Source organism: Ictalurus furcatus, chromosome 8 (genome assembly GCF_023375685.1).
Source record: "Ictalurus furcatus strain D&B chromosome 8, Billie_1.0, whole genome shotgun sequence".
NCBI classification, from domain to species: Eukaryota; Metazoa; Chordata; class Actinopteri; order Siluriformes; family Ictaluridae; genus Ictalurus; species Ictalurus furcatus.
In genome coordinates, this window is record NC_071262.1 from 11,938,864 (window position 1) to 12,010,593 (window position 71,730).

A 71,730-nucleotide genomic window follows, 5' to 3' on the forward strand; every position below is an offset into this window, starting at 1 on the left:
CACTTGTCTGGCAAAAAGGTCAATCTTAGGCCTATATATCTATATCGCTCTCTCATGTAGTCACTGGAGACACGCTTGTGTGTAAAGAGCAGACTGCAGTTTAAGTAACTACATTAGGTTACTAACATCAGAAAATCATGAAGTATTCATATTTTATATTTTTCTGGGGTGTAAAAACAAAATTCAGAAGGGGAGAAACAGGCCCTAAAAACACAGATAAGAATTTAATACTAATGAATTAGTTGACTATTATAAGATAGTACATACAAAGGTGTGTGGTGTTTTTAAAAAAAATAATTTTAATATTGTTTATTCTTTATAAGCGTCTATGAATAATATTTTGCATGGATGAAAATAAAACATGAGGTGGCACAAACATGGCTGACATAGTGGACCCTTAAAGCTGTTATGCATGTTCATCACACATTTTTGGCAGCAACAAAATGGCACAGACACACAGAATATGAAGTAAAACATGTTTAATTGAACATATTCCTCTTGGTTATGCACACAAACCTTTCCCACCATCCCTGATAGTCAGCGTGGCTCAGTCACCAGCTCAGTCAGTGTTTCTGGGTGTCCACTTAGAGTACATCCCTCCCTTGCCCCGTGATGTTTGCATCTTCATTGGACGTACATGTTTATAATGTCATTTAAGCAGTTAGTTCCTGTTAAACGTGTGGCTTTTATCTATCTCATGGGCTCAACCCTTTTTCACGATTCTTCTGGTTGTGCAAATGTCTATTTCTGCTCTTTTTCTTCCGTTCCTCTCTGTACAAAGTCATCAGACACTGGCACTTCATGTGCGGAGAATAACCATTGTAAGAAGACCTGCATACAAAGAACAACAGTAACAGAAAAAAAATCTATCACTACACATGCTCAAAAAAATAATACAGTACGTTGCAAAAGTTCACAGTGAAACTCACCTAACACGTAAGCAGCTACTAATTTCTTATTAACACTTAAGTGGAGGTAGACAGGCACTGTGGATTCCTGCTCTCCCAGTGTAGGGAGCATAAGGGCAGCCATACACACTAGACCCAACAGGACGGTTAGCAGGCTGGGGCCCCCTGATGCTGCCCGACTCTCTGTCAAAAACACAGTTTACACAGCATTACTAGTCATAAACTTAGCTCTCTACTGCTACCTAGTGACATAAAAAGGAACTGCAGGTTCTACCTACTGAATACTAAGAATACATCCATTTTCCATAATGCTTATCCTACAAACGGCTGTGGTGTGGGATAAGCCTGTGCCAGGGAGCGGGGGACACCTTGGACCAGGTGCCAACCCATCAGCACCCAGGGCACAATCACACACACTACAGACAATTTGGAAATGCCAACAAATCAGCCTACAATGCATGTCTTTGGACTGGGGGTTAAAGCAATGCAAACATGAGCACACATGATGCAGTATTAGACCATAAGCACATCATAATGAAATTAAAGTCGAATCCCGGACATTTTCTCAAATTTAGAAATCTCGGCCGGACGCTTTTTTAAGATCTGAAAAAGTGGACATGTCTGGGGAAAAAGAGGACGGTCAGTCACCTCAACAAAAGCATTTCAGAGAACAATTTGTGTTCATTTCTACCAAATTAAATAAACTTATTTGTGCATGCACCAGGAGGTTGCTCATGTGAGTCACGACTGGTGAGAGAGAACCAGAACTATAATCAAGCAGCTGTCTATATTGTGTTATGTCAAAAGATTAATTTATTTGGTTTTAAATGAAAATAAAAAAAAGTAATCCTGACAGTATTCCCATTTTTTACTAAATGTACCTGTAATCTGATTACTTTGTTTTTTGACGTAACTGTAACGGATTACAGTTACCATTATTTTGTATCCTGATGACGTAACACTGTTCCATGTATTCCATTACTCCCTAAGCCTGGTATTTACTCAGGTTGAGTTATGTTTACTCAATTTACTCAGGTTAAAAATGTATTGCATTTATTCAGGTTGCCTTTGTTTTATGTTGTATCTCATTTGAAGATCTAAAACTATTTAGTATGATATACACAAGAACAGAAGAAATCAAATACTTTTTCACAGCACTGTAGTTGTGTTCGTTGGGTCAGAATCCCTCGCTGTCAAGAACCAATAATGGCTGTTATTTTCACTCATCTAGGTGCTGCTAGTAATATACTCCTCATGCTGAATTTTATGTTTATATTATATTTACATTTATGGCATTTGACAGACCCCCTTATTCAGAGCGACTTACATTTTATACATACAGAGTTAAGGACCTTGCTCAAGGGCCCAGCAGTGGCAGCTTGGTAGTGCTGGGATTTGAACTCACGACCGCCTTCTGATCAGCGGTCCACCGTCTTAACCTCCGAGCTACCACTCTACCACTGTTTTATCAGGTTGCTTGCATTGTAAGAATATACTGTAGTTCCTCCTCTTGATATTTTTGCTGAGCACAGTTGTTTTGCAGTCTGTTTTGCTTTAATTACCATCATTAATCATGGACTACTTTCAGACTGCTGTCATTTTGTGCCGTCTGCTCATTAGTACGACAACGTACACTAGGCTTACATCACATAGGGTATCGGGTGGCAGCGGATGTTGGCATCAGACCACTTTTTAGTAGTACAAATTGATGGGCATGGTACTGGACCGATACCTGATACTGTTATTGATATTGATTGGATCCCTATGGAATACTAAATTTAATTCCTTCCAAATATAATTCAAATTAAAAAAATAAATATCTCTATATATTAAATGCATGACCGTGTTCCACAATATCTAAACCAAGGGTTACAATTAAGTTCAACTTAAAGTAATCAGCTTAAAGCAACACATTAATATCCTGCTGCAATGGAAATCAAAAGGGGATATATTTGAATCTCCACCAAACACACTCTGTACACATGACTCACACATGCTTATTCACGATTCAAGTCTCATGAGATTTCCCAGGTCTTGTACAAAGTATCACTACCTGTCTGGAATGCAGTCTGCTCAAAGAACAAGCTATCAGTGAGCTGCTCCTTCATCCTGCGCTCCTCCTCCTGCGGCCGGCTTTGTGGCTGCTCCTGAGCTGCTGAGGGCAGCAGTGTGGCCATCACTTCCTTCCGGCCCAGAGCTTTCCTCTGGCTCTGCTCAGACACCTGCAGCCGGAACTTATCGATCACGCCATAGTGGCAGGCCCGCACGTCTCGGTGCCGGATCACTCTGTGCGGTGGAGGATACGGCAAGAGGTCAAAGTGAAAAGATTTACAAATCAAGGGGTCATGGGAGAAAAAGAAAGCACACAGTCCTTCACTTCTAGGTTTTTAATTGATCAGGGTCTAAATAACAATATGGTCCTTACCAACTTCTATAAAACAAATAAATAACCTCAGGTGACAACAAGGAAACATAACGGATTTCAATATATTGTCTTTTTTTTCTCTCCAAAAAGTAAACCAATATTCAGAAAGTAGCTGGGGAAAAAGAATTACACCCTATAATTCAGTAACATGTACAACCACCTTTGAAGTAAACGTTTCCTGTCAGAGTTTCAGCGTCTCACATTGTTTTTGGAGACATTCTTTACAGCATTGCTTCAGTTCATTAATGTTTGTGGGCATTCATTTATGAACAGCTCTCTTCAGATGCTGCCACAGTATCTCAGAGGAGATTATGTCTGGACTTTGTCTTGGCCATTTCATCACCGTGATTTTTTTTCTTCTTTAGCCATTCAGATGTTGGTTTGCTGGTGTGCTTGGGATCATTGTCCTGTTGCATGACACAGTTTCAGCCCAGCTTAAGCTGCTGGACAGACGACCCCACACTTCTCTCAAGAATATTCAGGTATAAAGGAGTTCATCGTTGTCTCAATGGAGTGCTGCGGGAACGCGTCCTAAAACCCAGAAACGAGTTAGCATTTTAGCACTTCCGGTTCCATCTTCCTGAAGTCAGTGGGGTTTTTGAATGGGTTTTTGATTAAATGCCTGAAATAAGGTCTGTGGTTTACACAAGCTCAAGATACTTTCACGTTTTATTCTATGACATAAAATACATCTGTAATACCTCACTTGTGATTTTTTTTTTTTACAAGTCTTGAAAAAGGTTGTTGCTAACAAGTGGCTAAATGGGACTACAGAGGTTGTCGGGGACATTAAACGTCATCACGCCGAACAGGAAACTCATCTACTACAGTACAGCCTTGTTGTGTTTATACTCACGCTTTTGCAAACTATTCCAACTTGTAGATTTATAACTTTTGTAGTGTTTTTTCAAATTGTAGTGCTATAAAGCTTCGTGGTGGTGACGTTAAAGCCATGCGACTGTGGTGTAGTTCGTTTATAGCCTATCTTTAGCTTTTTATTTATGGCGATTGTATTCAGGCTTCAAAATTCATAACGTGTTCATTTGTGAAGATTACCTTAATGAACAAAAATGTGTATGATTCATAAACGTTTGTTGGTCACAGAGCTTATTTTATGCAATAATCCAAACGCCACTGGTAAAATCTTATTGGCTTTTTGTCGAGGAAATCAGGGTGATGCTAACTTCCGGGCTGGCCTACAAAACGAGGTCATTTTTACAGCACTAAATGACTCCCAGGTCCCAAGTTTCCCAGGACATGTGGCTGCAAAAAAGCCCAAATCATCACCCCTACATCACCATGCTTCACAGTTGGTATGTGGTTTTCGTCAAACATGGCGCTCCTGAACTCCACCTTGGGCTCATCAGTCCAAAGAATATTGTTCCAGAACTTTTGTGGTTTGTTCAGACGCAATGTTGCAAACCTAAGTCGTGCTCCATATTCTTTTTGGAGAGAAGGGGCATTTCCCAGTGCCACCCTTCCATGAAAGCCATACTTGTTCAGTTTTTTTCTGATCGTGCTGTCATGGACATAAACATTTAATGTGCTTATAGTGGCCTATAGGTCACATGATGTAGTTCTTGGGTTTTTCTTTATATCCCTGAGCATTAAACAGTCTGACCTTGGACTGAATTTGCTGGGATGCCCACTCCTGGGAAGATTGGCAACCGTCTTGAAAGCTCTATTTGTAAACAGTCCTTCTCACTGTAGAATGATGAATTTCAAATTATTTGGAGATGGCCTTATAACCCTTCCCAGATTGATGAGCAGCAACAGTTGCTTCTCTGAGGTCATGGCCGATCTCCTTTCTTTTTGGCAAGATGTGGACACACACCCGAGTGCTCCAGAACACACGACTGCCAAAAGTTCTCCTTTTATAGAGGTAGTCACACTTCTCAATGATTAACTAATCTTCATTAATAACACCTGGCTGCTAATTTCTCTCTTAATGATTGTGGAAATAGGAAGTTTATATTTATCTTATTTTTATATCTTATTTTTCCCCCAACCTGGTTTCTAAATATTGGTTTACTTTTTGGGAAAAAAATGTATACATATTGAAATCAATTGTGTTTTTTTTTGTCACCTGAGATTATCTGTTTATAGAAGTTGGTGAGGACCATACAATTATTATTTAGGCCCTGATCAATAAAAACATAGAATTGAAGGAGGGTGTACTTTCTTTTTCCCCATGACTGTATGTTCTATTTATGCCAAAATAATTAACTGTCAAATTCAATACTAATAATAATCATATCATACATTGTATACCTATCACAACTTCTCTAATTACTCTTTTTTTCCTAATTACATTCTCCTACTTGCATAAGTTCATTTTAACCTGGTGTTAAGAAAGACGATCTTCACGAACATGCAAAATCACCAAAAGCTGATTTTGGATACTGTCACGAGGCAGATGCCCAAACATTTTGTGCACATTTTTTTTGCGTTAAGACAATGTTAATACTAAAGATGTACTTTTTTCCTTCTTTAAAATCTACACATATGTATACCCAGTTTTTGGACTATAAAATTAAAAGTGATGGCTTGGATCAACAATTTATCCCTTGTTAAGTGGTGAACTGGAAGTGACAGTTGAGAAACTCATTAAGTAGCTTACATGTCTACACAGCATTGTGGTTTCACGGCACCGGTGGCATCCACTACCGCATATTTATTTGGTGCGGTGCACAGAACTGAGGATGTAAAACAAACAGTTACATGAGTGCACCATTTATACTACACTGAAAGCCATATATGTGTCATATATTGTATATTATATAATATAAGTCATATATTGCTTGCAGACTTGTGTTAATCTTACCTTTGAACTTGAGTGCAAACTCATATGGGTTGTAGAGGGTAAGCACCTGCTTGTGTGAGGCCTGCTCATCTGCATAAAAAAACAGCTCGGTGGGGAACACAAACACTGGAAGTCTTCCTTCCACTAGGTCGGGCTGCCGGCTGTGCTGCTGCATTGGCACAGACTGAGCGAACCTAGCCCTTCAGCTTATACTCTCTTTTTGACTCAGAGTGCGCAGAAGCTACCTTAAACATCAGTTGGCCTTGCTCACTCAGTTCCTTTGCAGCATGATGATTAGCCTAAAAAACAAAGCAAAATATAAGCAAAGTTTATACTTTTTTTTTCTTTTTCTAAATTCCTAGTAACAAAACATGAGTCAGTGTACCAAACGTATTGTGGCTCAATGAGCATTCTAACAGTTCAGTGAATTATGCTTTTTAGAAAAAAAGATCTATGGGTGTAGAAAATGAAGGATTTATACTGATTAGCGATAACATTAAAACCACTGACAGGTGACGTGAATAACATTGATTTTCTCTTTACAATAGCACTTGTCAAGGGGTGGGATATATTGGGCAGCAAGTGAGCAGTCAGTTCCCAGAAGCAGGAAACATGGACAACCATAAGGATCTGTGCGACTTTGACAAAGTCTAAATTGTGACGGCTAGGCGTCTGGGTCAGAGCATCTCCAAAACGGCAGGTGCTGTGGGGGTGTTCCTGGTATGCAGTGGTTAATACCTACCAAAAGTGGTCCAAGGAAGGACAACCGGTGAACTGGCGACAGGGTCATGGACACCCAAGGCTCACTGATGCACAAGGAGTGCAAAATTTGACATGTACCACCTAAAGATGGTTGCAGACCAAGAACATCCCTTCATGGCAACGGCATTCCATTCAGCAGGATAATGCACCCTGTCACACTACAAAAATCGTTCAGGAATGGTGTGAGGAACATGACAGAGTATTCAAGGTGTTGACTTGGCCTATAATTTCCCCAGATCTCAATTCTACCAAGCATCTGTGGGACGTACTGGACAAAAACAGTCTGATCCATGGAGGCCTCACAACAACTTACAGGATTTAAAGGATCTGCTGCTAACGTCTTGGTGCCAGATACCACAGCACACCTTCAGCAGACCTTGTGGAGTCCATCCCTCGACGGGTCAGAGCGGTGTATATATTAGTCATAATATATTTTTATAATACATTTTTTTTTCTAAAATCCCATCTGCCCAAGAGTGTAAATATGGTCTTACAGGTACACTTAGCATATGTACTTTGTAGGTATACAATCACTATTTGTGTGCCCTTCTCTACCCTGTATATCAACCGCAAGTGGTGGCACAGATATTCTCAGCACAGCAGTGACAGGGTAGCGGGTGTGGCACTGGTACGAGTGAATAAAGCACAGTTGTTTATAATAAATGCACCTACCTTGTATGTCACAGTTAGAGATGTACACATTCGGCTCGTTATATCCAAAACCAACCCAGCTAGTAGCTCAACAAGTGAGCTTGGCAAGCTTCTGCTCCCTACATTCTCCAAATCATCAGTGGTCAGTAGACTATTCTCAGGAAAGACACTGACATCTGAACAATCGGAGCAACACTGCTGTGCCTAATATACTCATACCAGTGCCGCCACACACACACACACACACACACACACAGGGAGCTATGCTTGTATGATTGTGGTGCTGAGAATGGTCCAAAATAATCCCTGGTCAGTGGAGATTCTGTGCATGTACAGGGTGTAGAAACAAGGTATATGTAAACAAAAATCATGAAACCCCAAGCAGTTGTGTATGTTTGTTTGTTTGTTTTTGTTCATTCCTGGACATATTCTTTGCCAGACACTGAATAAAAGTAAACCAAACAGCCTCTAAGACATCTCAGAATATTTGTTAACGTTTTAAGCGTTTGGCAAGTCCTCATAACCATGGCAATTACACGTGGCTAGTCACATGATCGTGTTTACACGCATATCTGACGCGTGCGGTATTCCGCGATACTTTCTACATTTACTTCAAGAACTCAGTAACGCATAACATGTGCGTGAACCAGATGGTAGATTCAGGTGTAAATAAACTTTTTTTTTCTTGTCAAAGTACTCAAACGGATGACGAATGCCTTTAGAGTAAACGACATGTTAGCGATACATTAATAAACATGAATGTTGTTCAACCTACTGCGCGAGGAGCTAGCGAGAGCTAACAACACACCAGAAATTACATGCTAGATGATCAGGACGCTGTTGCGAGATAGCACTGGTATCACACCAACAATCGTGGTCTAACATGTTTGTTGACAGACTGTCGTGTTGTCAAAACTGGACTAACCAGCTAGTATTTGGTGAACATGAGCTATATCCTTACAAATAGCTAACGCAGCTTCAGCAGCCTGTGTGATGTAGAAACTATGACGTTGGCTATATTCGTGATTTCTTTTTAACGTTATAACCAATTTTTAACTAGGATGATCATGGTGAATCTGTTAATATGAAGATTATAGCATAAAATCAGTCCAAATAACGGCGTGTTAATCCAGATATGAGCTTGTATATATGTGTATATATCTCCTGCCATACAGCTTGTTGATCAGCTGGACCTGCTAGCTTGATTAAATGATGCATTTCCATATTAACCCGGATGGACGTAGTTGTAAGAAAACATTTTATTATATGGTTACATTCACATCACTGTCTTAACTGAGTAACAGGAAGAATTTACCTTTGTCTCGACTATTATTGTTGATGCGAGGTATTGTGCAAATCCCACCCTTGTTTTCCTTTTTTCTTTGTCGGTGCGCTGCGGCTCGCGCACTGAATTCTGGGATGCCGGAGGGCGTTCGTTTCGTTCTATGACGCAATGACGCTACATACAATAACTATGGACATGCTGTCCTTCTTCCCTGCCTATAAAGTATCCGTCTGATCTAGAACTGTGGACATGCTGTCCTTCTTCCCTGCCTATAAAGTATCCGTCTGATCTAGAACTGTGGACATGCTGTCCTTCTTCCCTGCCTATAAAGTATCCGTCTGATCTAGAACTGTGGACATGCTGTCCTTCTTCCCTGCCTATAAAGTATCCGTCTGATCTAGAACTGTGGACATGCTGTCCTTCTTCCCTGCCTATAAAGTATCCGTCTGATCTAGAACTGTGGACATGCTGTCCTTCTTCCCTGCCTATAAAGTATCCGTCTGATCTAGAACTGTGGACATGCTGTCCTTCTTCCCTCTCTATAAAGTGTCCGTCTGATCTAGAACTGTGGACATGCTGTCCTTCTTCCCTGCCTATAAAGTATCCGTCTGATCTAGAACTGTGGACATGCTGTCCTTCTTCCCTGCTTATAAAGTATCCGTCTGATCTAGGAGAAGTCAGAAATATATACACACAAAGAGATAGACTAAGTTTGTCATTGGATTAGAGACGAATACAAAAAAAAACAACACTTTATGCAATAGTCTACTGCTTCCTCCTTCAAGGGCAATTCCCCTCTATTGTACTATAAACCAACATGAGATGCAAACAGAGTTCACAAGAAATATGAGGTTACTTTCTTTCCAAGACAAGTCATTTCAAAACTATATAATTAGATTTCACCTTACTGTTAGGATATGCTTAACAATGCTGACCTGCACAATGGTTGGACATTTGTCTTGTAAAGTACTAGATTGTAGCAAACTAGGCTACTGTTTACTATCTGTGGCCACAGTGCCCTTGGGGATTCAACTTCCCACCTTGGAAGCAAAGACAATGTAGTACTTTAAAATGGCTCATAAATATATATTGCCAGGATTCATTGTGCTCTCAATTTGATGGAAGACTAGACACATACTATAAGCATAAAATGAATCGCAGGTTGCCAAACAAATGAGAAGACATGACAAGAAAAACAAGGCTATTATCACCTACAGGACAAAGGCAGGTCTTTTCTGTGCATATCCTACCTGCATAAATAAGCTACCTAAATAATAAATAAATGTTGAATGAAAGAAAGAAAGTGTGCAGAGTGTAACTGCAAATATTCAGTTAGTTGTGCAGTGCACTCTGTACAAGACTGCCATCTTCACCAAATATATATTTTTTAAAATAATGAATATGTATAACAGCAATAATTTGAAGGAGCACGCCATATTGTGAGCATATTATTAGGAGCAATTAATCCGACGATGAATACTGTGTGCACGATACGTTTACATTTCGAGTTTAAGAAAGTTCAACAAGAAAACCCCCAAAATGTGTTATCATGGCTGGGTCGACTGTGGGCGGGGCTTCGCTAACTGTTCCATGAAGCTGTCCTAAAGAGAAGCTATAAAAATGTGACGTGGATCTCCGCTTCTCATGGACAGTGTTCTAAGTAGCCTTCTGGAGTCACATCGAAGAGATATGAACATAATAATGTCCTTTACAGCCTTTACCAGCACACACCCTTCTTACACTTCTTAAATGCTGAAAATGATCTGGTTATCAGTTTTAAACCCTCCTGGCCACGTGAGGCACGTATGTCGTAGGGATTATATGATTACATCTCGTTATCGTTTCATGTGTTGTAAAAACCGGGCAGGATCTCCCCCCTCCCCCACTTCTGCAGTGTTCGTTATTGCAAGGGGCATGTACATGCATGAGTCCATAGTATTTGTGAAGCATAATTTACGAGAAGCTCCTAATGAGCAATGCTTTTGAGCTCTCAAAGCAGTCCTGCACTGCAGCTTGAAACGTGAACATGGCGGTTTTCTGTGGAGATAAACAAGAGCAGGTAAAGGTTGAGGGATAGGCGCAATGATTATAAAAATCGTATTGATGAGATCTTCATCAAGACATTAAGTCCTATTAAAGGACGACGAATTATTAATATATATATATCTCTATATATCTCTCTATATATCTATATATATAGTATATATGTGTGTATATATATATATATATATATATATATATATATATATGTGTGTGTGTGTGTATATATATATATATATATATATATATATATATATATATATATATATATGCACACACACACACACACACACACACACACACACATATATACAATACGCATGCCTGTTCTAGTGTATGATCCAATGGCGTATGATACTCGTGTTTAGAACTGAAGTGAAGCGCCCGACGTGCCTGCGGTCCACCCTCACACCAAGAAGGAAGAAAAAGTGTGAGGCGGGTGAGAAACACTCAAAGGCCTCATTGCATATTCATGACCCAGGGGCGTGGCCACTGTGGCTTGGCTCAGCCAATGGGGCGTGAGCGGCGGAGCGAGGGCGTGTCAGTCTGTTCGGAAGAGAAGTTGTGTGAGCGCGAGCCCCAGCACTGCTCAGAAAAGACAGATAGAGAGTCAGGCGGCGGCAAAGGGTGGCAGTGCGACCCTCTTTTTGAGGGGGGGTCTGATTATAACAAAATATAACACACCATATATGCATGCCCAGGCCGGTCATATGCCGATCATAGGGATTTTAGTAAACATCTAGATATATATCTATACATTTCAAAATGCCTATTTTACTTTTCCTGATAGACACGTCCGCTTCTATGAATCAGCGCACATATTTGGGTACGACGTATCTGGACATTGCTAAAGGCGCGGTTGAGATCTTTATGAAGGTAAAGAATAATTTTACCCCGACTTTTACCGCTTACTGTTGTACCTTGTGGCAGTTAAGGATCCCTGTGATAGGATCAAGTCGAAATTAATGTGTATTGTTTCGTTTTCTTTAACAGCTGCGTGCCCGAGACCCGGCTAGTAGAGGCGACAGGTACATGCTAGTTACATTTGACGATCCGCCATACGGAGTAAAGGTAAATAAATGCTGCTAAATTGTTTGTATGTGGTTAAATCGTAGATTTTTTTTTCTGACAGTGAGACTCTACTGTCCCTTTGGTTCGTAGCATCGGGTCAGACGGCTTCCCGGTGACGAAAACGGCTATTTTTTGTTAAAATACCCGCAGACGCGAAGCAGCGCAGCCTCTGAACATGGCGGACATTTTGCTTTTGTGTTGGGAAGCTCTCGGGCGCTTAGATGGAGGCGGAGAGATTTATTATCTACCGTGACGTATCGCGTGACGCGACGGTGGGCTAACTCGCCCCGGATTGGACAAGCGATCTGCCCTTCTCCGTCGAGCCCGCCTCCCTCGGCGCGCTGTGGCTGACCTCTGCGCTTTCTTATTGGCCAATAAAGACTAAACAAATCAAAACTGATTTGATTTGTGAAAAGCCATCAATAAGAAAATGAGAGTGCATTTCACTCAGGGTATTGTCCCCCCCCCCCCACATTGGTTAATTTTTCATGGACTACAGTGTTGATATAGTCGAGTGCATATTTATAATAACAAACATCAGTTTTCTGCCTTCTCCATTCACTTACTTCTCTCCATTTGAGTACATGAATCACCCTCCCATTTTGAGACTGTTTCCCAATGTCAAATCCCATGAAACCACATAACAAATTGCCTTCTACTAAAGTTACATGATTTGCATTTCTTAAGCAAGTATCCTGACAGAGATGGAGAGTTCACATCGCAGTATGTAACCTACACAAGGTGATACTGACGTTACATGATTTTGGTCTGGCTTCCTTTTTCCCTTCCAATTTTCAGACTGAACATCTCAGTTTTCACAAAGCCCACTGAACTTTAGAATTGGCTACTGTAAATAAAATATGTTGCTTTAATAAACCAATATAGCTTTGATGAACAGAAAGAACTCATTCAGCATTAATAACACGTGCAAAGGCAAACCCAAGTGATCAAACACACCTTTAAAAAACATTTTTTTATTAAATAAATATATATGGATCATTCCTTAGTAACATATAAGCTCAGGCGTTTTGCACCCTTTTGTAATTGCAGCTCAAAAGCGTAATAGTGGTTGAATTATGTAACATAAATACGTCAAATACATTCACTTTTCAAGGTTACTATAGGTACATATGTACACTTGAGAGTACCTCCTCAGTCATAAACATTTACAACCTGAGAGAAACTATTTGGCACCATTTTCCTAAGAGTGCAGCAAGAGGAGTTTGTTTTTCTGGTTCCATTTCACTTCTTTTATCTCACACATTTAACATAATAACTTCCCACAATCTGTCAGCAGGCCAAGACTTGCGTTGCATTTCAGTTACATCGTGAACGCATACCATTTCTATTAGTTTCACTGTAGTTACTAAATAATTCATATTTAGTAACTCAGTAATATGCTTTCCCACGAATAATGAACAACAATGCACAATAAGCTGAGGGTTTAAGTGGTTAAGAAGCACATGATAAATACTTCTGAAGAATATCCTTCATATCCTTAAGGATACCAGGAGATCCTTACATTCTGTGCAGAGAATCAGTGTAAACATTTATTATAGCGCAACACATTTCTGCAGCACAGTTTGTGGTGGACTGTATCGAAGCGCGTTTTTATTTGCACAATAGAACTAAACGCTCTGCTTTTGTCCTGACGTGGATTTCAGGATCTGTGGATGTGACTTGCTGCTGCATGTACAGTTGTGTCCTTCATTAGCTGGTTGACATTGACAATGAGAATGGCTTCATTCCCAGGCAGTTCATTAGTGTTTTCTCTCTGGCAGGTGGCCAGGCACTCTCTTGGGGGCTTTTCTAAACCCACACTCCTTTCCAGGCTTATCCTAGAAAGTCTGAAACTACTTTTTTTTTCAGTGCCTCACAACCTCATAAAGTACGGTAGTCTCGTAGTTAGAATAGGCCTCTGTTACAGCAGACTTATTTCCATACATATTATATACACATCCTGTATTGTTCATTGTGAGTTGGACAACGGAAATTTGTTGATTCTTTTTTTTGTTCATTGTTTGTAGTCCTCCAAGGCATCTGTTCAGATTGCTATTAAGCATTATAAGATGCAACAGCTCACTAAGCTGTGATCTGTGTGTGTGTATGTGTGTGTTTGCTATTCATGGCCAGCTTGTCCCGCCCACCTGTTTAAAAGCACTCTTCTCAACCAAGCTTTACCATCTCTGAATTAGTCACCACGCTAACCCAGTTCTCAACAACAACAATACACTTTGTAAAAGACAACAGAGCAAGATAGAATCTGGCTACAGTGTCTGAGAGAGTAGCCTTTTAATTTCCTGTCAATTATTCATGAGATTTTCAGCAGCTAGTCAGTGAAGAGTTGCATTGAGCTTCCGGCTCTGACAAAGCTCTCTTTTCTGGGCAGTGTGCTTCACTTGTCTCATTCTCGGACAGGCAGATCCTTATTCTTAGTCCTGTCCTTTTTCTGAAGTTGTATTCTCATACATTTAAAAAAAACTCCTTCCCTCAGCTGTACGTTGGGGATCATGGTGGTGCTGCTTTCAAATGATATATTTTGGGCTTCATTTCTGTATTATTGCATGGAAAAGAAATCTACAGAGTTACATAAATGTAACTACTGTTTTGTGCAATGAGATGGAGAAATGCTTGCACGTGGAATGAGCTTTGCAGATGATGATTGTGTTCTTTTTTTAAGCTGAAGTAGATGGGCAGACCTCACAGGCTTTCACTGGAAATGGAAATGTTTCAAACGATGACTGTATTTATGGGAGACTTCTAAAAATATGAGGTTTTTCTGTCTTATCTTGCTATGAATCAGGCTACTAGAGGAGAATTTGGAGTTTTGGAATTTGGAATTTTAGGAGTTATTGCTACCACTTATACTCTTAACTTTTTCCTCATTCTGGGGTTCCGTCCAGTGTAGGTTTTATGTGGTTTGGTCAGCACACCTCATTCTGTTTCTTAAGTGCTTTCACTCCAAGCATGAAGAGGGACATGGAATGCTGGGAAAATGCCTGTCATATTTATGGGTCAGGACCTTGTTCTATTGCCCCAGATACAGAGGAGCTTTTTCTATGGTTTAACCAGCTGTCATTACATCACAGCGTCACAGTTACAGTTTTAGCCTACATATCACCGTCATCTCTTCACACATGACAAGCACCTGCAGATCATCAACATTTTTTTTGGTACAGATCAAGAGGCTGAACTCTGTTTATGAGTTGACTAAAAAAAAATGGCAACCTGATCTTGGAACAAAGCAGACCCACAGGGAGAGTATCTCCCAGTAGCACTTTCTTGTACAATATGCTCCGGTATCTAACACACACACTACACTCCCAGTTAACAGAGAACATCCAGTAGCACACAGTATTATAACATTCAAAACGTATTCAGTAGTATTCAAGAAGGTTTGGGCTGTAACGTTTCAAAAATAATGTTCCTGTAATGTTTGAAACATTTGCTGTAATAGTGGCTTGCTAAAACATTCCTTACAAGTTTCCAGGAAGACAAAAAAACCCGGAAGTTATGGACAAGTTACTATTAACGATCCTGTAACAAACAATTTGCAGCAGCATTGTAGGAATCTTTATAAACGGTATATACAAATGTTCAGAACACCCAGAAAACATGACCTACTGACTGTTCTTTAAACTAAAACTTCCTACAGCCATAATGCGCTGAAAATATTTAAGTAGCCTAAAGCGTTAGCTGTGTTGTTACCACGGTCACGTCACATGCAATCACTAACCTGTTTCATTTAACTAGGCAATATTTTCTAAGCTGAGATCATAAGATAAAGGCTAAGCATAAGGACAAGTCTCCACGACGGTTTCTTAGTTTGGTGACATTTGGAGGCAATCTTATACGAGGTCTTCTTGGCAACGACAGTAAATTTATGAGCGTTTAATGAGCGTTTGAATCAGTGAAAACAAAATGCTAATTTGAAAGACAGATACAGATCGACACATGCTATTTTATCACAGTATTCTGACATTAGAAAGTGCTATGAAAGTTTAGGCAATTTTGTTTTATTTTATTGCATGCTGTCTGAGTCTGCCCCAGGTTGTCACAGGTCTGGTTCTGCCAAGATGATTCCTGCTGTTCCATCACAGGCGCTGTATTTATACGGGTGCTGGTTTTCTCATAACCGCGGCTTAACAGGGAACAAGTCCTTATCTGTCAGTTTATGCTGTGCAGCTCATTTGTACTAGCCACCTGTCTTGCGTTTGGATAAGAAACACATAGTCATGTTTTGGGTTGTGTATTAATGGCACTGTGCCTCTGCTCTGCTCGACTTGTGTCTCTCTGTGAAAGAAAACGATTATGGATTAGTGTATGAGCTAAGTGCAGGTGATGTTTACCCCCTTGTTGATCTCAGTAGATTTGAGTTTGATTTGACACTCACAGATATACCCACAGTCTGATGTATAGTGTTTCTGACATAAAATACAGAGGAATCTAATGAACAAACATGGTGCAGGACATAGACATGTGTCTCTATCAGCGACTGGTGTATGCAGTCCTTGTTTTATTCAGTTGGAGACTCTTTCCAGCTCTCTGTTACTGTTTGCAAGAAAAGGACTCTGATTGCAGTCCCACCTGTTGATGAATTGTTAAAGTAGATGGAAAGAAATATAGAATTGGCAGTAACAATAGGTACTCTAACTGAATTATTGAGTGCCACTGACGACACCTGCACTCTTTTGTGTGTGTTGGTTTTCGAAACATACGCAAGCCCTGAAATGACCTCAAACCCTGAGATGTCAAATATGTGTGCGCTCGATTCTTATAGGAACCATCCCCATACCCAGCAGTATGTTCAGGGTGAGCTGTCTCAGTGTGAAGCACTGCAGGATCTGACCTGTCACTCTTGTGGGGATTCATTCACCCTACATGCACATTTACGTCTAATGCACTGATTTCCTCCTAATGAATAATTGAATTTTGGTTACGGGCCATAAAGCACATTTGTTTCCTGGGAAGTGAATCTGCGATGTCATGTGCACACAGAATGAAACAGCTCTATGTTAATGCACTGTGTTATTATGAAGACAGAAACATTTGCACAGCAACGGTAAAATGATTTTTCAAGAGATGAAAGCAAATTCAATTGAATTCAATTTTATTTGGATGTGTGAATTTATCCCTATTGAGCAAGCCGGTGGCGACGGTGGCAAGGAAAAACTCCCTAAGATGATATTAGGAAGAAACCTTGAGAGGAACCAGACTCATAAGGGAACCCATACTCATCTGGATAACGACGGGTAGTGTGAAAGTAAAAGAAAGTTCATTATGGTTTTTATATGAAGTCTGTTTTGTTGAACTAGTCCACTGTTCACTAAAGGAGACCTGAGTGAAAAATTGTATGTGGTAATTGCAGTCCTAAGGCCATAGTAGCGACCGTAGTCCCAGCAACCACAGCGAGAATATCCATGTGGAATTGAGGTCCAAAACCATTTAATGGTACTTCAAGCGGTACCAGCCTAAGCAATCGCCGGGCTGTAGCCTCCAGCTGATCCAAATCAGATCATGGGCTATATATCTGGATTGTATCACTGAACTTTTGGATGCCTACACACACACACACATACACACAAAACTTTTGTCTTACTATCATTGTAAGGACCTTCCGTTAACAATTATTATTACAGCTAAATCATTCTATGCTACACCTAAACCTCAGCCTAACCTTAACCTCAGCAAGCAAACGGAAGGCTTTTTTAGTTGTTGTTGTTTTTTTTTTTTAAAAAAAACCTCATTTACATGTTCCCCACAAGGACAAAACTGTCAGGTATTCCTATGCTTTTTGGGGACATTTGGTCCCTGCCAAGATATAAAATCATGTCCACACACAGCTTATCCTATCTCTCAATGGATCCTGTCCATTTTCTCTCTGTCACTTCCGCATTCCCTTTTGTGCTCGGTAAGCCTGCGGGTCATCCGTAGATTAAGCCTAATGCTGTAACAGTAAGGCACTTGACCTCACTGGAGGAAACAGCGAGACAATCCACAGACAGCCTGTGCTGTCCTGAGTAGGCTTTGATCGCGTTTTGTAATACATGTCATCTGATACTGTGTGCGAGGCTGCATGTGTTTGTGTCTTCACAGCGCTGCAGCATGACCTAATGCTGTCTCTCTCTTGCTCTTGCAGTGCTTTGCGTCTTTTGTGAAACCTTTTTCTGTGTGTGTGTGTGTTTGTGTGCATCATAGGCAGGCTGGAAAGAGAACCACGCCACCTTTATGAGTGAACTAAAGAATCTGCAGGCATGTGGACTGACCACTCTTGGTAATGCTCTCCGAACTGCCTTCGACCTGCTCAATCTCAACAGACTGGTGTCTGGCATCGACAACTATGGCCAGGTATTAATGACACTCTCATTCATCCTCTGAAGTGGAAAATAAGCGGTGGAGCCAAAATGACGCCTGGTCTGAGCTTCCAAAAAATCAGACACCATTAAAAGAAAGATGTTGAAGCCGTGGTTTCATATTTAGGGCTGTATGATGATGGCAAAAATAATAATGATTTTAAAAAAAAATTTGGTAAATATTGAAATCATTATTATTTATCCAATTATTCGGAAGCAAAATAGTTTTACTTCACTTTAAAAAAAAATTCTAAATCTCATAGACTGCTCGTTAATCAAGTATTAATTAATACGAATTTTGTTTACTCAATTTTGTTGATCACCATCACAGTATATACAACCAATTAAACAGAAACCTACAACAGGGGTCTTTGAATGGTCTTTGACTAGTTAAGGATTTTTTAGCATTCAGTAGGGGTTCTACTAGCAAGGGACAATACAACAAGTGCTCAAGTTGTGATTAAATGCACTAATGTTAGCCACTCAGCTAACTTTATCTAATCTCACCACACTGTCACGGACAATTAATTGTGGAAGCCAAAAAATTATGTTCATGATTAAAATATATTTCATTGTGCAGCCCAATTTGTACAGCCTATATCGTACATACGAAGTAGTAAGCCATATGGCATTCAGCCACTGATTTCACTGTGTGTCTGAGTGAGTGTGTAATAACTCTTAACCCCTAAAGTACAGTACAGGATATAGATAGAAAATTCAATCACAACACTCTGTCTATTCTCAGCGTAGTCCTGATGTAACCGTCTTTCATCCGCTGCTAAAAACTACTGCGTTCCGTCAGACTGCAATAAATATATTATGAAGAGAAAAGTCAATAATTTTGTAGCTTCAGGGCTGCTGCATTTTCCAGTGCTTCCCACTAAGGAACAATCTTATTTTCATAACTCCACGGGCTAGTGAGTAGATGATAGCACGTCCCAAAGTCTAGGCTGCAGTGTAGATGTGCTGCTTCTCGATCTGTGATGTATTCGATCATAATGCAAAACGGGATAGTCTACATCACCAAAACCCCAAATGGAGATCCAGTAATGTTACGCTTAACCTTTAACAAACTTTGAAGGTACTTGCGCCTTCATATTGCAACACGTTCGTCACATTTTAGATGGGCACAGGGAATTGTGTGCTTTTGAAGACCAGGAAGGATACACTAATTAAACTTAAAACTTAAAACTCTTGGAATGTACATGTATATTACATTTCTTGGCTGTATTAAAATGATGGAACCATATTTGACGTGGCCGACATAGACTACAGACTAGAATTTGGGATGCACTTGATGTTTACTAAAAACATCTTCTGCTATTTTTATGGTGTTGTTACTTAAAATTAAAAAATTGCTGTGGTGTCAAGTTCTTGTTTTAAGACCAGTTTTCCCATTAAGCGGATCTAATTGGTTATGATCTCGTCATGTTTTCCACCCTTGTGTTTTGGTCTGTATCGTGTTAGAAATGTTTGTATATATAATCTTATACTCCTACACACATATTTCTTCGATCGCAGTCAAGTGCTGTAAGAGTGTTTTTCTTTCCCTTCAGGGCCGGAATCCCTTTTTTCTGGAGCCGTCAGTCATCATTACCATAACGGACGGGAACAAGCTAACACACAGCTCTGGAGTGCCAGATGAGGTGATGACCCATTGTTTATACTCTCTGGATTCTGTATCTAAGCTGCGTTTGTATGATTATGGAGGTTTTTGCTCATCTATGTCATCTAGGAATATCTAATAATAGTACATCAAGGGGACTGGACTGTGGTATAACTTTAAAGATTTTTTTCTGTTTATAGCATATCTCATCAACTCTTGTGTGCTCTTGTTCCCATGTCTCCTCAGCTTCACCTGCCTCTGAACTCCCCGCTACCTGGGAGTGAGCTAACCAAAGAGCCGTTCCGCTGGGACCAGCGTCTCTTTGCCCTGGTGCTGCGCATGCCTGGTGCAGCCGTCCCCGACACCGAGCAGCTTGGCAGTGTGCCCAGTGATGAATCAGCCATCACCCAGATGTGCGAGGTTACCGGAGGTACTAGCGCAAGTTTTTTTCAAGCCACTTGAAGGCACTTTTCTCCCCATCACTTGATTTGAAAGTAGCAGAGGAGAGTTATGCCCCCTGTAATGCCCTCAATGTCCTTCACACAGTACTTAGAAGAGCGTCACATGAGTGGTCACATTTTCCTATAGAAACACACTTATCCCTGGCAGTACATACACCAGTTTGATGCTTGCTTAGCCTGTTTCAATTTCTCTTAACTACTGTATACACAGAGTCAAATGGTTTTGCTACTTACCAAAGTTACAGATGGAGACGTTTACAGAGGGATGTGATACATTTAAAATCTTAACAGCGTTTTGCGTAAAATCCTTGTATTCTTTCTTACACTTAGAAGTAGCTTTATTCACATTTTTGTCATGGTTTTGATAAGAAAGTACGGTCAGAGTGTAATGGCTTCTGGGTGTGATATGCTCCTAAAGTTTACAGACAAGTTGACATGTCATCTAACAAACCCGTGCTATTAAAATAATGGAACAACTCTTTAAGATTTCCACGGGGGGAAATGCCAAGGGCAAGTCAGCCAGCGCATGCTAAATTCAGGAAGGAATATTACAAACTGTTTTGCATTTACATCATTTGGATTTGTATAATTCCTATTGAGGTTCAGTTCAATGGATGGTTTGATGGATAAATAGCTATCAAGTAGAATGTAATTTTAATGAATCAGAATTATAATTTAGCAGGTTTGTATATACATAGCAAGTGATCTCAAATGTCAAAACATCTGAATAAGGCACTACATACAATGGATATAGAACTGCAGGTTTTTGTGATGTAAAAAAATGAAACCAAGATAAATCATGTCAGATCATTTTCCACAGCAATCAAAAAAAAAAATCAAAAGAAAAAGACAAAACTTACAATAAACTGGTTACACAAGTGTGTACACCCTTTTATAATGGGGCATGTGACTGTGCCCAGAATGAACCAATTACGTTCAAACTCGTGTTCAAAAGTATTTATCATACATCTGTCATCAGTGAAGTGATTCAGATTAACCCCAAATAAAGATCAGATGTTTCTGTAGGATTTTCTTAACTTTCTTGGTTTCATCGAACTGCTGAAGCCATGGTGAAGCCATGGTCCCAAAAGAGCTTACAATGCATGTACGGGATCTCTTTGTCTAAAAGTATTAATCAGGAGAGGGCTACAAAAGAATTTCCAATGTGAAGGTAATCATCAACAAGTGGAGAAAAAGGCGCACCACAATGATATTACAATGTAAACAGGATATCCCAGGATATCCCTTCAATATTGATGAAAGGGCAAGAAGAAGACTCATCAGGGAGGCTGCCTGGAGACCTACAGCAACCTTAAAGGAACTGCAGGAATATCTTGCAAGTGCTGGTCACTCCCTACATGTGATAACAGTCTCTTGTATTCTTCACATGTCTGGGCTATAGGGTAAGGTTTTTTTCTCGAGAAAAAAGAACATCCAAGCACAACTAAATCACGTCAAACCATGTGCCAAATTGTGTTATGGTCTGAAGGACTTTTAGGGCATAATTCTAAAATATATGTTTGCCGCAAGAACAAGACAGCTTATCACCCAAAGAACACCATGCTCACGGTGAAGCATGGTGGTGGCAGCATCATGCTATGGGGCTGCTTCTGTTCACCTGGGACTGGGCCTCTGGCCAAGATAGAAGGAATCATGATTAGCACCGAATACCAATCTGTTTTGGAACAAAATCTGCAGGCTTCTGTTAAACAGCTGAAGATGAAGAAAAATGTCACCAACTCAATAAAACAATGGCACAAGAAGAAGATCAATGTTTTAGAATGGCCCAGTCAGTGTCCAGATCGAAATCCTATTGAAAACCTTTGGAATGACTTGAAGAGGGCTGTGCACAGGAGATCCCCCTCTCAATTTGATAGATCTGGAGCATTTTTGCAAGGAAGAGTGGAATTACATTGCCAAATCAAAATGTATTCAGTTGGTAGACTCTGAACCAAAAAGGCTGAGTGCTGTATTACAAAGCACATGGTGTTCTCACTGAGTGTTAGTTAAGGGGTGTACTCACTTAAGCACCTTTTTCTTTTTTTCCTAAAATATTCCTATTTGTTTTTCACTTGAATTTTGTTTGTTGTGATATCACATTCAAGGTGGAAAAAAATCTGACACGATTTATCTTGGTTTCATTTTTTTTTTTTTGCATCCAAAAAACATGCAGGTTTAACAGGGCTGTGTAGACTTTTTATATCCGTTGTAGGCTGTAAAAGCCATTATACTGATACCATGCCCAGTATAGTCACTTAAATAAAGAGTCTTTTGGGATTCAGCCTGATACAAGTCAGATCAGGAACAGCAAGAGACATCTTAGCAGAGACTAGGCTCTGATCCGGGACCATTAAGACCTGTCTGCTATCTGTCATTATTGTAATTAGAGTGAATTATACTGATAGTACAGGAGGTCATTTGTACTTGTCCTAACTGAGTGAAAAGACGGTTGCTTTTTCCCCCCTAGTCAGTACCTTTATATTTACAAGTGCATATAGGCCAGAGTCTGCAAACCGAGTATAATGTTTTCCCCCTTGTTTAGTTTCAAAGTATGTTTGGTGCTCAGCACTCAGTAGATATAACACTGCTAGGATTTTTATAGTCTGCCAAATATAAACTATATATTTTCTGTTGTTGTTTTCAAGGTCGGTCATATTGTGTTAGGACACAGAGGATGTTGAACCAGTGCCTGGAGTCTCTGGTGCAGAAGGTTCTGAGTGGAGTTGTTATTAATTTTGAGAAGACGGGCCCAGATCCACCTCCTGTAGGTGAAGGTATGCATCCGGGGATTTTTCACAGCACACTGTTGTTACAATGTGATAAAGTGAACATGGATTACAGGATTGTTTTCCCGGAAGAACTCATTCATGCTACCTGTTCGATACACAGGAGAGAAAGAGGAATTATGTCTGAAATCCAGTGTTATGATGAAATTAAAATCTATTTCAACCCAGTTGAAACATCTCCTTGTAGCATTATAAGAATATTTGATATGATGTCGAAGGATATATCTAAAAACCTTGTAGCGCCTGTTCAATGCGACCAGTTACACATCAGTTGTTCTTTTTTTTGATGTGCAGATGGCCTGGTGGATCCAGTACGACCTCTGTCATCCTTCAGCTCTCAACCTTGGCACAGCTGCCACAAGCTCATATACGTTCGGCCGAACCCCAAAACCGGTGTCCCAGTGGGACACTGGCCGATTCCAGAGTCCTTCTGGCCTGACCAGAACTCTCCGACTCTGGTGAGTTATAATATAAGAGTTATAATATAACTTCATACAACTCATTTTAACTGCCCACGCACTATTCACTCCAGCTGACACTTTTGCTTTTGGACATTATTTAGCAGATTGTCCAGATGTTGCTCTTTATTTATTTTTGCCAGCCAAACACCATGGCAGCAGCAATCAATTAACCTCTAATCCAGTTAGCACACAAGAACTGTGTATTTCCTGCACAAATCTTTCTTGGCTTGGAGAAAGCAGCTTCTCTCTGTAGTCAGCAAGACGTCTGTTGTCGGATAGAGAAATACGTTAATCGTGTGCTCGTTCTAATTTGAAAGCACATGTTGTTTGAGTGAAATGAAATATTTGCACGGAATAGTTCAAAACATTAGTGGACCAATTTTCAAAACACAGAAAATAAGCCTAGTCTCTGTAAAACCCTGAAAGTTGGCTTATGTTATAAAGCCCATCCTAGAGCTTCACTATAACATGTAGAGCGCTAAAAATAACCGAAGGCAAATCGGTAGTATTGGGCGGCTGTGGCTCAGGTGGTAGAGCGGGTTGTCCACTAATCGTAGGGTTGGCGGTTCGATTCCCGGCCCACATGACTTCACATGCAAGACACTGAACCCCAAGTTGCTCCTGATGGCAAGTTAGCGCATTGCATGGCAGCTCTGCTACCAGTGTGTGAATGGGTGAATGAGACATAGTGTAAATCGCTTTGGAAAAAAGCTCTATATAAGTGCAGACCATTTAGTATTGGGCGCAACGTTACAAAAGACAGACTCAGAAAGCTGAATTGGATTAATGTTAATCGAACACTGACTAAGAGAGCAGTTGAGTAATTTTACTAGCCATAATAGCCTGAAGGTGAAACCTGCATCTTATTGTGCTATCTTTGGTGTCCTGCCTTTCCTTGCTGAGAGTGTGACTGCCATCTGATTGAGGCAGAAGCAGTACTCGACCTCGCCTTCTCACTCAGCTGCATCAGTCCTTTACTGCTCCCTCTTGACATGAGGTCATTTCTACCTCTCTGCTCTTTCTTCTATTATAATAGAGTATTGTGTGCACTGCTGCCTGCGGATAACAAAACTGGACATTTGCATTTGACTAAAGCAGCATTAAAAATCTGATGTTTTCTAGTTGATTGAAGTTTTATAGGTAAAATGTCTTCTTTTTTTTAGCAGTACTTGTAAAGCAGTGCAACTTAGTTCAGTCTAGCATTGCCATTACCTGATTTAGCAGCTTGTGACACATGGATTAATGGCATCTAGCGCTGTAATGTCAAAAATCAGCTGTCCTCCAACACCACACCTATACTAACTCGCTGTTTTTCTTCACTCTCTTAGCCTCCTCGATCTTCCCATCCAGTTGTGCGTTTCTCTTGCGTTGACTGTGAGCCTATGGTGATTGACAAGCTGCCCTTTGATAAGTACGAGCTGGAGCCTTCACCTCTCACCCAGTACATTTTGGAGAGGAAGTCCCCTCACATGTGCTGGCAGGTGGGGTTTACCTTTCTGATGATTATTGTTATTAAATAATATAAATGCGTGTTCTGTTGACCCAGTAATGTTACTCTCAAATCGAACTGAGCTGAACATAAACACGGCTTTTTCGAAATTCATTTTTCATCCCCAATAAAGAAATTTATCCAAGAACAATAAAATCACCATTTTAAAAGAAATTATACATAAATAAAATGGGTAATTCTGGCCTGGACACGGTATAAAGTTTAATTAAGCATCTTGGATGTCAATCTTTATTGGCTTCTTAGACAAAGTACATCAACATTAAGCTGATTTTAAGGATGGGCACTATGACAACATAAAATTAAGATCATAAATCATGTTACAGTACACTTTTCTAAAATGTTGTGGACTCCACTGTTAATCACAATAAGAAGTAGATTAGACAATAAGCATATTTTTGTACCAAAGGCTTAGGGAATAAGCACAACCAGCTGGGTTATATCCTGAAGTGCAGTGTGTATGTAAATGGAATTTGAAATTAATTTAGGCACTGGAATGCTAGTTGGCCTATAATAAGGATTCCTAAAAGGAACACTTAAGAGATAAAGTAAGTATTATTTAAAATTTGAAGCCATGTGGTATGTAGATTGTGAAGGGACCCATTCATCTAACACCCCCCCCCCCACACAAAAAAAAACCTTTCAATGAAAAATTAAAGAGAGGGAGTTATATTTAAGTTGGTGCATTTTGACACCATTTTTAGCTTGCCTCTGTGGAGAACTCCACGTGATGAGGCATTGATGAAGTCATTTTATCTCAGAGGACTGTGCGAGAGCCGTGGGACCTGTGCTCAGGAGATGCCGAGCTTTGCTAACACTTCTCTCCTGCCACCCAGGTGTTTGTGAGCTGCAGTGGTAAGCACAGTGATGTAGTGCAGCCCTTCGGCTACCTGAAAGCCAGCACCACTCTCACCTGCGTGAATCTTTTCGTCATGCCTTACAACTACCCCGTACTGTTGCCTCTCCTCGGTAAGTGTGTGCTTTAGTTCCCAGAGCTAGAAGGAATTTTCCTTAATGCCTTAATGTCCTAGCATTCATCAGTGGGCCTAGACTTACATTTTTCACTCTCATAACTACAGTCCCCTTTGAAAGTATTGGAACGGCAAGGCCAATCCTTTTTTTTTTTGCTATACACTGAAGACATTTGGGTTCGAGTTCAAAATATGAATACGAGACAATAGATCAGCTTTCATTTCCTGATATTTATATCTAGATGTGTTAAACAACTTAGAATATGGCACCCAATTTTTAGGTGAGCAAAAGTATTGGAACAAATAGTCAACATAAATAACACTTAATATTTGGTTGTATAGCCCATGCTTCCAATAACTGCATCAAGCTGGCGACCCAGTGACATCCCCAAAGTGTTGCATTCTTCATTTGTGGTGCTTTTCCAGGCTTGTACTGCAGGTTCTTTCAGTTGTTGTTTGTTTCTCCTTTCAGTCTCCTCTTCAGGAGATGAATTGCATGCTCAATTGGGTTAAGGTCTGGTGATTGACTTGGCCAGTCTAAAACCTTCCATTTTTGCCCCTTGATGAAGTCCTTTGTTGTGTTGGCAGTGTGTTTTGGGTCATTCTCTGCATGATGAAGTTCCTCCCAGTTAGATTGGATGCATTTCTCATTTCATTCTGCTGCTACCATCATGAGTTACATCATCAATAAAAATTAGTGAGTCTGTTCGAGAAGAAGTCATGCAAGCCCAAACAATGACACTGCGTCCATCATGTTTCACAGATGTTTTAGATCATGAGCAGATCCTTTTTTTCCTCCATAATTTGGCTTTTCCATCACTTTGTTAGAGGTTAATTTTGGTTCCAGAACTTTTGTGGCTCATCTCTGTATTTCTTTGCCAATTCCAATCTGGCCTTTTGATTCTCAATGCTGATGAGTGGTTTGCATGTTGTGGGATGGTCTCTATATTTCTGCTCTCAAAGTTTTCTTAGAACGGTGGATTGTGATACCTTCACCCCTGCCCTGTGGAGGTTGTTGGTGATGTCACTAACTGTTGTTTTTCAGGTTTTTTTCACAGCGCTCACAATGTTTCCATCATCATCTGCTGTTGTTTTCCTTTGCCATCAAATTTGCCTGTTGGATGTCTGGATTGTTAGTACACTAGTGGTTTCTTTCTTTTTCAGGGCATTCCAAATTCTTGTACTGGCTATGCCCAATGCTTGTGCAATGGCTGTGATTGATTCTCCCTCTTTTCTCAGCTTCAAAATATCAGGAAATAAAATCTGAAATTCTGATCCATCTTCTCATATTCGTCTTTTATCTCAAACCCAAACGTTATCAGTTTATAGCAAAGACAAAAGAATTGTCCTTGTTGATCCAATACTTTCAGAGGGGACTGTACCTTCCTTATCAGTTTCAGTGTAGTTACTGAATAATACCTAATACCTTAAAATGAATTACACGTAACAGGTAATAGACGTAATAAAGATAATAGAGAAGTCGTATGTTAATATGTGTTAAAAATGAATATTCTGTATTAGTATGTTCACATTGTGCCATAAGATGTCTTAATCTTAAGACACAATGGGAAAAAAGGTGTTATATGCTTAATTTAATATCCTCTTACTTTCTTGACTTAACAGATGACTTGTTTAAAGTGCACAAACTCAAGCCAAACCTCAAGTGGAGACAGGCCTTTGAGGTGTACTTGAAATCTATGCCTCCTTACTTTCTGCTGGTAAGAACTGCAAAGCATCCCAGGGATTTTTAGGTGTTAAATGTGTAAAATTTTATTTTTGGAACTGGAAATGTTTAAATATAAAGAGAGGTATTTATTTTATTGGGTTGATCTTTATGCTTTATTAAATGTATTATATTTATTTTATTTACAATGTAAGTGAAAGAGTTTAACTGTGAAGTGCTTCAGTTAAAAAAAAAAATTAAAGCCAAGTAGTCTGAAAAAAAAAAACAGTATCAGATGGGTATCAGTATCAGCTGATACTTGAGATTTCAATATCGCTATCGTTAGTGGAAAAGAAAAGGGCATATCGTGTCATCTCTATATATAATTACTTCAGTGTTTGGGAATGGTTCGTGCTGAATTTGGTAGATTTTATGTTATTGGCTGAAAACTTCAATATAATCTAGAAACCTTGCCAAACAGCGACAACTCTTGTGAATCCATCCATCCATCCATCCATCCATCCATATTCTGTACCGCTTATCGTTACTGGGTCGCGGGGAACCTGGAGCCTATCCCAGGGGGCATGAGACACAAGGCAGGGGACACCCTGGACAGGGTGCCAGTCCCTCGAAGGGCACAATCACACATATATTCACACACACATTCATACACTACGGGCACTTTTGGACATGCCAATAGTCTACAATGCATGTTTTTGGACTGGGGGAGGAAACCGGAGTACCCGGAGGAAACCCCTGAAGCAAACATGCAAACTCCGCACACACAGACTGTGTGAGGCAAACGCGCTAACCACTATGCCACCGTGCCCCCTTGTGAAGCCTTACATAAAAATATGTAAATAATTAAAAATGACAGTAACTAATCAATGACAGACATGGCAGTGTAGTCATGGAGCTATTAAGACATTTTATATGAATATAACATTTCTGTGTCCCTGTAATCTGACCCCAGTTAACACTATTCATGTGTGTGTGCTGTAAACCTATGTTGTAAAATCTATAATGAGGTTAAGATCCTGTGCGTTGATGAGAATGACCTAATTTTGTCTTCTTTACTCATCTCTCTCTCTCTATAGCCCTTAAAGAAGGCACTTAGGATGATGGGAGCGCCAAATCTCATCTCTGACAACATGGACTGTGGCCTCAGCTACAGCGTCATTTCCTACCTAAAAAAACTCAGCCAGCAGGTAAGCTTTCCCTCTAATTTGCCTTTGAAATCACACATGGAATTTAGCATCAGCGTTGATAGAAATGAACTAAATGTTGAATAAATAAGAATGCCAATATATACTTCTTCTCTCAAACCTCCTTCATCAGCTGTGTAACATCATAGTGTATACATATATAGTGTATACACTATATGGCCAAAAGTTTGTGGACACCTGACCATCACATATAGGAAGTCTTTACACTAGATTTTGGAACGTGGTTGTGGGGATTTTCCCATTCAGCCAGAAGAGCATTAGTGAGGTCGGGCACTGATGTTGTGCGAGAAGGCCTGGGGCGCAATGAGCATTCCATTTCATCCCAAAAGTGTTCGTGGAGTTGAGGTCAGGGTTCTGTATAGGCCACTCTTGTGTAGTTCTTCCACACCAACCTTGTAAACCATGTCTTTATGATCCTGGCTTTGTGTACAGGGGCATTGTCATGCTGGAACATGTTTGGGCCTCTTAGTTCCAGTGAAGGGAAATTATAATGCTACAGCATACAGTGACATTCTATACAGCTGTGTGCTTCCAACTTTGTGCCAACACTTTGGGGAAGACCCACATATGGGTGTCATGACCAGGTGTTCAGGGAATGTTGTACAGCCAAGGAAAAGCACTCAGAGCCTTAATGAGTATGGGGTACATAAAGAGAGTGGAAAAAAATTTAAACTCTTCCCAAGCCAGTGAATCCTAAGAGGGGTTCTAACAATAACCAACCAATGTCAATATCAAGGACAGTTCTAGAGAGCAGCGATTTGGTTAATTTTCCATGTTTCATTCCATATTTAAATGAAGTAACCACATTTGCTTTTTTAGGCAAAGATGGAGTCGGACCGGATGATTGTGTCGGTGGGTAAAAAGCCCCCTCAGGAGACTGGCATCAAGGTGAAGAATCACTCGAGTACACTGTCCCTTGCTCACCGGCGTGACTTCAAACAGCTACTGCAGGGCATCACGGGCGAGGTGCCCCTCCGCCTTAACGACATCAACCTCAAAGAATTCGCTGGATTTCAAATTGCTCACCTCAACAAGGTAGAACCTGTAGCAGTGGGGCTGAGCCCAGCCCAGGCCCTTTCTTCTAAATCATTTATGTTACAGTTCATGTTTTGGGTCTATAGTGTATAGCTGACCTGAAGAACATATGGAACGACACTGATATATGCAAACATCATTTAGTTCATCATTTTAAACATAATTTTGTGGCTGTGGTAGCGCAGTGGTTAAGGCATTCGACTTCTGACCAGTTCAAATCCCAGCACCACCAAGCTGCCACTGCTGGGCCCTTGAGCAATGCCCTTAACCATCAACTGCTCACTTGTATAAATGAGATATATGTAAGTCGCTCTGGATAAGGGCGTCTGCCAAATGCCATAAAATGTTGAAAATGTAAATGCTGATTTTATTTCAGTTTGTTTACTCATAAAACTATCTCTAACGGACATGTATGACCTGGTTTCATGAGTGATGCAGCAGTTATTACTTCTTATTACAATTTCTTTCTGCATTTCCTGTACAGGAGGTAAAGCCCCAGGCCTATCGTAATGCCTATGATATTCCACGGCGGAACCTTCTGGATCAGGTCACACGAATGCGCTCCAACCTTTTAAGGACTACTCAGAAGCTAATCAGGAGCCAAGATGAAGGTGTGCTCAAAAGACATAGACAATGTTTGGACTGTTTTCAGGTTAAATATTTATTCAGGATTTTTACTATTGAGCTAGGGTGTATGTTTTCCTTCACAGTTTTAGACTAAAATTTATGAACTGAAAACGTGACAGTTTTTTAATGATATAAACTTCTGGGTTTTTTTTTTGGTAGACTATTTGCATAGTATTCCTGTGGGTCAGATGGGAAACTATCAGGAATACCTGAAGATGATGCCATCCCCCCTTCGCGAGATCGACCCTGATCAGCCCAAACGCCTGCACACATTCGGCAACCCGTTTAAACAAGATAAGAAGGTGCTTCCTTCCACGCCCTGTCCTCATGTATCAGCTACATTTTCTACAATAGTCAAACATTCAATAGGTTAATGAGCACAATGGCTTTATTGTTTTGGCAACACATCCAATATCACCATGACAACTTAAACTTTATTGGATTTAGATTTTTTGATCATTATCCTCATTACGCTTGGTACAATATACAAACACTTGATATCTTAATCAGTATGTTCATTTGTTTTGCTATAACATTTTAACCATGGAAACATCCAAACAGAACAGTTTTCAGGTTAGAAATGTTTTCTTCTGTATGATCACAGGGAATGATGATAGACGAAGCAGATGAGTTTGTCACAGGCACCCAGAACAAGAAAAGGGGAAACTCAACAGAGCCTAACTCGGGTGCAGCTCCAAAGAGGCGGCGAAGCATGTCCCCTCTACTACGCCGATCCCAAACCCCACCCATCATCAGCAACCATGTGTTGGGAAAAGGGACCACGGTGGCCCCAGGCCAACCTGGTCTCATTAAACCCATCCCACTGCACAAAGGTGAGTATTATAAAGCTCAGAGGCCTGGTTGAAGATATTCTATTCAATACCTGGCAATAGACTTCCAGTTAACTCAGACCATCTTTGTTTCAATAGCCGTACAGTTGTCAGGCTGATTAAATTTCCTCTGAATGCTTAGCAAACAAACAGTATTTATGTAAACAGACACGTAAAATATTGTCATGTGCTTGGGGCTCCACCTGATGGCAGGAGTGTGAACAGATTTGAGTGAAAATAAAACAGAAAGCTTACATAATGGTCACTTTTTTTCTCCCTCATATTTACAAAAAGCTAGTCATTTTGAAACAATTTATTTGACATCGTTAATCTAAGATTTAAAAAAATCTCTGTAATACAACAAAATTTCAGGGTAGAAAACAATTTCTAGAATAGTTCGACTTTTATTACATACCTTTTCATGACACAGCTTTGTCTCTCATGGGTGTCCTAGAATTTCCTGTTGCTGTGTATGTACAGTGTGTTTTAAAGTTCAGATATTGTAATTGTCAAAATGATTGGGCCTTTTTTTAAAAAGCAATTATTTTATGAGTTCTTGTATTAATATTGATCATTAAATATCCAGTTATGTGCATTTTCTCATTTATTTAGTGAACCTTATATTGAGGAAATAGTAATACCACTTGCTCTATTCCTTGATATTGCTGTACATTGTATTGTTGTGTTGAAAATAGTTTGCATCAACCCACAGGGGGAAAAAAAAGCCATTTGGGTTGTTACTTTACCATGTCTTATTTGTGTAACTAATTTTCAAGAATGTTAGTTTGTAATGTTAGTTGCTTTGTCATATGTTATTGTCAAAGGAGCCTTCACTACTGCTGGGATTATGTTGTCTCTACAGTTACTAGAGCATATGTTGGTAATTACAGCATGCATGGTCTTGGTCTCTCCCCCTGTAGGAGTGGAGGGGAACAGCACGGTGGGTGCAGAGAGCAATGGTGAGAGAGCGATGAGTGGAGAGTCTGGAGACAGCTGGTCTGGAGGAGTGGAAGGGGTCGGGGGAGAAACTGTAGTTCTCTCTCTGGAGGAGAAAGGAGGAATGAAGGTCACTGATGGAGGAGAAGAAGAGGCACTGCTGGAGAACAGGCTAGGAGAAGAGTGTTTGGAGGAAAGACTGTCTGAAAGGCCACAGAACTGTGAGAATCCAAGTCCTCCAGACCAGGACAGAGACATGGAGGGCACTGGAGGAGACACTTCTTCACGGCCCACCATTGTTATGGTTCCTCTGGAGGGAAGCAACGCCGAATTACGCACTCGAGTCATTAAAGAGGTCCGAAAACCTGGCCGCAGTAAGTGTCTTTTTTTTTTTTTTTTTTTAAATATATATCTGGATGATTTTTACACAGAAATAATATTGTTCTGTTGTTCTCTTGTTTAAATATCTCTTAATCTCTGTCTTTGGTAGATTATGAGGCAATATTCAGGCTGCTAGAGGAGGTTAAAGGACCAGTGTCAGTGCAGAGGTACTTTATCCATCACGCCATCAAAGAAGCAGCCAGGTGGGTGTCTATTGGTATTACATTTCATGCATGCGAGCACACACACAATTTTAATTGCGTTCCAGCTCATTTAAATATATATTCACTGCAGTTATCTCTGCTAAGCAATATCTCCCCCCCATAAAAGTGATCAGCTAAGCAGAACTAAATTCATGCCTATCCATATTGATCAGCATTCAACAGAAAAGGTTTCTAAATTGTTTCTTGTACATAAAATTTGGTATAAAATTGGGATTCATCAAATGTGCATGCACATGTCATATGCATAAGTGTAAGCAATGAAGCTTAATAAATACCAACTGATAATAAACCCTGTACACACACATTTCACGAATATAAAAAAGGACTGATATTTTGTTAGCGTCACAGACACTACACACTAGCAAAAGAAACTTTTTTCCTGAAGCAGAGATTTTCATATTGATAACTAAAGGGGACAGTTATTTGGCTGTGTTGTTTGCTATTACTGTATTTTTTGTTAGTTTTCATATATTTAATGAACAAATGCATGTCACAAATCAGCTGCACATTCATGGAATAGAAATCCATGTTGAGGTCGGGAAATTCGGCAATTGTGCGGAAGTCCTTCTTCACATGTGTCTGTTACACAATGGTGTGAGGCACAGGTTCCCAGCCCTGGTCCTGGAGTATCCCCCCCTATCCCCCATTGGCACACCCACTTTAACTCAGGAACGGTTTTTTGGGAGTAGGGAAAATGCTAAAAGGTATAGGACAGGAGGGTACACCAGGACCTAGGGTTGTAGGGGAGTAGGGGATGAAGCTCAGGTTAAGAGAAATTATAGCATCCAACACTATGGACATTTACAGCATTTAGAAAGCACTCTTATCCAGACTTACAGTCTTTAACAAAAGTGCTTTGTATTCTCTTTCGAAAAAACATATCCTCATGCTAGTTTATTACATCCGGGACCAAGAGCTAAAACCCTGTTACGGGGATATTTGTGCAGCAAGAAAAGAAAACACAAGTCAAGGGATGTTTTAAGTTATTGCATTGTTTGGGGAATAGGTCGGTCTTTAGTCTTTTTTGTTTTTTGAAGACTGGTTGTGACTACTTGGACAGCCAGGGAAGATTCATTTCACCACCTCTATGCTAGTACAGTGTAGAGATTTGCATGTCTCAAAAGGAGCCTGGTAAAAAGCCAAGTAAGTGAGGGCTGGTCCATTTTTGGCATTGCAGGAAACCACCAGTGTTTTAAATCTAATGTGGGCAGCTACAGGAAGCCAGTGGTGGGAACACAGTAATAGGGTAATGTTGGAGAATTTGGGGAGATTGAAAACAAGTCTTGCAGCTGCAATCTGGATCAGTTGCAAGGGTCAGGTGACGCACAGGGGCAGACCTGCCAGGAGGGAGTTGCAGTAGTTAAGTCTCGAGATGACAAGGGCATGAACAAGCACCTTTGTTGCCTCCATGGATAGAAAAGGCCAGATGCTCCTGATGTTGTAACTAGAAACATGAGCATGAGCATGTCAAGGTTGCAATCTGAGGCGAGAAGGATAGTTGTTTGTCTGAAACTACCCATGGTTGTGTGCCAGTGTCAAATGGTGTGTTTTGACCACAAGATTTTGACATGGGGCTCCATCTCCAGGGATATACAGCAGCTGAGTCTTGCTTGCATTAAATTTCAGCTTTTGAGCTGCCATCCATGACAAAATGTCTGCCAGACATGCTGGGATCTGTGTAGAAACATGTATCTGAGGGAAGAAAGGAGACAATACGTTGCGTGCAGTCAACATATCAGTGAATGGGGAAAAAACCCCAAAAACCTGAGGATATGACATCACTGAGGGAGCAAATATAGAGGGAGAACAGTTGATAGTCTGCATGTAGTAGATGAATGCTAACTTGAAGGGAGTCCCTACATAAACAAATATTATGGTGTCCTTTATGGTGTAAGTGTTGAAGGGGTGGAGGTCTTGAGACACAATCTGGAGCATTGTGAAAGGGATGGATCCAGTGGGCAGATAGTAGGATTGCTAGACAAGATAATCTGCAGAATCTCTTCTGTAGAAAGAAGAGAGAAATGTGTCAAGGCAGCAGGAGGAAAAAGAGCGATGGTATTTTCACAATAGGGCAAGAAGGAGCGATTGGCTGATCTTGCTAATCTTCTCATCAAGAATGTTTCAAAGCCACCAGCAGTCAGGGACGAGAGTGAAGGACGAAGGTTGAGAAGTGAAAAAATAGATCAGCAGTAGATGCTGCCAGCTTTCCTTTGTAGAAGGATATCTTAGCAGAACTTCAACAACAGAGAACAGTATAAGAAGAGATCAGCATCAAGTTGTGATTTCCTTCACTTTCATTCAGCTGTTCTTAATTCTCTCCTCTTGCTGCATAGCACATTTGACAGCCAAGGATCAAGGTGAGAACACCTCCTAGGTCTGGAATATCCAGAGCAAAGGAGGTCAGTGGATGAAGAATGTGAAGAGAGGAATGTATTGGTTGCTGATTCAGGTGTTGGAGAAGAAAAGGAGTGTGGTAGGGTGGTTAGGATTCTGGAAGCTAGGGAGGAAGGAGAGGTAGAGTGGAAGTTTGCTGCAAGTGGAGGAGAGGTATGAATAGTTGATGATAGGCAGGGCAGGGGGGGTGAGTGTTATGAGTAAAACAAGAGTTAATAGTTATACAAAACGATGAACTGAAAAGTAGAGCAGGGTAACATTGATGTCTGCAGCTAAGGAAGGTCAGCTGAAGACAAGGTCCAGAAAATTTCCTCCCTTGTGGTTTGGAGGGCAGTTGTTGAAGTTCAGGTCAAAAGAGTAGGCAGGACGGCAGGAGCTCAGAAGGGAGGTTGAAATCTTCAAAAGGAGTGAAAGAGGTACCAGAAGGACTCCTTCCTATGACCTACAGTATGAGGTACTTACTCGTTATAGCCCCAGTTTTCCTTTGAAATGTGCATATTGCCAAAAATCACATGGCCGAAAGGACTTAGACATATGTATGTCTCATTTCCATCTCCAACTTGGGTCCCAGCTGATGGCACAAATTTATCACTACTGGTTCTTCCAAATCTCCAAAAAGCCACTTAGTGTTCAACTAAAAAATCTGTCAAAATAGCATGATGCATCTAATATCTAAATATATAACGCCATGCCAACTTCCATGTCTATATTCATGGCGAGAGCCAGTTTAATTATTCAAGAGTAAAACTAAAAAAGGTGATTAAGATACATTTTTCCTAAAAACCTTCAAACTAAGTTTGGATTTACTTGGTTAAAAACCTTGTCAACAGAATAATACAGGTAGAAGTGTAGAAGTGTTCCAGTCCAGTAAGACATGTTTAATGGATAGTGGGTTCTGACAGAATGGGCACTTTGGTGTATTTTCTCCAGATTGGTGTGCGAGCCTTGCATGTCCTATCCAGCATCGAGTGTAAGAGACTTGATCCCAGCGATTATTAAAATGGAATACGTGTCTTGTCTCAACAACAGGATTTATTTCCCGTAATTTGTTGTTAAAACACTGAACCCATTCCGACTGCCAATTTTTTTTTAGTGTACATGTTTAATGTTGGTTTTAGGTCTATGAACTTAATAGAGCATTGTACTGGTTCTGAGGATAATGCTTCTTTGGCAGCTCTATCTGCTTGTTCATTACCAGAGATTCCTGAGTGGCCAGATACCCAGCAGAAAATATGACTAAAATTCTTTGATTTCAGAGATGACAATTTGGATTGTCATCTCTGAAACAATAGAACAATAGAAAGTGATGCTCCATTAGTTAACCTACTGACTCTTAGCCTTTTTGTGGAATTAGAAAACAAACACAAATTTGTTTGTATTATAGAAATTACTTCTATGCTAATTCAAAGTAATAGCTGTCCAGGCCTTGCGTAAAGCACTCCTAAGGGAACAGCTTTTCAGCGCTACATGTTTTGCAGGTGTACAGTCAAGGCTGTACATAAATGTATGCCCAAATTTATGCAAATATTTGTTTTGATAAATCCCACACTGTGTTGAAAATGCAGTTCACAGAATTAAAGCACAAATTTGTGTGTATCCACCGTTGAGGGCCCCAAGTCTTTTTGAACTGAACCTCTTCTGAGAGCCTTCATCAATTCTAGTCACCTGAATGTTTATTAACAGATGGGTTCAACTACACTCCACAACTCTTTCCTGAATCCTGCTCATGTATATATGCAAGTGTCCAACCTCTCTCTGGCTATCTCTCTCTCTCTCTATCTCTATCTCAGATTTAAGAAGCGTGTACTGATCCAGCAGCTGGAATCTGCTCTCGAGGAAATTGAAGAAAGGCAAATGCTGACCGCACAAGTTAACAACGTCCACGGCAGATAGTGAAACGTCCTCGTTCAGCAGCGAGGGGAAAAACGTGTACACAAATGGAGATGGCAGAGCGGGCTACACAAGCATGCCTGGTAAAGGCCAACACTGTACTTCGAAATCAGAGAAAGACCCAGAACGAGAGAAATGAGGAAGCAGAACTTCATTCTATTGATGACACTCTGAGAAGCTGGAGTCGTGATGCATTAGAAAGCACTTATAGATTTGACAATATAAGTTTTGAGTGGACGCCCCTGGCCATTTTAGCACATAAGCCAGTCCATGAACACACACCCTCCAACAAAAGCAGGTTTAGCCCTGAGAGACATCATGTAAAGCAATTGTGTTTGTCTGTAGATGTCTGTCCTCTGTCATAGACATCAGTTTAACATGATGGGTATGCTTTTGCACAAAATATCTGTAACTCATACGATTCAATAGCAGTCCAGGGACTCTAATTGGCCTGGCCACCATCCAATATTGTAGACCACTGTGGAGCAATAATCCTGTCATCTGTACAGCAGGCTCAGTTTTCCTACACTCACTCTTGAGAATAATGCAGTCTTAATAATTCTTGATACCCGACACCCAATGAGATCATCCTGAGCAGGAAATGGGAGGTCCGTTTGTCTCTGTGTTTGTGGTAATAAGCAATGCTAAGCAACATAAAAGGACCAGTCAATATGATATATTGAAAAGCTTCACCAGACCTTCACTAGAAACATGCAACACGTCTTTTAAGCAATAGATTCCAATGAATGCCGGGTGGCGCCACAATGTCACTTTTATGCAGGCCAAAAAAAAAAAAAGGAGAAAAAAAAAAGAGGGATGTAGTTGTTTGGAAGCTCTGGACCCATTCAACATCATCTGTTCTTCACTGGAACATTCGTTAGACTGTCATCAGCTACTTTTCACATGCAAAAGCTACCTTAGTGACCACATGGTTGTTCGTTTTTGTTTATTTTTCAAAGCAGATGTATACGACTTTTTTGACGTTCATAAATAATATAGATTATTTTTGGATGGTATTCTTACCAGAACATAAGAATATTTTAAGAATTGTATAATACATTTTTGTAACTTTGTTATTATATATGAAATGTAAAGTTTTATGATTTTTTATGAAAAACAAAAAACAATGAAAATAAACATTATAAACAAATGATCTTTAAAACATTTTCAGTCTCTATTGCTCGAGAGGAGAAACGTGAAGCCTGTCAGGACAGACTGAGGCCGGTTTCCAGCACACAGTCAGTAATGTAGCCTGTGTTTAAATATAAATCTACTCCACTCCTTGCAAATTTCTTATTGGCCAAGAGAGTTGATACATATTCAGTAACATCAGAAGCAGAATAGACATGAGCATGATGTGATTTTGCCAGTTGTCACTAGCTTTCACTATGTCAGTCTGTAGATTCTGTAATACAAATAAAACCACCGTGCTTTTTATCCCTTCTATTTTGATGGAAGACGGTGAATAGTAAGGGTGAGTGTAATGATTCCAACTGCATTGATCCCTTCATTATTTTTTATTAATATAGCACTTTCAAAAAAAAAGAAGGCTTAAAAATGTCTCCTGAAGTCTGTAAGAATATCTTCAGCTTGTATGCTTCTATCTTCTCAGTTGCAGAATCCTTTAAAAAATGTTTCCATCACATAAACCAACAAATATACAACATTCCTGAGCCATATATCCTTCTATATCTTCATTTTTACAGTAACTGACACGTTTGTCTTCTTGTTAAGCAAACATAAAGCTGAGTAAAATGGATATTTGTGTAAAATTGAATTTATTACCAGATTTAGGACTTACATGCATGTGGTAGATGCTTTTAATCCAAAACAAGAGAGACAGAATCCAAATGAAGCACAAAGTCCTGCTGTTGAGCGTTAAAGGTGTTTTTTTTTTTAAACTCAGAACACTTTTTGTAACATTTGGAAAAGTTCCCCTCATATTCTGGCACCTCACAGTAAAATATGCACTTGGAGGAAAACTACTGGTCCATATAGCACCCCAGGCTCTGTAAAAAGAAATTATTTTAAGAGTGTGGCTTTGGCAAGAAGTGGGTTATATTTGTTTGAATTTTGAGTTGCTCTGGAACCCAATGGTTTCTTTGCACATACCAACGTAGAACCACTGAGCTCCTGCTGCCACTTTTAAAGGATTTTTTGTCGAGAAACAGTTGTTTAGATTTAATACGACCTCGAGGAACTCGGTGCGGGCGTTCTGTTTAAAAGGCTCAGGATAACAAGCTTAAACAAAACTTCTTTTAAAGTTCTCTGAAAATAGAAAACTATAGGTCAACAGGTTAAGGGGACCTGGAAATGTTATACATTCATAGCACCTCTACATAGAACAAACACCTCATCTCACACAGCCACAGTGTAAAACCACTTGAACTAGCCCGACAGCTTATAATATATTATATACAGATGGTGGACACATTAACGTCCCTGGAGTTGTACTGGAGGCATGAACACCATTCATCCAAAATATATTCAGTCAGTTGGTGTTTTGATGAAGGTGGTAGGGAACACTGTCTAAAGTCTTTCATAGGTGTTCCATGAGATCGAGATCTGGTGAAGACCAGTGAAGGCCATAGCATACGATTTACATCATTTTCATACTCATAAAACTATTCAGTGAACCCTCGTTCCCTGTGGATGGGAGAATTGTCATCTTGCAAGAGATGACATTCATCAGGGTCGAAATGATTGCAATGGCACTACCATAGAGAAAAAAACACTAGAATTGTAGTGTAGGGACTGCCTGCATTTCATACATAGCACTGTACAGAAAATTTGGGCTTACATTTCACCAGGCTGATGAGCTGGTTAAAAATCATCACCTGGATGCTGCAAGTCAGACTCAAAAGGATTTTAAAAAAAAAAAAAGAAAAAAAAAAGCGTCAGATATTGGCCTTTAATGTGACTCAATGATTGATAGAAGATATAGATGAGAAGATATAAATTAAAAACCTATAATCAGATTAATAACTGTTACAACTGAACAGTTAGCCCTAATTTATCCTAGAAACCTCCTATTCTACATTCAGAGCCTAGCTTAATGATGTTAATTGACAGAATAGATAAGATGTTAAACAAGTAGAACTCGACACCAATGGCGTGGAAGGAAGCCATTGAAGGAAATCTATTTCAGACATTTGACCTTGTTTTGACATTGACCCTGTTTTGAAAATTGATTGTTCATCTGGTGGTTACAATAATTCCAAATAAATGTTACAAACATTCAACCACTCGTTTTGAGATATCGTGCTAATGAAAATGTCGGAGACACGTGAACAACCTGAAAATATAATCCCTAATGGTGGAGGCATAAAATGAATATCCTCAGATAATGTCTCTTCAAGGACTCACAAAAATACTGATGTGGCCCAGTCAGAATTTTAGTTTGACATCATTTTTTCCCTTTAATTTGTCACCCATCTGCAGTTATGTGAAAAGAAAAAAAAAATAAGTACACCCCATGGACATTGTTGGGGTTTTTTTGACATATTTGTACAAGCAAACATTTGATCCTGTTTGAAACAGTGACTATTAATAAAGTTGATATACTTGAACAAAACCACAAGGAAAATTTGTTTTTTCAAATAATTTACATCACAAGTACACCATTGGACTCAGAAGCAAGTAATGCCCCCTTTAGCATAAATAACTTCTTGTAGGCGTTTGCATAATTGTCCACCAGACTTGCTGGAATTTTTGACCACTCTTCCATGCAATTATTCTTTCAGTTTCAGGGTTTTCTTGCATGTACTGCCCGGTTCAAATCCCCCCCAACATTTCAATGGGATTAAAATCTGCGCTTTGACTAGGCCATTCCATAACCCTCCAGTTCTGCTTTTTGAGCCATTCCTTGGTGGATTTGCTAGTGTGCTTAGGATCATTATCCTGTTGAAATGTCCACTTTCGGTTCAAGTTCAACTTTCGGAACAGATGGCCTCACATTATCTTCAAGCACTCTTTGATATGATGCAGAATTCATAGTTGAATCAATGAATGAAAGCTGTCCAGTCCCTGAGGCAGTGGAGCAACCCCAAACCATAACATTTCCACCACTGTGCTTCACAGGTGGTATGAGGTGCTTCTCCTGAAAAGCTGTCTTTGGTCTGTGCCAAACATGTCTGCTGTTACTATGGCCAAACAACTCTATCTTTGATTCGTCAGTCCAGAGCACATTACTCCAAAAGGCCTGGTCTTTGCCTATATGCTCATTGGCGAACTGTAGTCTTGCAAAGGCTTTTTTTTTTCTGGCACACTTCACATGCAGGTCAAATTTGTGCAATCTCTTTCTGATTGAAGAAGAATGCACTTTGATCAACAGTTGCAAGACTTACTAGCAGATCCTGTGATTAAATTTTGGGGTTCTTGGAGACTTCTTTTTGCATCAGACAGTCTGCTCTTGGGCTGAATTTGCTGGGACGGCCAGTCCAGGACAAACTGGCAGACTCAGACATCCACAACCTTTTTTTCCTGAAGGCCTTACAGAGCTCTTTAGAGCTTGGCATTATGACACCACACGCCTCAATAACAAAGGGAACACAAGACACTAGATAAATAAGACAGGTTAAGTAGGAAAAAATAAGACAAGTTCCACCTGCACTCGCTTAGCAGGTTCTAATAACTGGCACCCAATCCTGAACACCTGGTTCTAACTTTATGGATTTGAAGGTGTGAATAATGTAGGGGTGTACTTACTTTTTCCATGTGACTGATCTGTTTTTTTGTTACAAAATGTCAATTTTATATCATTTGATAGTGTATCACCTTTATTAATAGGCACTGTTTCAATGATGATCAGATGTTTGCTTGTCAAAATACATCAAAACATTTTTTTCCATTGGGTATACTTTTTTTTTTTCACATGACTGTATATCTATATCTGTATATATAAAATGCACTCACCATCCACTTTATTAGGAACACCTTTACCCCTGCACATCCATGCAGTATTCAAATCAGCCAATTGTGGCAGCAGTGCTACGCATAAAATTGGGCAGATACAGGTCAGGAGCTTCACCTCAAACATCAGAATGAAGAAAAAGTGTGATTTCTAGAGACTGTTGTATGTGAAAATCCCAGGAGATCAGCAGGTTCTGTAATACTCAAAACCAGCCCTTCTGGTACCAATACTCATGTCATGATCAAAGTCACAGATCACATTTCTTCACCATTCTGATGTTTGATCTAACCCTCTTGACCTGGGTGAATTTTTTTGCATTGTGCTGCTGCCACATGATTGGCTGATTATATGACTGCATGGATGTGTAAGCATACGAGTGTCCCTAATAAAGTGGATAATGAGTGTATACCAGATATCACAGTGAAGAGATGCCCTGACACGGTGAAAATGAATACATCTCTTCAGTTAAAAATTCATCAATAAAATCTCAGATTTTATTGTTCAAAATAATCAAATGCACTGTAACATAAAACAAAATGGTAAAAACATCACTCCCGTCAACCCCCCAAAAAAACCTAACAAAAAAAATGGGGTGTACCATTCATTTCCCACAGCGCGTTCACAGTATTGTTAGCGTTATTAGACGTCTTTATTTCCCATACCAGGTATCAATTTAGTAATTACACTAACCGTAGCATTATTTGCATACCAAAATCTATTTTGTAGTCCATCAGTCATAAATAGCATATCTTAACACAAGTAAAGTTAATGGTCCATAGTAGTTACCTCCTTTGAAAAGGATGTGGGGACAAAAAAAATAAAAAAAATAAAAATTCTGTTAAACATGGCGACCCAGCAGGTCATGTGGCAAACTGAACGGTATAGGAGATGAAACAGAAGGATGGCTTCTCCGTTCTCTGTGTGCCACCTGATTGAGTACAGCGTATCTTTCAGACGTTTTAAGACAAATGTATCAGTTGGAAAAGGGAAAAAAAATAAAAATAATAAGGAATTGGCACGGTCCATAGATTTTCAAAGTAATAACCACGCTGAGATGCAGATTTGTACAGCATACTGACATACGCACTTAGAGGAGTGAAAGGAAAAATGGTTTATATGCCCATTCCAAACCGAGGAGCTTACTGATGCAGAGGAAGAAAAAGACAGCAACACAGGCAAGGGGAACCCCTTTCAAGGCTAGTCTCAGTGAAAGTTCTCCAGCTTGCGTAACCTCAGGGGATTGGATGGCAAAGCCTGAGGAGTTGCAGTAGGAGCCTCTGGCTCAGGTGAGCTGAAGAGCACCCTGCCTCGGTGATTAAACAGGTAGAAAGACGGGTGGTTTCTCAATGTGTCGAATGTCCTGGCAAAAGAAAGAGAAGGGGGTTGATGTTAACACCGGTTTTCGGACATCGTCTAACGAGAAAATGATTAAAACAATTCTAGCTGAGGCAATTAAAAATAATAATAGTTCGTTTTACTTACTTGTGTTTAAGCTCTGAAGACGCATCCATGTCTTTAAACTCACCCGAGATGTGGACTATTCCACAACATGTAACCACAAATGCTAACAACGTCTGTAATACTATCTGTAAACACAAAATAGATATTTTTAAACTTTTTTTTTTTTTAAAACAATCTAAATATATATTTTTTTTTACTTCTACCATTTTTATCCGACACTTTCCAATCCAGAGCTGCAACAATTAATAGATAAAATGGATAAAAATTGTTTATGAAAATCGTTGTCAACGAATCTCATTATCGATTAGTTGGTCTGCGGACGGCACAAGGCACGTTTACTAAGACGCATCGGAGAGTACAGGCCAGTTCTTGTGTCCCAAACGACGTACTATGCACTTACACTATGCACTCTACCGTCTAGTGTATGGAGTTTAGAACGGTAATATCGTCTCAAATGGAACACTGGCGGGTTTTTACTAACCGGAAGAATAAGCCATTTCCCAGTCTATGGCACATGATGTCAAATGCACGTAATACGACTCTGCCAGCTTTAGCGGAGAAGTGAATTTCTTCAGTTTACTGTTTGTCAGCGTTATCTTTTAAGCCCACCATAACCAGTCACCATCAGATGAAGGCGTAATCCTCAAGTGACGGCGGAAAAAAGCGTGCAACCTCCAAGTCCTCTAATGCAGGGGAGCATTTTGTATTAAACACCGCGGAGAAGACCGTAACCTGCAAACTTGACAAAGCAGAGCTCATGTGGCACGGAAGCATGAGAGTGATGCACGAGCACAAACTTATGTTTATATCCAAAATGCTCCACTGTGCAAGAGCTTGGGGAAACGGGTGCGAGTTGCTTAAAAGGTTTACTCACAAAGTAGACGAGGTGATGAACAGTGGATATGTTAAAATAAAGTTTCAGTCTGGAGTGTATATTTGTAACACACAGTTCGTGGATTTTATTTTAAATAAACGGGGGGAAAAAATGGTATTGGAATTTGTCCCCCCCATCAACCGATATTCAAAAAGAATAAATAAATAATCAACCGATTAATCGATTATGAAAATAATCGTTAGTTGCAGCCCTATTCCAATTACAAACTTAGAAACTTGGAGCAAAAGCTTACATCTATTGGAAGAGTTTCATTCTCTTTTTCTGTCAGTCGCATATATGATCGATCTGGAAAAGAAGAATTACAAGCAAATTTATATGATGGCTTGCACAATTTAAACAACAACAAAAACAGACACATCCGACAAGACTAAACTACAAAGGACTAAAATAACTAATCTGCACTTCTTGCCTTATATACTTTACATGATTTCTTTGTTTTTACACATTACAGAAATTGATTTACAAATCCTATTGTTCCGTCTTGCTCATATGAACGACGCTTAATCTCACAAGCTTTCGCTGCCAAGCTAAACAAAACAAAGGAGGCTTGCTACTAATGTGCCTTACAAGAAGTTGTGTGCTGTATTCACAAACAAGATCTGTGTCAAATCTAATCTTATATTGGACCTGATACTTGGTACTGCTTGTGCCCTAAGCAGAAAGTATGTTTCACCTTTTACACATAGGCTAGGAACAGCATACAGTACGCACGATGCAAACTTCGTCGTCAGCAGAGTATGTGCGTACAGTATGTGTGCCGCCCGATTTTTCTAACATGCAATTATGTTACATTTTATCATAAACTACTCGTTTTCATTTTTATTCAATGGACAGTTTTTTTTTAGTTAGTTAGTTACAGTTGTGAAAAACACAGTCATCATTAGTTATATTTATTATTACGTTCTTGTACTCTACAAGTAGTTAACTTGACTCTAACGACAGTTTGAAAAGAAATGTTGTTCTGTGAGTGGAAGCTTCAGGAATAAAATTCATAGCTTTAACATTTTTTTGGACATTTAAATTAAGGGTCTGATATTTGAATAATGATCATAAAATAAATCTGTACTGTGCTGATTCGTGGATCTCTTAAAAACATGTCTGAGAAGCCCTTCTTTAAAGAACGTTAATTCTTTATACGCATGTTAAACGGATCAGTACCAGCTAGCGTGCTGATTTAAGCTGCAGTTTAATGAACTAACACTGAATAATGATTTACAGGACAAACTGCTTTAGTTTCACGTGAGGGATTGTTACTTGCGAGTTGAGCCTGTTAAATCATTCACGGACACTGAACTACTGAGGTAACTACCATTTTCACTGCACAGTACGGCTCGGCTCGCTTTACTCAGGCCCGGATGAAGAATTCAGAGGCGCCTGGGCACAACGTCTTGTAGGTCGAACACGTCAAGGCGCCACACTCCCTATGGCCTACGCCACTTTTTTAATCTTGTGTGACCCAACCAGACATTAGCCTCCATTTTCCATCCACCTTCCACTCGCCTTCACGTAGGAATAACGTTGTATTATTGAAGCCCTGTACAAATACACGCTCAGGCCGTATTCCAAACACCTTTCCTGTTCACTGAACACGGACCCTATTAAAGATGTAAAATAACGGTGTTCTAGATCGTACATAGTGCTCAATATGACGAAGTTAGATTCAACCGCGACGGGAGTGACTTTGAAAAACGCCTGTTTGGAAATCGGTAACGAGCAAGATGTGATAATCTAGCACAGAAACCTTTGTTGTAATTTTATCTGTAATGAGATAAATGATACATCATTTTTGATTAATAGAATATAACCATACGCAAAGTATGTATTGAATGACATTTATTCAGGAACAATACAGGACCAGTCATTAAAGAGAATCCATACTCCCTCAGAGCGTGGCTCACATATTTAGTATCGTCTCGGCTTGCTCGGAACCTCGACCCAGGTGGTACTAAAAAGTACCAGGTACCTATCTGTACCACTGTACCTAGATACCAGTGGAAAAGCACCGTAAGATTGTAGCAAGATTATAGTCGTCTACATTACAGTATCATACCGCATTTAGTTTTACATGTGTAACTCCCACAAGCAATAAGCTATTGAATTTTAACTATTTTTCTTTTTTAAACAAAAAAAGAAAACAAACATATTTTCAAAATAGACTTGTCTTTGATAAGAAGAATGGAGTATAATATAGTGTGAATCAAAATATTTGAGTTTCATTTCTATTTGTTTGCAGAATAAAAAGTATCAATAAAAAAATTTCACTGTAGTTGCTAAGACTAACCTTGGGTTTTATATGGCACAATAAGTTTATTCGTGTAATAAAAAATGTACATCATTAATAAAATATGCTAAGCATTAAAAAAAACAACTGTATCCTAACACTGCAATACGTTAGATATCCTGTAAAGTATACATCTTATACAGTCGCACAGGTCATGCACTTTTTAGACGGTCCCTTACTGACTGCATTACTATAAAGCGCTGATGATCTACGTTGCTGAAATATGGCTTTAAAGGGAGAATTTTTAAAACACAAATGTGTTAAATTGTACTTGATTCTCTGAGTAAGAAAATACACATCGTGCGTGTTTATTTCTTGAGAACTAGAAGAGAGCAGCTCTTGTGCAGGTGCATGGGAACAGAGCTCTAAGCTATTAGTCAGCATGCCCGGAACATAGTGCGAAGTAGTTGTTTAGCCAAGAATTAGCGTAGCCTAGCCTTAGTGACTGTTTAAGCCGGTGATGGGCAAATATGTGGAACAAAACACAGGCAGTCGTGATTTATATTTCATTACGCGGCGAGTGATAATATAGATCACTACACTATAAAGACATGGTCGCATGTTATCACTTAATACCTTATTTACCCATGAAGCTAGAAATGAAAGGCGATGAAACCTAGCGGCTGAAAAGAAATGCTCATCTACTTCAGCTATACTGAGCACAGCGTTCCGCTATCCGACATGCTAACTATCCGACTAGCTCGAGAGGTCCAATCTGTACTTTGGGATTTAAAACATCTAGCATCTAGATTAAATATCATTTATTTCGCCGTATTTCCTCTTGAGAAATCATTTTCACTCACGCTGCGCCGCCGAGAAAGCGGCATGGGCCAAGGCGAACAATCCTAAACCAACAACGCCTTTCCAAAAGGACGAAGCCATTTTCAAGCAAGCGCAATGCACTTCTTCCAGTCAGCTAAAGCGAACGAGCAGCGTGAAGGCGGCTTTGATAACGACTTCCGGTTATTACTTCCGGTTTGTTTCCGCTAGTTGGTGTGATACAACAAGGGGCGTTAGGGTATGCTTTTTTAGGGCTCCGCGGTGGAGAGGAAATCTGAGCCAATGCGGGATAGTCTGAATAACGGAAAGTATAGAAATTATGAAAAATACTCGATAATAATTCATGTTTGCCTTAATGTTGAAGTGTTGACGCGATAATTTACCTATAAATTTCATAAAATGTATTGTGTAACGACGTAATTATCACATAATTTTAAAAGAGTGTATTTTACCCGGGTGCGGCTTATATTTTGAAATATCCGGTTTAAAGGCGACACCGGAAGTTAAATCTGTTGGGTCTATCATGTCGTTTTACGCATTGCTTTCTTCACAGCCTTGGTTTGCTGGTTGTTTGACCCCCAAATAAACAAACAAATAAATACATTATATATATATATATATATATATATATATATATATATATATATATATATATATATATATATTGATATAAAATATTATATTATATGTAAGCCATTTACCAAGTTACAATCACGAAAAAGCTCCTCTACGTCATTAGTAAGTGTTTAATAATAACAAGTGAGTGACCAGAAATCATGATTTAGTATCTCATGATTATGAGTCACTTGGCAGTATAAGACAGATTCCCATCCCTGGTGCTGGAGTACCTGTCCTGCACATTTTTGTGACCTCCCTGCTCTACAGACCTAAATTCAGGAAGGGCTGTTAATTCACTGATTAGTTGAATCAGGTATGTTGGGAGCAGGGAAAACACTCAAACGTACAGGACATACTGTAGGGTACTCCAGGACCAGGCGTGGGAACCTGTGGCCTACAGGCATTTCATCAAGTCAAGTCAAGTTGGTTTTATTGTTTCTCCAGGTCCATGGTGCAACACAAAACAGTATGCAAGACACAACATTGTGAGATGATTGCAGGACAATAAATACGCAGAACATGGGCTGTAAACGGTAAACTGTTTTGTAGTGTAGCAGCAATACTGGCAGCTTCAGTATTGTTCTTCAAGGACAACCAAAGAGCCCTTAAGGGTTCTAAATTTTCTTAGAATATGGAGGGATTTTAGTGCCTAAAGTAAATAAATAAAAATAATCAAGTAAACGAGAATAATAAGTGGTTTAAATGTTTTGGAATTTGTAATAATGCTACTAAATAAATGTGCTTTTATTATTATTTTTAAATTCCTGTAATTAATTCTTTCAATTCCTTAAAAAAAATAATCATGAATTACAACTGTCAGTATCATTTATCATGCCACAGAGATCTCAATGATTGGTGGATTTCTTCTGAGTGACCTGAGCTTTGGTGCCTTCATTTAATGTGATTCAGTGGTTAAAATGGCATTTGTTACTTATGGGAGTGACTAAGCGTTTATTATTGTTATTATTATTATTATTGTTATTATTATTATTATTATTGTTTCTTTTTTTAAAAAATAAATGTAGACATTTCAGTGCTGTCTCTGCTCTAGCATGCCTCATACTTATCAACAGCTTAATATCAAGTTGAGGGAAGTCTAATTTCTCAATTAATATAGAAATACCTGGGTGTCAGTATCAACACCAGTTCATCTGCAGTTTGTGTAGAATACCTAGTCAAGTTCCACTCCCTGTCCTAAAGGAAGGCCACATTATTTACTCATAACCTTGTTAAAGATGAGATGTTTTGTTTACATTTGAAGACAAAACGAATTCAGCTTTACAAGAAGCCTAAACTGAATTCAGCTGATGATGTATGTCTGAGAGAGTCGTGGGGACTTAAATATCAGTTTCCAAGTGCATTATCTCTTAACGTGATCTGTGTGCTGACATGAAACCAATGTTTTGGATTGTAAAGGTTGCTGAGACAGACATAAAATAGTGATCACTCTAGTTGGAAGAGGAAGCTTGATATTAGATATTCTGAAGCTGAAATGAAGTGTGCCTTCCGAAGGGCTGTTCATTTCGACCGCTCAGAATGGTCACCGTCAAGGATTGAGCCTTCTGAGGGTTTAGACCAGCAGACACCAACCCTCTTCCTGGAGATCTGCCTTCCTGCAGGTTTCATCTCCAACCAAAATCTAACATTCCTGATTTAGTCGATCAAGTACTTCTTAAGGCAGTGACTAGATGGTCAAGTGAGCACGATTGTAGTTGGAGATAAAGTCTTCAGGAAGGTGGACCTCCAGGAACAGGGTTGGTGACCACTGGTTTATAGAACAGCCCAGTTCCTGCCCAAACCCAGTAGTTAAACCTAGCTAAATGCGCAGTAGTAGCGCAGCAGCACGTGAACGAATACTAACGGCTTTCCCCGTCTGATGACGTCGACAGAAAGGGGGGCGGGGTCACGCCTGGAATCAGGAACAATCTACACAAACCTGTATTGCTCCTGCATATTGTTTTCTGACCAGTCATCAGCACAACCTGTCATGTTTTAACCGAAAAGAAATGTCAACATGGGCTCTCAACGGAAACACCACGCCACAAAGGGAGCTTGGGGAAGACTGCCTCTGTGCTTTTTGGCTAGCCTGTCAGTTTGTCTGTGTTTATGCAGAGCAGAGGACAGTTCAATGGAGAACATCGTGACTGAGAAGAAGGCTGAAGAAAGCCACCGACAAGACAGTGTCGACCTGCTCGTGTTCATTTTACTCCTCACCCTCACCATCCTGACAATATGGCTCTTCAAACACCGTCGATTCAGGTTTTTACACGAGACCGGGCTGGCGATGATCTATGGTGAGACCAAGCAACATGTCACTGGTTGCTATCTGCGGTGTTTAGATGAAATTGGGCGCTAAGCTAAACTTGCTCTAGCTGAGAGGCAGTCCGGTAAAGTAAGACGCGACAGACTATCTTAGGCCATGTGTTTATGTAGTCTTTATTAAGACAACTGGGTTCAAACTGGCTGTCCTTTAACCAAAGGGCTCAACACGACTGAATTCACAAGGCCATGAAATGTTAAACGCTCGTTGGCTAGCTGTCTTTTATATCTTCTGGGAACCAAATAGGTTTTGTGATTTTGTAGGGGGTGTTTTGTTTCTTTCTTCAGTTATTGTATTGCAAAACAAAGCTAGGTTTAGTTAATAATTCTCTGCCCTTTTACTATGACAGCACAAAGTCAGTATATCTGGAGCTTTATATCTGCTGGAGAACATTCTGGAGAATCAGTAGCTAACCTGTAGCTAATTATTGCAAGACAGCAATAACACAGTTTACATCCTGATTAGGATTCTGTGCAGGATTTACACTAGACTACAGAATAGCATCATATATTATTATTATTATCATCATCACTACAATCATTTTTTTAAACAGTGAATACGTAAAGTATATAATTAAGAATAAAAATAAGGAAAGGAGTTTAAAACTACTTGAAAAGCAAACTTTAGTTTATTCAGTAATGTGAGAGGTCCTTTAGGACAGTCTCAGGTTCTAATGGTGTTTCTTTGTCTGATTTAAGACGGTACAATCGGTCAACTCTTCAGAATTCAGAATTCAGAAGCATTATCTGACTTGTTGTCTGTCACTAGGATTGCTGGTTGGGGTTGTGCTGCGTTACGGGATCCACGTGCCTCGGGACATCAACAACGTTACGCTGAGTTGCCATATCAACGCCAGTCCAGCCACGTTACTAGTCAACGTAAGCGGCAAGTTCTACGAGTACACACTGAAGGGCGAGATCAGCTCCAATGAAGTCAAGGATGTTCAGGACAATGAGATGCTTCGCAAGGTAAAACGTGCACACAGGCAGATTCAAGTTTGCTCAGGATTTACAGTGCAGTTTTGTTCCTAACAATTCTATTTCCTGTCTCACAACCTCATCAGATAGGTGTACAGTGTTTACTTCCTTCAGGTGCATTCATGGCTACTAATTTGTTACCGAAAATCTTATCTGTCTATCAGTCATATACACACACTACCGGTCAAAAGTTTGGAGACACTTGACTGAAATGTTTCTCATGATCTTAAAAAAACCTTTCGATCTGAAGGTGTACGATTAAATGTTTGAAATCGGTGTTGTAGACAAAAATATAATCGTGCCAACATATTCATTGCTTCCATTAGAAAACTAACATTTTATTTACAAAAAAATATTTTTTTTAAACGAATGACTCGGTGCAAAATATTCCAGAAAGCAGCCGATAAGAGTCTAGTATAGGTGGGAACTCATTTAATACTGTTGTAAAAGCATCTCAGGGGGATTCCTCAAGAAATCGGTTGAGAAAGTGCCAAAAATACATTTCTGAAAATTCTAGGCCTAAATGGATGTCTAATTTGAAGATGCTAAAATACTAAATTATTTTGATTTATTTTGGATTTTTTATCACAACATAATTCCCATAGTTTCATTTGTGTTATTCCAGAGTTTTTAATGACTTTATTATTATTCTAAAATGTGGGGAAGAAATAAAGAATGAGTGTGTCTAAACTTTTGACCAGTAGTATGTATTTATGAGTGCGTGTGTGTGCGTGTGTGTGCGTGTGTGTGCGTGTGTGTGCGTGTGTGTGCGTGCGTGTGCGTGCGTGTGCGTGCGTGTGCGTGCGTGTGTGTGCGTGTGTGTGCGTGTGTGTGCGTGTGTGTGCGTGTGTAAATATAATACTCAGTATCTCACAAAAGTGAGTACACCCCTCACATTTTTGTAAATATTTAATTATATCTTTTCATGTGACAACACTGAAGAAATGACACTTTGCTACAATGTAAAGTAGTGAGTGTACAGCTTGTGTAACAGTGTAAATTTACTGTCCCCTCAAAATAACTCAACACACAGACATTAATGTCTAAACCTCTGGCAACAAAAGTGAGTACACCCCTAAGTGAAAATGTCACTTCACTTCTAGAGTTAAAACTCCTTTCAGCTGTGAAGGTTTTAAGATTGAGGGCATTGTTACTTGCACTACACATAATATTTGAAAATGGGAATTGATGATCATTGAAGTCATGCTTTTAGGAATTCAGTTGCTGTACATTGCCCAGAAGCACAATACAATGTAGCATTTTAGTACAGAGATAGAACTCCCTGATAGAGGAAATGAGAAAACAAGAAGCATCTATTACAGAGAGAATCATTTTAGATAAATTTGACACTTTTATTAGGGGTTGAAACAATTAATTCAACAGTAAGACTTTCCTATAATGCTGATGGACATGTGACTAAACTATTGTATTTAAATAAAAGCATGACCTAAATCTCCACTTGTGGTGATTTCACTTCTTGTGCCCAATGTTTTAAGTAATTTACATGGGTTGTAGGTATAGATGGCTGCATTTTATTGTGTTTGATCTCATGAAGATCCCACAGCTGCACCGAAATGTTATACTAAAGCATACATTTTTAAAATTATTTTATGAATCTTTTTTTTTTTGGTATTGTATCTCAGTCCAGCACCAATTTATTAGGATGTCTGAATAATTCATTGTTTTCACTAAAACATAATCACAATACAGGTTTATTACAGCATCATAACTCTTCTATTTGATTTCAGGTGACCTTCGACCCAGAGGTATTTTTCAACATTCTTCTGCCGCCCATCATATTTCACGCGGGATACAGCTTAAAGCGGGTATGATCTATTCTCTTTTTTTAAAAAAAATTTATGTTGCAAGGCAAAACTTAAAATGATGTCATTTTTAAGAGATCTTTTTTTTAATGCCTCAATGTAAAATGCAGTTATTTAAAGCCAGGATTAACGAGGTACTTAACATTTCTCATTAATGTTGGTAAGAGTTAATGAACTGTCATTATTATTCTCTGTCTTTGCATTTCAGAGACATTTTTTCAGGAACATGGGCTCCATTTTGGCCTATGCCTTTGTTGGAACAGTGGTGTCCTGCTTAATCATTGGGTCAGTGTGCTTCATGAATTTTTCAGTATCTTTTCTGCACTGGCTCTTTTGTGGTGTCTGAAGTCACACTCATGTGTTTTAAATGATGGTACTGCCTTTACAGCTTACTGATGTATGGCTGCGTGATGCTTATGAAACATACTGGCCAGATGGGAGGAGACTTCTTCTTCACTGACTGCCTGTTCTTTGGTGCCATCGTATCAGCCACTGATCCAGGTGTGTCTTAAAATCTGTACAACTTTCCAAATGGAATTTGGGTCATGGGGCGTGAAGGTGTGTTATAGAAATAAATCAATAAAAGTAGGAGTTATGATGTAACATCATACATATAATACCATGTCAGGTTATGTTACATCTGTGTAGATATTGGAAAAACCAGCATTTGTGTGTATATTTTAATATCCAGTTTTTGTGTTGGTTTTATAACAAAATACTGTGACATACCAAAAACTGTGTGTTCATACATTTATCATATTGTGAGTTGTTCATACAAGTTCAACCCTTAATTTAAAACACACAAGAGTATTATGAAGTTATATGGCCATAAATTTCAAAATAAAGACTAAAGCTTGTGTTTTGTAATCTTTGTGAACCTTGCATTCTAGTGACCGTCCTGGCCATCTTCAACGAGTTACAGGTGGATGTCAACCTCTATGCTCTATTGTTTGGGGAGAGCGTGTTAAATGACGCTGTTGCTGTGGTGCTTTCCTCGTAAGTCCTTTTTCCTACAAGAATACATGTTCATGTAACATGTATGGTTACAGCTGACAAACTAAAGGGGAAAAAAAACAGTGGTGCTGTTATTCTGCGGGAGGAATTTTGTTGGCATGGTTTGGGTCCAGTTGTCCCCTTAGAGGAAGTTATTCTGACTGATCGATCACCTTTATCCTATGATGAAGTATTTCCATCTTGATGCGTATGGTCTCTTCCACAATGATGATGATGATGCCCCCATTCACAGGGCACGAGGGCTTACTAAATAGTTTATGGAGTATGAAATTGATGTAAATCATATGCTGTATGAGATTTTGGACAGGCGTATGGTACCTTAGCATTGCCCACACCCATCATCAAAGCACAAATTGAAGGAATAACATTTGGTAGGATAGTGTATAGTGTTCATCCCTACAGTACAGTTCCAGAGAGTTCCTTGTATAATATATGAAAAGGCACATGTCAAAAGACTTCTGGTGGCCCAAAATGTTAACAAGACACTTTTCCTTTAGTTTGTCTCCCATCTGTATATACACAGATACAGAGTTTAGTCATGTTTCCACTGAAATGTTTTGCACGTTTTAGTGACTGTCCGAAACGGCTGAGAAACAAACGGCAAACAGTGGGCTGGAACGATTCCTCTTTATGCCAGTGATTTGTGATTTGGGTTTTGACAGGTTTGTAATAACATGGGGTGTATCTGTTCTGTTTTATCTCAACAACAAAAACCTTAATTAAATAATATTGTTCTAAATGTAAACTAGTAAGTATCCAAATAAATAACATGAATAACTAAATGAAAAGGATTTAATAGCTGACCAGTGTGGGCTAAAAAAAAAGATCCACGTTTGCCAAAACCACTAGCTCTATAAACTTGGTGTACGCTAAACAAAAGATTAGATCTTATTTGCATTACACAATAAACAGTCAGCAGAAACATTGTCTAAGAAACCAGCACGAGGTAGTTCAAGTACAGCCAAAACCAATGTCTCCCTGTTAATGCAATACTTGCACATTCAGCTGTAGTATTTTTTTTTTAATGCACTGTTAGGCAAATTAATAGAAGGCTGGACAAACAGCAATAGAGAAAACGAGCTAAATTATTGCAGTCGGGCCAAATTAGATTAGTTTTGTTATGGGCTGTTATAGCATCGAAGGGAAAAGCAACCTATTGATTTTCTACCTTGTTTAAGTGTGCAACACAACACAGTCTGGAGCATGCCATGCAAAACGGTTGAGATTTATAGACGTAGGCTTTAACCTACAGATAACACTGGGAAGCAGCCCAAGCGAACCATTTAATATTTGCAAGAGGTCACGACAAAATTATGCAATTGAAGGACTGCCAGACAAACCCAAAAGTCATGGAGAGACTGGACCACATACCTACCAGTGACTGCTTGTCCACAGGGGCAGGTGGAGTATGGAGCTAGGTTTGCGCCAAAACTATTGAATGTAACTTTACAAGAAAAGAACAAACAATATACAATTGGGAAAGAAGAAGAACGCTTCTGAAGCTGAAAAAACTTTAACATGATCTTCAAATAAACAGCATTCTAAGCTTTCTTTTCGCTAGTCATGGTTTATGAATACGCTGCCACAGTTTTCTTTTATGCGCTCAAACTTTTCCTTTACGCTTCGCAAATTTACTTTCGCCATTTTGCCAGAAACGTCTTGTGTGGCCGGGATTAGCGATAGCGATTGACTCTCATTGGCCAGTGAGATTTGGATTAGAGACTTTTGGAGAGCGTTTTGTATGCGGTTCTCTGTATAGTTATAGTGTTTGTACTTTGTAGTGGAAATTAGTTACTTACTTCCTTACTTACTTAGTTAGGATATTAATTTGGAATTAATATTTGAGGTTTGGGTAGTCTCGTACGACTATTCGTTTGAGATGAGCTCTCAGGAGTGTCTCTACCTCCATGTTGATCCAAATCTCACTAGCCAATAAGAGTAAATCACTGTTAAGCCTGACCACACGAGAGGTTTGTGCCATGATGGTGAACGTAAACTTGCGGAGTGTAAACGAAATCTCTGGCAGTGCATTCATAAACCATGATTAGCGAAAAAAGGAAGTTTAGAAAACTAACAACTAGCATTTTCAAATTCGCTCGCGTTTCTAGATGCGAAATCATTGGTCAGAAAGTGCACTTCCCCCATTTAGCTATCATCATTATTATTGCACAGAGCAGTTATTGGGGTGGCCTGATGGGGATAGTTTGAAAACATTCTATGTCTGCCAAGCTCTTGTTTTATAGCAAATAATCTGAATTAAATCAAATACATTTCTGCAAACAATGTCTGTGTGCATACAGGGTGTCAAAACATGTATTTCTTTTCCAGTGCCAAGATTTTCTGGGGGCTAGTTTCAGGGTTTTTTTTGTGTGGTTTTTGAGACATTTTGCTCAAACATGGCAACCCTCGGTAAAGATATTAAAATTGCTCAAAACGAGCTACTAGCCTGTGTGCTGGATGACTGCATGTTGTTGACTTTCAACTACCAATTCTGGGGTTCCTCTAAGAATTTACTACCATGTAGCATAAGTCAAGTGTGATATCCTCTCAACTTAATTGAGTTTCAGGCTATGTTGTTATAAATGTTGTCCTGCCTGACCACTTTGCTGAGCCACTTTGCTTGTGACATAATTGCTTATTTGAAAAGTGCTTCCGTTATCTATAGTAATACAAATGTGTTCGTGTTAAATCTGTGCAATTCCCACTCAGCCTTTTATATCCACAAATTTAAAAAGGACTAAACAAAACAAAAACAGATCCTACTGTAGACTGGCTAAATAAATAATTCTCAGCATTTGCCAAGCATGTTTCATTTTACCGATTGTGCTGTAACCTATTACTAATCAAAAACAATACTCCGTGTGGAATGTTCCTAACACTTGTGTTTCTTTCTCCTGCTGGACTCATGATCTCGACTCAGAATTGTCCTTTATTACCGGAGACACAGTGGGGTGGGCCGGCACTGCCCTGGAGGTGTGGCTCAGTGCATAGAGGGCGGTAACCAACAAAGAACGCCCCTCAATGGGTGTGCTGCACAAGTAGCTTTAACTCTGCAGTTAGTTTGTTTTCTTGCGTGTGCATTGCCTGGTGTAATCCAGAGTATGCAGAGCGAATGACCCACAGTCAAACCTCAGACTAGGTCCCATTTTTGTACCCAACTAAAAGTTATACATTTTGCACAATGCCGCATCATTTCAGTTTACCTTCCACGTACTCGTTATTCACCAACTCGAACCGAAATAGTCCATTTTTTATTATAATGTTGCTGTGATTTGATATCCAAAGCAGAGAAATCATGTTGGTTAAAGAAGGAATAAAATATTATGCATCAACTCATTGGAGCGTGAGTCTCTGAGCAGGTTCAGTGTAGGGACACAGTAAATTCAGTCTCACATACTAACACTTATTAGTGGGATATTGAGGCTAGACTGTGGGGATTTGCTGGCTGGATGAACGATATGTTTTTTTAGGGTTTGACGCCCAGCTGCCGTCATGTAGAACAGTTCCTTAGTCTAGCTACCCTTCTATTTACCCAGCTCACCCTTTTATTTGTATTGCTTAATGCTTTATGTCCCTGAAATATGGGGAAACGTCTATACTTGAGTTAGATAAGAAGAAGAAGAAGAAAAGCAGGTCTGCTATATCCCTTAAATGGATTATATTTTTTGTTTAAGTCTAATTTATCTTTTTTAAATAAAATTAAGTAAAGCAGTGAAAGTCTTGAATAACCAACCATATATAAAAGAGTCAGTGTAGTAGTTTACAAAGTTTGCTATCACCCTCAGACTCCAGACTGTATTTACAGCATTGACTAGAATTCTCGTTGCATTTCGTTTTTTGGTGTGCAACAGAACATCAACTGAACGTTGATCTGGCTGGTAGGTGTTGAGCGAGTAGTTTTGCATCAACAAAAACAAATGCCCTGGTTTATGATCATAGGGAATGTGGTTCAGGGTATTATGTAGGTAGGGCATGGTGTGCTGTGCCTCCTCTTCTTCATTTTCTCTGATCTTTGTGCTTTTCATAGAGACAACACAACATTACCGTCGTTTGTGTTGAATTCTGTTTACTTACCAACATTATTGTGTACTTGAATACTCCTTTTCTTTTTATGGCTTCAGAGAACATTGCAAGTGTCAGGGTTTTGTGTCGTCACCGTCATTTGTTTCTCTGTTTAGGTCCATTGTTGCATATCAGCCCGAGGGAAACAACAGTCATACATTTGAAGCCATGGCCATGCTTAAGTCGCTTGGCATCTTTCTGGGAGTCTTCAGTGGTTCCTTTGCTCTTGGAGTGGCTACCGGTGTAATGACTGCCTTAATATCCTTTAAATGCTTCAGCTTTTGGAACATTCTGTTTTTATACAAAACATTTTATAACGTCTGCTCATCGATAGTTATAAGCCCATGCATGATCTTGCTATTGTGGACAATTTAGTGGTCAATTTGTGGTTTGCTGGATGTTCCCATGAAACTGTCCATGTTTAATTTTAGTCAGCTAATGTAACACAATCTGGGAGGCATCAAATAGCACTTTCTAGGTATCTGGCTATATTGTCCAGTTTGCGCTTTGTTTTTAAAATGGTGTTCAGCAAGAATAGATACAGGTAATTATCATATCATAATAACGGTTAAGATGTGTTAAACGGTTAAACACTTTCCATGAATGCATTTCAGTATGCAATGCGTAAATACAGTAGAATGTGTAATGTACAGTATAATGCCAAGTAAGGCTCCTTGACTCTTTCTCACGTCACCAAATTTACCAAGTTGCGGGATTTTCAGCTGCTAGAAACGGCCCTCTTCTTCCTCATGTCCTGGAGCACATTCCTGTTGGCTGAGGCTTGTGGCTTTACAGGTGACCTGCTCTTATTCTAACAGTAATTCTGCATGTCTCGGTGTAAATGATTTTTTTTTTTTTTTTTTTGGATTGTAATGTGGTTTTATATTTTTTGTGATATGCTTAGGTGTGGTAGCAGTTCTTTTCTGTGGAATTACACAGGCTCATTACACCTATAACAACCTGTCCCCTGAGTCACAGGACCGGACCAAGCAAGTAAGACCTGTGGCTAATTTAAATGTCTAGTTTTGATTCCCAGTTGTGGTCATAAATATTCATAATGTTGATGTTTTCTTATATAAAACATTTTGAGAACTTGTATTGATTTGGTGCTCATTTGTTGTATTTCCTGAACTACATTTTTTTTTTATCAAATGAAAGCAAAGATATAAAGTTTCTGCTTCGCTTTGCTTATTTTTAGTTATTTGAGCTGTTGAATTTCCTGGCTGAGAACTTCATCTTTTCGTACATGGGCCTGGCCTTGTTCACTTTCCAGAATCATGTCTTCAACCCCGTCTTCATCGTGGGAGCATTTGTATCCTGAAATGGTGTGGAGATGGAGATGTTTGTTTATTTATTTATTTATTTTTAATCTCCTAGTCATCGGTTCACTGAATACATAAGAGGATGTGGGTAGTGCCTGTTTGTGCAAGCAGGAAAGTGCTGAATTAAATTGTGGACCTTTTATTCAGCATCAAGTTAAGTTTTCTGAAATGACACAAAACAGGCTTTTAAATGAATGAGATTAGTGCTGCTCCAGTCTAAATGTGAAGTTGACTTCATTTTGGCTCACTGAGGAAGTGATTAGTGATTATCTACTTTGGTGGCACTGTTCTGTGGGTGACTTCCCTTATTGAAACAGGAAGGGCAAATTGCCTGTGCTTTTGGTTTTTTTGTTTTTTTGGTTCCTTAACGACTTTCTGTTCCAGCTGGCCATTTTCCTGGGCCGTGCAGCGAATATTTACCCACTCTCCTTCCTGCTCAACTTGGGCCGCAGGAACAAGATAAGCTCCAACTTTCAGCACATGATGATGTTTGCAGGTTTGTTGATTGAGTTAGATTGAAATTGTATTTGATCAAAAAAAAAAAACATAACATGAAATCTGTTTTGAATGAATGGTCTCACATGAGCTTTCAGGCCTTTCAGAAAATAATGAATTTGTCACTTTTCCATTGCCTTGGAAAAGTGTAAAATGGCAATTGCAATGGAAAAAGATTGAAAAGTAACGTATCTTCTATTCACTGATTGTAAACAGTACACATTCAGTTAATAACTACGAGGGTGTTTGTACTTGGGAGTGTGTACAAGCATGAAAGTAATACAGATGATTCAGTCTGATCAGATGAGTAAAATCACAGATGTTTCCTCCTATAAAGGTTCTCAAATCTGAGCAACAAAATATCACTATTATTACTACATTATTACAAATAAGCCAGATTATGTCTCCATTTCACCACTCTCTTCCCCAGGTCTCCGAGGGGCCATGACTTTCGCCCTCTCTATCAGAGACACAGCCACATACGCACGGCAGATGATGTTCTCCACCACCCTGCTGGTGGTCTTCTTCACCGTGTGGATATGTGGAGGAGGCACCACTCAAATGTTGTCTTTCCAACGCATCCGGTCAGTCCTGCGTATTTAGACTTCTAGCTTTTTCAAGCTGCATCTAATAGACGTATTTAGAGATCATTTTAATGAATGTTTTTGCGGCTCTGCTTTTCGACTGGTTCTAGTGCTAGTGTTGGGGTTGGAGGTAAAGAAATGCTTATTTATACTCCTCTTCTCAGAGCCAAACCCATCTAACCACTGCAGCTTTTAAAAACTATATCTAGGAAGTTTTTAGCGGGAGGAGGAACACCAGGATGTTTGTGTCATTGACTAAAATGGGGCACTGCTATTTGAGATAATATGAACGGTGTGGTCATTCTGTATGTTGATATTTCATTCAGTTTGTTTGCTGTTCTTGATTTTTGTTGAAAGTGTTGGAGTGGACTCAGACCAGGACAATTCAGTAAGTGCATTTTTAGCTATGCTGAAGACATGTACAGTTTTAAACGCACTATGATGTCCATATTAACCCTAATGCTTTCTGTGTGTGCATTTCTGCAGATTGGCCCTGAGGGATTAGAGAGGAGAAGCACCAAACAGGAGAGTGCCTGGTTATTTAGGATTTGGTACAACTTTGACCACAAGTATCCTTTGTGACGCTACTCAAAGGCAGACAGTATTGAATTGGGGGGGGAAAAAACAGAAAGAAAAAATGATTTTAATCCCACCATACAATTACCCACAGATTAAACTTTAACAGTATCCCCTTCATGGTTTTACACCTTGTACTCTATTTAACATTGTACACAGTAAATTGTCTTATCATTAAGTGTAATATAATACAAAGGCTAAAGGGTATTTGTCTGAAGATAATATAATTTCCTAAACCCTGGTATCCTATGGATTCATTAATCTTAATCTGTGGTTTGTTATACACAATGTTCCTTGACCTTGCTCTCCTGCAGCTATCTTAAGCCCATTCTGACTCACAGCGGGCCGCCACTCACAGCCACTCTGCCAGCATGCTGCAGCCCACTGGCCCGATGCCTCACCAGCCCACAGGCGTGCGAGGTCAGCTTCATGCACAACAGAATATGACCTTAATGACCTCCTTCTGAAAGGAAAGCTTTAGCATTTTTTGCATTTTCAATGCCATTTTTGTGGCAGCTATGCTCATTACTTTTGCCTCCAGAGTTTCAACAACAAGCTTATAATGCAAGTAGAACAGACAAAGCTAAAATCAGCTAAAATCCACCACTTGCCCTTTAAACCCAATCTCTGGTTTCTTTTCTTTTTTTTCTTTTCTTTTTTTTGTCTGTCTTTGATACTCTCATCACCACTCATTTTTTGGAAATAGTAAATTGTTCCATAGAACTTGTCTCCTTTCCAGATTCTTTTAAAACTCCTATTAAAGAATAACCTCGATCTATTAATTAACTATAATCAACTATAGATCAATCTGTATTTCAATTTCCAATCTGCATTTTCTAAGCAGAATTCTAGAGAAGGTGGTACTCAAGCAGCTGAACAAGTTCCTCCATAGTAACATTTTTGAAAAAGTTCAGGATTTAAATCTTGTCACAAAACAGAAACTGAGGGTTGATAAGACCCCAGACCCAATGGTGAGGAGAATACTTTAACTATGCAGATACACAGCTTTACATCTGTTACCCCAGACAGCACAGCCTGCCAGCCTGCATATCAAGCATTACCACTGGAATGAAAAAAAATCCTTAAAGGTAATGAAGAGAGATTCTTAATGTGGGTAACAACACCAACAGAGGAACAATATGACCAAATTAGGAAATTTAGATACACAGGTTACATCTTTAGGTTGGCACTGTGGTGCAGCGGGTAACATGGCTGCCTCATGGCTCCAGGGTCTCGGGTTCATTTCTGAGCTCTGTGACTGTCTGTGTAGGTTTCTTTCCACCTCCCCAAAACATGCCAGTAGGTGGATTGGCCCTTGGTATGACTGTGTGTGTGCATGGTGCTCTGCCATGGACTGGCTTCCTGTCGACACATATTATCCCAGCCATCTCTGGAAACATGAAACGGTCTCATTGATGGGTGAACATTTACCTTTAAAGGAACAATTACTTGCACAGTACTTTTGTTGTTTGGCCCAAAGTTCCAAAGGTTGTCTATTTAAATGGCTGCACTTCATGTTTTGGTTAGAGTTAAATACTCAGTTAAGAAAACACTTGTCGGTTCCAAAAACCGCGCTCTTGCATACTTCACTGATTGCTTCATCTTCTCCGTGCAGAATGAGGGCCAGTTGAAGGACGATGACTCAGACCTTATCCTGAACGACGGTGACATCAGCCTGACCTATGGTGACATCACCGTTAACACGGACGCGACAGGCACGCGCACGATCAGCATTCCGGCTGGTGCAGCAGGCGTCCACTCTGATGATGCTCTGGACAGAGAGTTGACCTTTGGTGACCATGAGCTGGTGATCCGGGGCACACGTCTCGTGCTGCCCATGGACGATTCAGAGCCGCCTCTACGCCACCGGGAGATTTGAGCTGCATGGAAAAAAATCCTGAAGGAAGTCAAAGGCTTTCCTGTCCCTCTTTCCATCACCACCACAGTCTGGAGAAATCTCTCTCTCTCACTCTCTCGCTCGCTCTCTCTCTCTCTCTCTCTCTCTCTCTCTCTCTCTCTCTCTCTCTCTCTCTCTCTATCCCCCCACAACCACTATCCTCTCTCTAAAGTGGCTGGTTTGATGTCTCTACCTCATTTGTCATTTTCTTTCTGCTCCTCCAAACATGACTTGTGAAACCTTGTCAGTTCTAGCCATCCATTATTTGTTTTTGGGTTTTTTTTCCACAACTTGGGTGTTTATGGCATCTTCAAGCATTGTGGCATTGTCTGTCTCAGAGGCTAGTGTGAGAAGTGATAGAGCAGTGCTTTCTTGTCTGCATAGTAAGGTGTGAAATAGCTGTGCATGCTAATTCTTGCTTTCTGTTGGTGCGTGAGGTGCCTGGTTCAAAGGGGATTCAAGCTTGGGCAGTGGTAAAACAGCTAAGAGACTTTCAGACTCTCCGAATAGAGGTGTGGTGACCTGATGGTTTGTTATGTGGTTGCAATCAAGTGCCTGTTGAATGTCATTTTTCCTTATCCTTGGAGCAAAACAGCACTGCCATCCACTAGAGGGAGGCCTTGTATCTTAATACTGAACTCGTCTGTGTGATGTAGGCTTCAAATTGGCAACAAGAGGGACTTGCTGTAGTCTGTGCTATCAGAAAGCCCAGAACTCGCATACTGACCTTTGACTGTGACTCTGGTGGACTTTCACCTTGTTATACACGTCCATGTTAGTTGCAGTAAGATGTTCTATCAGCTAGTCGTGGTACAAAATCTGAGGCCGATTTTTTTTATTTTTATTTTTCCTGATTTGTTTGCATTTTGTAAAAAGTCACAAAACATCCTGATTAATTTTACCATGCAGCTCTAAACCACTGAAATGACATAGCGTCATGTTTAACAGTGAATGACTAAAACTCTCCATCATCTGTATTACTAATATAGACCAAACTATAGTAAATCCTTTTTTAAAAAATAAATAAATAAATAAGAACAGAAAAAAGAAAGAGGATTCTTAGCTGTGCTAGTGCAGAACTGCAAGGATAGAAAGAAGAAAAGTTCACAGCAATGTGTTCGATTTCTTCGTAGGCCTTTTAATATACTAACCTTTGCATGATGTGTGCTGTGTGGAGATGCATTGCCGTGTGTTCTCCCCGTTTTTTGCGCCATTTTGGATTTGTTTGTTTTTTTTTTATAGCGAATTGAAAAACCATCGTCTAGGTTGGTGTGTAATGTCACTGCAGCACAAATTATATTTAATAATTGTTGTTTTTTTCCTGAGTATAGAGGGAGGATGGCTGAATGATTTTAAGCATGCTATTAAAGGGCTGAATGAACAGGTATTATCTGTTTTTAATATTTGTACTTTTGGTGGAAAAAATGTCGAGGGGAAATCGACCATTTCCTGTTTGAGTGTAATGTTAGGGTGTGGTGCAGTGATGAGATGAACAACGGCGCTGATGGGTGCAAGCACAACTGTACTTTTGTTAGAGTTGTAATCAAAATGATTCAACCCCCATTGCAAATCAGGTTTATTGTCAAAATTTACAAACTTTCAGCTGTTTGCAATGAACAAATCAAACAAAGGCAATTGAAATAGTTCAACACAACAAATGCTTCAAGTGGTTTCCCCAAATTCAACTAAAAATGCAACTTCTAATGATTTCTCCAGTTTCAAAATTATTCAACCCCCTCATGGCAAGCATCTTTAGTACTTAGTAGAGCACCTTTTGCTGTTATGACCTGCTGCAAACGAGATGCATAGCTTCTAGTAGCGTTCCTGAGGAATCTTAACCCATTCCTCATGAGCAATGGCCTCCAGTTCAGTAATATTCTTTGGTTTGCGTGCTGCAACCGTCTTCTTCAAATCCCACCAGAGATTTTCTATGAGGTTCAAGTCAGGTGACTGTGATGGCCCTGTAGAATCTTCCAGGACTTCTTCTACAACCAAGCCTTGGTGGAATTTGAGGTATGCTTGGAATCATTGTCCTGTTGGAATGTCCAATGACGCCAAGCTTCAGTTTACTCACAGACGGCATGATGTTTTCTCCGAGGATTTCCTGATACTTCAATGAATCCATCATCTCAGAAATCTGCTTGCAGCCATTGATAGCTTCCTTTTTCTGCCACATCCAGGTATTTAATAAATTTTCTCCCCCTAACCAATTCAGGTATTTCATGTGTTCCAGCTCAAGCACACCTGGTGCAAATAATGAAGCCCCTTGATTAGCTGCATCAGGTGTGCTTGAGACAACACCTGTTTTGAATAATTGTGCTGTTGTGAGGAATTCTGTTCAGGGGGTTGAATAATTTTGAAACTGGAGAAGTCATTATAAGTTGCATTTTCAGTTGAATTTGGGGAACCCACTTGAAGCATTCGTTGTGTTGAACTATTTCAATTGCTTTTGTTTGATTTGTTCATTGCAAACAGCTGAAAGTCTGTAAATTTTTACAGTAAACCTGATTTGCAATGGGGGTTGAATAATTCTGATTGCAACTGTATGTATGTATGTATGTAAATGAATATATAGAGAACTATGAGATAAATGAAATAGTGTGATTGATTTTTAATACACTGTCTATTAAAAAGGATATAAAATCAGTTAAAAAGGTACGAACAACCCATTAAAAGGTTATTGTGTTGCATTTTTGTCTCTTAAAATTCAGGAGTGTGTGTGCGTGTGCACGCGCTCTCATAAAACAAGCTGACTTTGTAGAAAGGTGGCTATTGCCTTGAATGGAAGGTGCTGGCACCCAGTGGGTCTTCTGAATGAAACAGCAACATAAGACACTGACTTTGTTACACTGTTGCTGTGGATGATGGCCCCTGACGGACAAGGCAAGAAAGAAGGAAATGCAGAAACAGAGAATGAGTGACAGCCATCTAAAAGAAGAGTGAATAAGGCTTTCAGCATAGCATTATCTCCTGCTGTGCAGGACATTTTCCCAGAGGGCAATGTAGCATTCCTGTAGGCCTGACTCTAGATAACAAGGCCCACAGAAACAGGGTGTTTATATTTGGATATTCAAGATGAAGGAATTCAGTATGATTGCAGTTCTTTTTTCCCCCCACTTTTTCTTGCCTTGTTGACTTTTTTTGTTACGTCTCGAAATATCTGTTCTATTTATTTCATTGTCTAATGGTAGATGGTTTTCAGGTGAAAGTGATGAATAGACCTGCTGTTAGACTGAGATCATATTTGCTTATTTGTCATGTGAAGGAGGACTAGTAGACGAGCATTTCTCAGTATGTTATCTTGATATCTTGAAGAGCAGCAAATCTAGCAATGTCAATACCACCCACACATATATGAGCAAGAAGGTTTGCAAAACTGCAAGCAGTGTCTCTGCTTGTACACTTCTGATCTGGCCAAGCATCTGTAAGAAATAAATTTGAGCTCAAAATGATAAAGACTTAAAATGAGCACGATTATTATTATTATTATTATTATTATTGTCTGTTCCTGAAATTTTCTGTAACTTGCCTAAAGACTGGATTAACAAAAAAGCTACTTAGGTATTGTTGTCCTTTCCTTTCATGGAAATGGCACAATATTTCCCTTGCATTTTTTCTCTGCTCCTCAGTTTTGCGCTTGAGTTTCTCAAGCAATAAGGGTTACGGTTCGGCTTATTAAAGCGTATAAGTCTGTGTCCAGCTCTTCTGTTCTTCTGCTGCTTCTCCAGGATAACTTATAACTAGCTTCAATGTCCATGGCCACTAAAACACTTTTCAATGGGTGATCGCTCGTCCTATGCGTTTGACTTGCCACAGAAATAAGCAGATCAACTTGCCTATGTTGTGTTTTTACTGATCTGTAGCTGAGCACTAGTCACATCATGTGCAGCCTCTGTTATTACATGTTGCAGGTACAGACTGTTTACATATGTGTAAATATGTTCATCTGTTCATGTGCGTGCAATGATCAATAAATAGAAGCCTGTGCTTTCAACTAAATCGGCTTCCTCGTTACTGCTGTTGGTCTGAACCGATCACAGTTCAGTGTGACTATAGCAGAAGTTGCTGCTTTGAGCCATGCTTCAGCCATGACATCAACAGACTTCTTTTTAGCCAGTCTGACACAGAATGAACCCCAGCATAAACTGAAAGCTGTTTTGGCAGAACTCCTCACCAAACCTCTCTTTAAACCATTTAGAACAAAATCACAAGCCTCAAGAGCATAGGCGCTCTGAGTAATGAGAGACTCGTAATTTCAGTGTGATTTGGCTCATTTCCTAAAGAAACTGCATTGGAAACTTTTTGTAATGAACAGTGTTTTAGCACACACTTATGTTCTCTGATGTGTCTGTGTAGAGTACTTTGTGTCTGTGGAAGAGATTTAATCCAAAAGCTGGAGAATTGTGCTGTCCAATACAGAGAAGCTGACTCAACCCAGCTGAGCTAGTCCACAGCAAGAGATCAGGTAATGTGCTCCTTATATGGTCTAAAAGATCCTCAAGAATGTGTCTTCACTGGGATATACATGTTTTATAGAATCGTAATATTGTTTTCCAGATCTTTTTTTTGCTGAACATACACAGCCAGTGAAATGTTTTTGGGGTTTTTTTTTTGCACATGTAAAGTTTCCCACTATTGGCAATTAAATGTTATATCAAAATCCACTCTCGGAGTGTAAAGGGACTCAATTTATTTTAGACTTGTTTTATTGAAAGCAAGTACTCTGGGCTGGTGAAGCAGTTACTGTAGTGTTTGTATCAACTTTAAAACCGATATACGTTTGGTCTTTCTTTCTTTTTTTCCAAGTTAGATCTAGATTACTTGTACCATTTTCTTTTCTTTTCTTTTCTTTATTTATTAAATCTTTTATGGAATTATAATTCTTATTTTAAAATACTGCCGTATTAAACCAGAACCCATTTCTTGGTGTGTTCAAAAACATTTCACTGACATCATTGTGAAGTTCAGAATATATGTTTCTTTTTTCTCATCTATCAATTTGGCAACAGTAATAAAATAAATAATAATACTGGCGGTATCATGGAGAATAGCATAATTTCAGACGAGCTCATCTGATCAGAGTCTGCCTGTCTGGACAGAGGGATTCTTGCTATATAATTTTTATTCTTGGTATTCTTTCCTATCTGGCAAACATATATAGTCTCCAACATGGAAATGAGAGCCAGCATGATCTCCAGTATGGAGTTGTGCAGAGACCCTTGACTCAGTGCTATCCAAAGTGATCTACAGTGACTCCTGTTCAAATACAGTAATGTTTATATCAGTCCACACTACAAAAGTACCCAAGTGAGTCATCGTGTATTTTCCAAATAATTGTAGCTCATCTAAATATTTGTAATATACAGTCCTTTTATTGAGTTGGCAGTGTGTTTTGAATCATCGTCTTACTGTTCCTTGAAGTTCCTCCCATTTAGACTGGATGCATTTCTCTGTAAATTGTAACATATAAATATTAATTGATAAACACCCAGAAATATATTTTTGGGGAAAAAAGAAACACAAAAACCTTCAAATACCCAGCTTGCATAAGTGTGCATACCCTTTTAGAGCTGGGAATGTGGCAGTGTTCAGAATCAACCAATCACATTCAAACTCATGTTAAATACTAATTAGTACACCTGACATCAATTAAAGTGGCTGACTACCCCCAAATAAAGTACAGCTGTTCCTCTAGGATTTTCCTGATTTCTTCTTGGTAACATCCAACTAGAAAAGCTATGAGCCACAAAGAGAAAAATATAAATAAGGAGAAGATTACCAAAATAATTCCAAGGCATTGGATATACCATTGAACACTAAATAAATAATCAACAAGTGGAGAAAATATGGCACAAGAGTGACACTATTAAGAACAGGAGGTCCCTCTAAAATTGATGAGAAGATCAGGAGAAAACTGGTCAGAGAGGCTGCCAGGAGACCTACAGCATTAAAAGAATTGCATCAATTTCTGGTCCCTACATGTGACAACAATCTCCTGAATTCTTCACATCTCTAATGAAGAGATATGGGATAGAGTGGGAAGACGGAAGCCTTGTTTAATTAAAAAAAAAAATACATCCAATCTCCCAAAGTGTGTTCTGGTCTGATGAGATCAAAGTTAAACTTTTTGGCCATGATACCAAAAGATATCAGAAAAAAAACACAGCACATCAGCAAAAGAATACCATCTCCACACGGAAGCATGGTGGTGGCATCATCATATGTTTGGGCTGTTTTTCTTCAGCTGGAACTGGGGCTTTAATCAGGGTAGAGGGAATAATGAATAGCTCCAAATACCAGATCAACAAAAGAATGGCTTCACCAAAACAAGTTCAAGGTTTTGGAATGGCCCAACCAGAGTCTGTGGGGTGACCTGAAGAGGGCTGGGCACAGGAGATACTCAGCCAATCTGATAGAGTTAAAAATAAAATCTAAAGTTGCTTCAACTAAGTGTTAGTCTAGGGGTGTGCACACTTATGCAACCAGGTAATTGTACTCCCCCCCCCCCCCCCCAAAATGATTCTTGTTGTTTTTTCACTTTAAATCATAATAGGTTAAAATTTCCAAATAAAGGTAGAAAAGGTTCTGACATGATTTATGTTGGTTTCATGTTTTTAAAACAAAAATCACAAAAACCTGCTATTTTAACAGGGGCGTGTAGACTTTTTATATCCATCGTACATCATCAATAAAGATTAGTGAACCTGTTCCAGAAGCAGCCATGCAAGCCCAAGCTATGACACTACCTCCACCATGTTTCACAGATGAGCTTATATGTTTTGGATCATGAGCAGATCTGTTCTTTCTCCACACTTTGGCCTTTCCATCACTTTGGTAGAGGTTAATCTTGGTTCCAAAACTTTTGTGGCTCATCTCTTTATTTCTTTGCAAATTCCAATCTGGCTTTCCAGTTCTTACTTCTGATGAGTGGTTTGCATCTTGTGGGATGGTCTCTATATTTCTGCTTAGTCTTCTTAGAACAATGGATTGTGATACCTTCACCCCTGTCCTGTGGAGGTTGTTGGTGAGGTCACTGACTGTTGTTTTTGGGTTTTGCTTCACAGCTCTCACAATGCTTCTGTCATCAGCTGTGTTTTCCTTGGCTGACCCATTTGGTGTCTTACTCAGCACACCAGTTGTTTCTTTCTTTTTCAGAACATTCCAAATTGTTGCATTGTCTATGCCCAGTGTTTGTGCAATGCCTCTGAATGATTTTCCCTCTTTTCTCAGCTTCAAAATGCCTTGCTTTTCTTTAATATACATCTCTCTGATCTTCATGTTGGCTTATCCTTTTTAACAACAAATGCAGTCTTCACAGGTGAAATTGAAGGCTAATGCCAGTTGTAGATGTTCAGAGCTATTTATTGTTTAAGCAGTGCCTCTAAAAGGACACAACAAGAAACACCTGTCAATCACATGTTCCAATATTTTACTCGCCCACAAATTGGGTGGTCTGATGCAAATTGTGCTATGTTCTATGTTGTTTAACACATCTACATATTTGTACCAGAAAGTAAAAACTGAAATTCTAAACTCTCTTCTCATCTTCATATTTTGATCTCAAACCCAAATGTCTTCAGTCTACAGCAAAAACACATGAATTGGCCTTGCCGTTTCAATAGTTTCGGAGGGGACTGTAGACATAAAATGAAATAGCTTGATTTGTGTTTCTTGCATTAGTAGATATTTAGACTCTCCTAAACTTAATCTCCAGCTCTTTCTTTCTTTCTAGGAACTATGGAGCTATAACCTCTCATTCATTTAATTCAGATAAAATACATCTAGTTCAGAGAAATCCTTGCTAATCAATCTTAGTATATACATGGGCCCTTATGAAATCACTGGATATCTGTATTTGCATGTAGATTCAAACAAGGCAAGTTGTCATACAATTTATATGTAATGCAGTGTTTCTAAAAACAGTTCTCAGAGACACAGTTTACAGTTAATTTATTTCAGCTCCCGGTACACCTGGACCAGGTATTTGTTGTTTTTGATGGCTCGTTTTATCTGTGAGGGGAAACTGGGGGAAAAACCCCCCAGAATAAATAAATAAATAATTATCACATGGTCTTTGAAGAATGGTTTGGGACACTAATAGCATGCCCTACTGGAGATTTGGCTTTTTTCCCCAAAAAAATAATGCTATATCGCTGTAGAAGAGGACCATTATTCCAATAGATTCTATTGACATTCTCATAATATGACTGAATAAGTATGATCACTTTGGCATGCAGTTATTACTAGTCATATATATCTCAGTGGTTATATAATATATATATATATATATATATATATATATATATATATATATATATATATATATATATATATATATATAACTCACATGGGCATCATTTCACCAAAAGCAATACTATAATAATAATCACTTCTAACAACAGGTAATTTATTCTTTT

At 39.4% G+C, this 71,730-nt stretch overlaps 4 protein-coding genes across 6 annotated transcripts; 2 read left to right on the forward strand and 2 right to left on the reverse strand.

Moving 5' to 3' along the window:
- Positions 1-464: 464 nt before the first annotated feature.
- mospd1 (motile sperm domain containing 1) lies at positions 465-9,738 on the reverse strand. Its single transcript, XM_053630813.1, has 6 exons — positions 8,865-9,738; positions 6,158-6,435; positions 5,954-6,029; positions 2,962-3,194; positions 930-1,091; positions 465-831 (listed from the first exon to the last, which is right to left on the reverse strand). The coding sequence occupies exons 2-6, from the start codon at positions 6,309-6,311 to the stop codon at positions 800-802; spliced, it is 657 nt and encodes a 218-aa protein (XP_053486788.1). The 5' UTR covers positions 6,312-6,435; positions 8,865-9,738; the 3' UTR covers positions 465-799.
- A 1,464-nt stretch (positions 9,739-11,202) lies between these two features.
- On the forward strand, positions 11,203-38,450 carry ints6l (integrator complex subunit 6 like). 2 transcript variants are annotated; one of them, XM_053630815.1, is made up of 18 exons: positions 11,203-11,750; positions 11,868-11,945; positions 18,144-18,293; positions 19,855-19,944; positions 20,151-20,334; positions 23,011-23,139; positions 23,446-23,609; positions 24,941-25,093; positions 25,956-26,088; positions 27,714-27,808; positions 28,851-28,961; positions 29,799-30,014; positions 30,499-30,625; positions 30,801-30,943; positions 31,246-31,474; positions 32,392-32,781; positions 32,898-32,991; positions 37,197-38,450. In XM_053630815.1, exons 1-18 carry the CDS (start codon positions 11,640-11,642, stop codon positions 37,297-37,299), a joined length of 2,700 nt encoding a protein of 899 aa, XP_053486790.1. In that variant the 5' UTR covers positions 11,203-11,639; the 3' UTR covers positions 37,300-38,450. The 2 variants fall into 2 exon arrangements, with proteins under 2 accessions (XP_053486790.1, XP_053486789.1); XM_053630814.1 differs by lacking the exon at positions 37,197-38,450 and having other exon boundaries at positions 32,898-37,190.
- Positions 38,451-42,680: 4,230 nt separating this feature from the next.
- mmgt1 (membrane magnesium transporter 1) lies at positions 42,681-47,763 on the reverse strand. Of its 2 annotated transcripts, XM_053630816.1 has the most exons (5): positions 47,649-47,763; positions 46,420-46,545; positions 44,797-44,849; positions 43,691-43,794; positions 42,681-43,568 (listed from the first exon to the last, which is right to left on the reverse strand). In XM_053630816.1, exons 1-5 carry the CDS (start codon positions 47,725-47,727, stop codon positions 43,412-43,414), a joined length of 519 nt encoding a protein of 172 aa, XP_053486791.1. In that variant the 5' UTR covers positions 47,728-47,763; the 3' UTR covers positions 42,681-43,411. The 2 variants fall into 2 exon arrangements, with proteins under 2 accessions (XP_053486791.1, XP_053486792.1); XM_053630817.1 differs by lacking the exon at positions 46,420-46,545.
- Positions 47,764-49,275: 1,512 nt separating this feature from the next.
- slc9a6a (solute carrier family 9 member A6a) lies at positions 49,276-65,946 on the forward strand. Its single transcript, XM_053630830.1, has 16 exons — positions 49,276-50,537; positions 51,332-51,531; positions 53,289-53,366; positions 53,572-53,648; positions 53,752-53,864; positions 54,254-54,359; positions 58,556-58,697; positions 59,129-59,234; positions 59,344-59,432; positions 59,638-59,751; positions 60,146-60,257; positions 60,687-60,840; positions 61,198-61,228; positions 61,327-61,409; positions 61,731-61,836; positions 63,032-65,946. The coding sequence occupies exons 1-16, from the start codon at positions 50,258-50,260 to the stop codon at positions 63,293-63,295; spliced, it is 2,055 nt and encodes a 684-aa protein (XP_053486805.1). The 5' UTR covers positions 49,276-50,257; the 3' UTR covers positions 63,296-65,946.
- The last annotated feature ends 5,784 nt before the right edge of the window (positions 65,947-71,730 follow it).

Coding starts and splice junctions, on each gene's coding strand:
- mmgt1 (XM_053630816.1), bottom strand. CDS start 47,727: ATGGCTTCGTCCTTTTGGAAAGGCGTTGTTGGTTTAGGATTGTTCGCC. Junction 44,850..46,419: donor TGGATTCTCTTTAATGACTG/GTCCTGTATTGT, acceptor CTTCTTTTCCAG/ATCGATCATATATGCGACTG. Junction 43,569..43,690: donor TCTTCAGAGCTTAAACACAA/GTAAGTAAAACG, acceptor TTCTTTTGCCAG/GACATTCGACACATTGAGAA.
- ints6l (XM_053630814.1), top strand. CDS start 11,640: ATGCCTATTTTACTTTTCCTGATAGACACGTCCGCTTCTATGAATCAG. Junction 11,946..18,143: donor ATCCGCCATACGGAGTAAAG/GTAAATAAATGC, acceptor TGTGCATCATAG/GCAGGCTGGAAAGAGAACCA. Junction 25,094..25,955: donor CCCCTCACATGTGCTGGCAG/GTGGGGTTTACC, acceptor CCTGCCACCCAG/GTGTTTGTGAGCTGCAGTGG.
- slc9a6a (XM_053630830.1), top strand. CDS start 50,258: ATGGGCTCTCAACGGAAACACCACGCCACAAAGGGAGCTTGGGGAAGA. Junction 53,367..53,571: donor CGGGATACAGCTTAAAGCGG/GTATGATCTATT, acceptor TTTGCATTTCAG/AGACATTTTTTCAGGAACAT. Junction 61,410..61,730: donor TGGTACAACTTTGACCACAA/GTATCCTTTGTG, acceptor GCTCTCCTGCAG/CTATCTTAAGCCCATTCTGA.
- mospd1 (XM_053630813.1), bottom strand. CDS start 6,311: ATGCAGCAGCACAGCCGGCAGCCCGACCTAGTGGAAGGAAGACTTCCA. Junction 6,030..6,157: donor GTTTGCACTCAAGTTCAAAG/GTAAGATTAACA, acceptor TTACATCCTCAG/TTCTGTGCACCGCACCAAAT. Junction 832..929: donor AGTAGCTGCTTACGTGTTAG/GTGAGTTTCACT, acceptor CTTTGTATGCAG/GTCTTCTTACAATGGTTATT.